Source organism: Erigeron canadensis, chromosome 8 (genome assembly GCF_010389155.1).
Source record: "Erigeron canadensis isolate Cc75 chromosome 8, C_canadensis_v1, whole genome shotgun sequence".
Classification (NCBI taxonomy): Eukaryota; Viridiplantae; Streptophyta; class Magnoliopsida; order Asterales; family Asteraceae; genus Erigeron; species Erigeron canadensis.
Genome location: NC_057768.1, coordinates 49,549,901 through 49,621,989, shown reverse-complemented (window position 1 = coordinate 49,621,989; position 72,089 = coordinate 49,549,901). Strand labels below are relative to the sequence as shown.

General features: G+C 32.0%; 6 protein-coding genes across 7 annotated transcripts; 1 reads left to right on the top strand and 5 right to left on the bottom strand.

Annotated features, from left to right (window-relative positions):
- The first annotated feature begins 9,873 nt into the window (after nt 1-9,873).
- LOC122580567 (phospholipase D gamma 1-like) lies at nt 9,874-14,447 on the top strand. The gene is made up of 10 exons (XM_043752838.1): nt 9,874-11,003; nt 11,103-11,219; nt 11,609-11,803; nt 11,896-12,144; nt 12,266-12,334; nt 12,573-12,720; nt 12,807-12,955; nt 13,406-13,585; nt 13,679-13,876; nt 13,991-14,447. Exons 1-10 carry the CDS (start codon nt 10,071-10,073, stop codon nt 14,282-14,284), a joined length of 2,532 nt encoding a protein of 843 aa, XP_043608773.1. The 5' UTR covers nt 9,874-10,070; the 3' UTR covers nt 14,285-14,447.
- A 4,941-nt stretch (nt 14,448-19,388) lies between these two features.
- On the bottom strand, nt 19,389-23,366 carry LOC122580526 (hydroxymethylglutaryl-CoA synthase-like). 2 transcript variants are annotated; one of them, XM_043752800.1, is made up of 12 exons: nt 23,269-23,366; nt 23,038-23,167; nt 22,735-22,841; nt 21,957-22,233; nt 21,673-21,831; nt 21,200-21,273; nt 21,017-21,092; nt 20,888-20,943; nt 20,712-20,799; nt 20,483-20,623; nt 20,250-20,399; nt 19,389-19,766 (listed from the first exon to the last, which is right to left on the bottom strand). In XM_043752800.1, the coding sequence occupies exons 2-12, from the start codon at nt 23,101-23,103 to the stop codon at nt 19,584-19,586; spliced, it is 1,377 nt and encodes a 458-aa protein (XP_043608735.1). In that variant the 5' UTR covers nt 23,104-23,167; nt 23,269-23,366; the 3' UTR covers nt 19,389-19,583. The 2 variants fall into 2 exon arrangements, with proteins under 2 accessions (XP_043608735.1, XP_043608734.1); XM_043752799.1 differs by lacking the exon at nt 23,269-23,366 and having other exon boundaries at nt 23,038-23,258.
- Nucleotides 23,367-26,984: 3,618 nt separating this feature from the next.
- LOC122580525 (molybdenum cofactor sulfurase 3-like) lies at nt 26,985-29,282 on the bottom strand. Its single transcript, XM_043752798.1, has one exon. It carries the CDS (start codon nt 29,001-29,003, stop codon nt 27,150-27,152), a length of 1,854 nt encoding a protein of 617 aa, XP_043608733.1. The 5' UTR covers nt 29,004-29,282; the 3' UTR covers nt 26,985-27,149.
- Nucleotides 29,283-32,136: 2,854 nt separating this feature from the next.
- LOC122611150 (protein HOTHEAD-like) lies at nt 32,137-36,252 on the bottom strand. Its single transcript, XM_043784125.1, has 5 exons — nt 35,794-36,252; nt 33,749-34,390; nt 33,250-33,638; nt 32,447-33,012; nt 32,137-32,329 (listed from the first exon to the last, which is right to left on the bottom strand). The coding sequence occupies exons 1-5, from the start codon at nt 35,879-35,881 to the stop codon at nt 32,269-32,271; spliced, it is 1,746 nt and encodes a 581-aa protein (XP_043640060.1). The 5' UTR covers nt 35,882-36,252; the 3' UTR covers nt 32,137-32,268.
- Nucleotides 36,253-39,896: 3,644 nt separating this feature from the next.
- LOC122578516 (SPX domain-containing membrane protein At4g22990-like) lies at nt 39,897-45,742 on the bottom strand. Its single transcript, XM_043750491.1, has 11 exons — nt 45,618-45,742; nt 44,651-44,709; nt 44,434-44,554; nt 43,737-44,048; nt 43,517-43,621; nt 42,547-43,001; nt 41,601-41,899; nt 41,271-41,449; nt 40,959-41,149; nt 40,739-40,872; nt 39,897-40,412 (listed from the first exon to the last, which is right to left on the bottom strand). The coding sequence occupies exons 2-11, from the start codon at nt 44,701-44,703 to the stop codon at nt 40,174-40,176; spliced, it is 2,088 nt and encodes a 695-aa protein (XP_043606426.1). The 5' UTR covers nt 44,704-44,709; nt 45,618-45,742; the 3' UTR covers nt 39,897-40,173.
- Nucleotides 45,743-54,306: 8,564 nt separating this feature from the next.
- LOC122578648 (DNA-directed RNA polymerase IV subunit 1) lies at nt 54,307-63,335 on the bottom strand. The gene is made up of 19 exons (XM_043750656.1): nt 63,098-63,335; nt 61,909-62,018; nt 61,684-61,804; nt 61,478-61,599; nt 61,333-61,377; nt 61,029-61,241; nt 60,813-60,950; nt 60,634-60,729; nt 58,214-60,109; nt 57,451-57,620; nt 57,262-57,328; nt 56,815-56,939; nt 56,579-56,718; nt 56,238-56,497; nt 55,990-56,163; nt 55,386-55,523; nt 55,062-55,294; nt 54,857-54,968; nt 54,307-54,780 (listed from the first exon to the last, which is right to left on the bottom strand). The coding sequence occupies exons 2-19, from the start codon at nt 61,993-61,995 to the stop codon at nt 54,613-54,615; spliced, it is 4,305 nt and encodes a 1,434-aa protein (XP_043606591.1). The 5' UTR covers nt 61,996-62,018; nt 63,098-63,335; the 3' UTR covers nt 54,307-54,612.
- Between the last annotated feature and the right edge of the window lie 8,754 nt (nt 63,336-72,089).

The window sequence follows — 72,089 nt, the reverse complement described above, 5'->3', positions numbered from 1 at the left end:
CAAGACTAAAAACCGTGTTTGACCAAACTGGTTTTGGTCAAAGGTTGATCGGTTTTGTAACTCAAAAACCGAACCCGATACGATATTAGAACCTGATAACTGAAACCGGTTTTAAACCCCGGGTTTCCAAAACGGCAAAATCCGAGCCGGTTTTGGTCAAACCTAGGTTGATCGGGTTCCAACCCATTTTTTCCCCATCTCTAGTTATAATGTTGAATAGATAAAAAGTAAAAATAGATCGAATGCAATGTACACGTCCCTTCTTCTGCCAAGTTCAAGTAAGGCCTGTGCTTATAGCACTGAACTTCTTGGAACTTCTTCAGTGTCACATCAGCATCACATAATCCAGGACTCTCCTCAGGACACTCACTGTTTATAAGGACAACTTCTTCAGAACTTCTTCGCCACATCATCAATTCTTTTATCATTTATTTAATTAACAAAACACCATTCAAATATAATAAAAAACACATTTTATTAATAACACACAAATTACATTACTTAAAAATAAAAGACAACACAAAATATAAAAAACATAGTACTTGATTAAAAAAAACGAAATACATAATCATTAAAATTACTCTTCATCTTCATCATCTTTGATTGACATTTTCCCTAAGCCACGGTAAGCGGTTTTGTTTGCCCACCACTTGTCGTGTTGCGGATATTTGACTTCCCAAGTACTTTTGTCATCCCCGTAGTTGTCGTGATATGATTCAGTCTACACTTGTCTTGTCATTTTAAAATTGAATGGTTTGAAAAGGATAAAATTGAGTTGAAAGAAAATGTTTAGTGATTTGAATTAGTTGTGTTAAATATGAAAAATTGTTTTAGTGTTTATATAGGAAATCTAAAAGCTTGAACGTTGGAGAGTAAAAAAAAAAAACAAAATTGCAAACGGCTAGAAATGGACCCACAAGTTGCGTTTTCAAACTTCTTCGGCAAGAACACTTGCAAGGACGCAGACGAGAGGACGACAAAGGCCAATAAGGCGTCTGCGTCTTTCTTCCTTGGGACGCTCGTACGAAGGTGCTATAAGCACCGGCCTAACTAAAAACTCTATGTATAAAACACATATGACAAAAAATCAAACAAAACAATGCCATTGTGATTCTTTACGTGGCCTAAAATGGTTATATATGCAACAACTATATATACTTTCACATGTGATGGAGTTGGCAGTTACATGGTTCCTTTCAATGGGTGCAACAGAAACGCTAGTTAAATATATGGCCATATATTACAAAGCCAACTAATATATATCTACTAGTAAGTAGTTCAATTAAGCATAAAGCTAGAAAGGTGATCTTTATTTTAACTTTTTTGTTCTTCTTTAACCTTGCACCATCTATGTATCTATCTATATTATCTATTTTAGGAAATTCAATATTTTTTTATACTCAAAATATCCTTATTTCTTAATCCTAATTCCCCTAAACACGTACTCTATACTTTTATACTATTTAATAAATAAAACAACCCTCTCTTTAAAAGTTATAGAAGAATTATCTAAAATACCATTAATGATTAGATTATAATATCAGTTATTTATCAAAAAATTATCTCCATTAATCTTTTACATCAATTACTTTTACATCAATTATCTACACCACTCGACGACGCATCCACCACCAACACTCGCCCCCTCCACCACACCGTTGCCGCCACAACCACCGCCGCATTGCGCGGGTATCGTGCTAGTAACTAAAAAAAAGAGGTTAGGGGTACACCTTAATCCTCATCCTTTACTCCAATTCCCCATCTAATTAATCCTCAACTTTTTTATATTTTTTTAATTATAAGAGAAGGTTGAGAGTACACTTGGCATCCTTAATCTTTCTCCTTTAGCCTAATTCTCCCTTCAAATTAATCCTCAATTTTTCCATATTATTTTAATTAAAATTTTTTAGGCCGACTTACACTTTATTAAAAAATAAAAAGCAAAATTTTTCATCCTAAAAACTCTCCAAAAAGTTATTATATATATACAACTTAGGAAAAAACCCTCACAAGTTTTCAACAAACTAAAAAAAAGCTTCGACTACCTCACGAATTATCAACAAATTCGACTTACTCAACAAACAAAAAGGGTTTTTTTTATATATTGTTCATGTTTAATCATTATTATTTGACATTGAATTATTATGTTATTACTAGCCAAATGCCCGAGCGGTGTAGCTGTGAGGGTGATAAGTCATAGAGTGTGATAGGTCATACGAGGTGATTGATCATAGGCGGTGATAGGTCATAGGGGTGATCGGTGATGGAGTGATCTACCTTACAGGCTCCGAAATCGGATTTAAAAATTTGTAGAAAGTATATCGAATGACATCTCTAATGGAAAAAACATGAAATTTAAGAACACTCATATTATTTTTATAATTTATTGATGTACGGTTTTTGAGATAAAAGATTTTATAGAGCAAAAAGAAAAAAATTAGTGGTTGAGAATTGAAAAGAGATAAAAATGAGTGGTTGAGATTTGAGGAGAGAAGAAAATGAGTTGATGGATATTATAGTTATATTAGGTGATGATATTTAAATTAATAGATAAAAAGAGAGGGGTAATTTATGTACATCAAGTTCTTTTTTGAGAAAATGAGATGCGGTAAATGCTTTACAAAGTAGTTTAAATTATTATTCATCTCTTTTAATTTAGTTTGGTGTCCATTATATGTTCAATTTTGTAGATTTTTTTTCTTTTTTTTTAATAGATAATTATATTTAAAATCAATCATAAATATTTTTAATTTTTAAAGATATATAATATCCTTCAAACTCTCACAAGAAGTTATTATATAAACATCCTAAATAAATTTTTATTAATCCTTTTCAATCATTAAAAAGATCATGGTCATATAACTTCTCAACAAAAGAAATAAACGTTTTTTTTATATCACTTTAATTTAATTTTTGGTATTTTGTTCATGTTTGTTCATTATTTGATATTTATGTTATTGTTATTTTTCAACTCTTTCAATTTATTTTGTTCTCAATTTAAGGTTGATCATGACTTCTTTTTCTCCAAAAGATTTTATTTTTAAAAATTTTTTTTGCTCATTAATTTATTTTGCTCGCATATACATCTTTCTTTTTTTAAATTTAGATTATGACATATATTTTGTTATATTTTGTTAGATAAAAAGAAGACAACATTGGTTAATGTTGAAGATTTTAACCCAACACATGTTAATCACCATATTACACATGTTATCGTTTTGATTCCTTGTGATATATATGTATTTTGAGACTAGTCGTCCATCAAACGGACTGAAGACTAATTATTATTATAAATGTATTATCACACATTCACGTACCCGACCCAACAAGAAGTTATTATATATACAACCTAAATAGATTTTTATTAATTATTTTCCATCATTAAAAAGATCATGGTCATATAACTCCTCAACAAAAGAAATAAACGTTTTTTTATATCATTTTAATTAAATTTTTGGTATTTTGTTCATTATTTGATATTGAATTGTTATGTCATTGTTATTTTTCAACTCTTTTATTTTTTTTGTTCTCAACTTTAGATTGATCATGACTTCTTTTTCTACAAAAGATTTTATTCTTGTAAGTTTATTTTGCTCATTAATCTATTTTGCTCGCATTTACATCTTTCTTTTTTTAAATTTAGATTATAACATATATTTTGTTATTTTTTATTAGATAAAAAGAAGACAACGTTGGTTCATGTTGAAGATTTAAACCAATATATATTAATCATCATTTTACACATATTATCATTTTAATTCCTTTGATATATATATATATATATATATATATATATATTTTGAAACTACTCTCCTGACAAATAGTTATTATTATAAATGTAGTATCGCATATTCACGTACTCGGCCCAACCCATAGCAACTTGGATGAGTTCAATGCATTTTAATTTGTAGTTTTTAAATATAGCTAGAGTGCGTAGTTTTAGTTTCTTATTGGTTGGTATATTGGAATTAGTCGTATTTTTTTATGTCCCATGTTTTGAATCTTTCTCTTCCATGCTTTTAGTTGGTTTCTACCCTGTAATGGCGGTCACGTTTATAGACTTGTAGTCATTGTTTATGAACTTTAAGCATTGTTTCGAGATCTTCATTGACACTTTCTATACCTATATATTAAACACCTATAGGCTATAGTATATTTAACTTCATATCTAGAAGGAAATTGAATTGAAAGAAATAATTGATCGCCTAAATAAGTTAGTTTTAATAAATATTTAATATATCTTTTGTTGTTTGAAACTCACTATGAAACTAAGAACTTCATGTGAATTTTCATCGCATCTCCCTCACTAACACTACTGTATTTACTTACTAGAAATAATTTGATCACCGTTGATGGACGGTTTTGGCAATATTATACATAGTGATGATAATTTTCAAATGTTAGACTTATATTTTTAATAGAAATGATTGTCATAAGATATTGTAGCAAGTATATAACTTGTAGTTTTTAACCAATTATTTTAGCACACAACATGTTCAAAAACAGTAAAAAGAAATATAAATAAAAGAGTAATGATATATCAACCTAACAAATTAACCTAATAATCATCCTAAAACATTTATCACATGACAAGTGTAATCCACTTATTTTCTCTCTCAATCTCTTCCTTTGATTATGCCAAATGTTATCATCATGTGTTTAAGTTGACTAAAGCGGTGCCCGCGCGTTGCAGCGGCGACGATCTATAACGCTTTAGACACCGTAACGGTTTATAAAGTTCGGTTTTCATAAGATGCATCAATGCAATATCTAACCGTATATATCATTTTAAAAATAAGTCGCATATTAGGTGCAAAAAATAATAAAGTGCAAACACTAACCATGAAAAATAATCACTTACAATTGTATGAGAGGAGACTAAGGCAATTAAAAAAATAAATAGTCAAAGATTAAAATTTAATACGAATATACAAAGGACATAATTGGTTCGTATTTTCGTGAGTTATAAAAAAGGTAATTATTGTTTAAACATTTTGTAATATAATCTATGACAATTAAGATGTTTTTTCTTATCTGTAGCAATACCTTCAGCAATAATTGTAGAGTTAATGGTGATTTTATAACAATAGGGGTTTTAGGTAATTATGGAGTTTTTTTTTATTAAGGGTAATTTTAGAATTTTAGGGATAAGGTGTGCGGAGGTAGTTTAAGTGTAGAGGATATATTAGGTAATTTAAAGGTAGAGAGTTGAATGGAGGAGAGGGTAGTTTGTTTATATAGGTAGTATAAATTATTAGGTTGTTTTTTTAGGTTGATCAATCATTTTCCTAAATAAAAATAGTTCAAATATAATAAAAAATATATATATACGTGTTTTTTGTTGCATAATTACACATCCAAAGATTTTCACACATAGGGTTGTTTAAAATCTAAATAAAAATTGAAAACTTATCAAATATTTTAGAAAAAAACACATTATGCATTTCAACAAAAACCTATAATAACACAAATAATTACATGGGAAAACACAGAAAACACGACTTATTTGAATTACCCGGTGACCTACCAATTGTAGAAGTAGGATTTTTGCCAAGCAATAAGCACTTAAATAATACAACTTAAGTGTACCATCTTCTTTCTCATTTCGAGGAAAAGGTGCGGAAGGAAAAGGAAATAACGAAGGGATCCGAATTGTACCTAAATGCGAATGACTTAAAACGTTAATTAACTATGAACCAATAATATATCATTCATTACACTCATAACATTCAAGTAGTTGGAGAAATAAAAATAAACAAAGTTAATAACAAAAGAAGTTGAAGAATCAAACATGAAAAAAGAAAAAAAATAGTCGTTAGTAGAAGCCGATGTCATAACAAACTTGAATTAATGAATAGATAATCCGGATTTTTTTCTAATATTATCGAAAAACTTCTGGGTTAGAACAAACCAAATTTAAAATAACCGGGTTGAACCCGGGATGATTAGTTAGTTCAAGACATAAAAATGAAAACCCAAATTAAACGGTATATAATCAAGATTAAACGGTATATAATTAAGATTAGATCAAATCATTAGTAGAAGACGATGTCATTGAAAACCCAAATTAACGAATTGACAATAGACAAATAATAATATGGTTAAAAATCATTTAAAAATAAAAAATTTAAAAGCATAACAAATTGAAAAGATACAATCAAATAATATGTTTATAATGATATACGGAGTAATAGTTTTTAAGGATAGTTACTAAAATTAATACTGAAAGAGGTTTAAATGAATAAAATTGTTATGATCAGATCTTTTTAAATTTTAAGTAATGTAGGTAATGATAAAGAAAAAAGAGCACGTAACTGTTTAACAAATATAGGTATGATAAATCCAATTTCAATAAAGATTTGATGGATTTTAAAGGGTAATATAAAATTGGGATAAGTATCTTGGAATGTAATAAACTTTGGACGAATGTTTATAGTAGGAAATAACTAAAGTTTTATGTATTGTATGTAAACAACTTTAAAAAATGTTTATTGTATGTAAGAAAACATATGTGGCAACCATATAGAGGTGTCATTTGTCTGGTTTTAATTGGTTGAATACATTTTCTTACATACAATAAACATTATTTTCGAGTTGTTTACATAAAATACACACAACTTTAGTTATTTTCTACTATAGACATTTGTTCAAAGTTTGTTACCTTTCAAGATACTTATCTCTATAAAATTTAAACTAGCACGTTACCCGCGCAATGCGGCGGTGATCGTGGCGGCAACGATGTGGTGGCAGGTGCGACGGTTGGTGACAGATGAGGCGTCGATTGGTGTAGATTATTGATATAAAGGGTTAACGGAGATATTTTAAAAGATAAAGGATTGATAGTGTAACGTAATCATTAATGTTAAGGGATAGTGTAATTGAAAATATCTGAGTGCTAAGTGAAAATATTATATATTTTAAGGGTAGTAGATTAAAATATCACATGGAAGGGCATTTTAGACATTTTTCCTCATGTAACTTTCAACATGGGGGTATTTTCATTAAAAAGTAGTATAGATAAACTTACGCACATTTTCTTTTGAAAATATAATATTTAGTATTTAGATAGGATTAAAATTTTTATTATTATTATACCTATAAAAATAAATAACTTTATGTTTATATATATTTAAGTTTGTCAACTAAGAATGACATGTAAGATTAATTTAAATGTAAATAAAGCTTATTTATCCAAAAATAACAAATAAGCAAAAATCCTACTTGTAAGTTAAATGAAGATGCACATATGCTATTTTATATCTTCTCTTAATTATATAGAGAGATTAGTCGACCAAAAGACTTTATATCCTCTTATTATGATGTAAATTTTATGAAAGTCATAATTTTTAACTTTTCTAGTAGTGATAATAGGTTTCTTATTCAAACTTTTGATTCTCAATAGTGATCAATTACATAAATATAAATAAATAAATAAATTGCGAGGCAAACAACTGTCCTAGACAAAAAAAATAGAAATACTTAAAAGATCAAGTAGTATATATCCTTCAAGTAATGATATATCAACCTAACTAATCAACCTAATACATTTATCACTTAATATGTGTAATCCATTTATTCTTTTTTCAAATCTCTTCGTTTGATAATGTCAAATATCATCATCATGTTATTAGGTTAATTAAAATTTTCCATATCCTTAATCAATTAATACTATATAAAAATGGAGCACGAATAGAAAGATGAGGGAGAAATTAAAGGGTGTTACTGGTCTTCTAGAAACTAAAGGGCCCAACTAACTTCCATTACATTTACGTTATGCAGTTTCAGGCTTTCACCCCAAATGCCACAAATAACGTCATATGGGAATTATTTAAATGAAAACGTGTTAGATTATTGAAATCAAACACTATAACCAGAACAAGCAACATCCTTTTTATTAAAAGAAATCAAAATCTTTCTACAATATAAGCAGAACTAACAACATCTTAGTGTAACTTTTTAAGTATACTAAGAAGATATATCTCGTGGTTTAGAATAACACGGTACCCGTGCAATGCGGTGGTGTTTGTGGCAACAACGGTGTAGTGGTGGGACGACCGTTGGCGGTGGAGACGACGTCGAGTTGTGTAGATAATTGATTTAAAGAGTTAATGAAGATATTTTAAAAGATAAAAGATTGATAGTGTTACATAATCATTAAAGGTATTTTAAATATTTTTTTCTATGTAACTTTTAACATGTGGCTATTCTTTTTATAAAATAATAAAGATGTACAAGTATAAATAGTATAGATATGACTACTTAGAATATTTTTATAAATATGTGTATGATATACAATAATATTTTTAATCATGTATAAATTATGATTGTAAATGGCCAATGGGTTGACCTTACGGAAATCAATCAGGGTTGAAATATCATTTTTTATATTTGTAGTAGTGAATTATTAGAGGGGGGTTCAGGAGTCTTGAATTTCATCTCACATATACGTGGTTTGAGCTCTACTGTAATTAGATAGTAAAAAAGAAATAAAAATAAAATAACTAATTTGGGGCACTTTGAATATTCTTGACTTGTTGGTCTTGGTCATCATCCAGGATTCCAATGACAATAAACAATTCATTTAATAGTCTACAATCTCTCTTTCACATTGGACGCTTTCTTTTCTTTTCTTTTAAAAGTTTATGTTTCACATTAGAGACAATAGCATTTTAACTTTCAATTTTAATTTTAACTTTCAATTTTAAAAATATACAGATGATAATACATAGTGTATTATACATTAATATTTACAATTTTTTCTCATCTGCATAAATCATTTTATTTTTTTAATTCTTTCAAAATCTTTTATCTCAAAAACCGTACATCGATAAATTATAAAAATTATATGGGTGTTCCTAAATTTTCATGTTCTTTCATTAGAGATGTCATTCGATATACTTTTAACGAATTTTTAAATCTGATGATGGAGCCCATACGGCTAAGACATTTGACTATGACACTATATGACATAGCACCTCCTATGACCTATCATTATCTATGACATATTACACTCTATGACCTATCACCCTCACCATCTTGTCGCCACAACGTACGGGTATTTTCTCTTGTATACATTAAAGTACCTATATTTTCTTATTTTTATAATACTTTTAAAATGATAACATATCATAAATATATATACTCCCCGTCCCATCAATAATGTCCACTTTATAAATTTCAAAGTCCTTTTTTACAACTTTGACCAAAATCATTTTTATTTGTATTGCATAATACTTGATAAAAGTTATATGAATAAATAGAGGTTTATATGTATTTTCATTTAGTATAACTTTCGTGAAGTATTAAACCCAAAGTCATTAACAAACCAATTAACAAATGTATTTAAAAAAACCAAACTCGTATTACGATAAGCTGTAACTATTTACTCGTATAATATTCCGTGTTGGGAAAAATAAAATATTTCTTACCAAATACGTGTTTGGTTAGATTATATTTTTGTTATATTTATCACGCGGCATTACATTGGTAGAAGGAAAGTTTTACTTTTATATACATTCCTTTTCTAAATGTAACAAACTTTAAACGAATGTTTATAGTAAGAAATAACTAAAGTTGTGTGTATTGTATGTAAACAAGTTTAAAAAATGTTTATTGTATGTAAGAAAACATATGTGACAACCAAATAGAGGTGCCACTTATATGATTATAATTGGTTGAATACATTTTTCTTACATACAATAAACATTATTTTCGAGTTGTTTACATACAACTTTACTTATTTCTAATTATAAACTTTGTTATATTTCAATATACTTATCTTTTTTATATTGTATCCCTTAGCCGGCTTTCAGTATTTAATTTAATTATTACACTAATAATGGAACTTGAAGATATTATCATTCTTCATTCATTCAAATCTTTCGGCAGCAGTAGCATTAACACCCACATTCTTTGGATTTCTTTTCTCTCAACTTTCTTTCCTGTTTCCACACCACCACCACCTGTTTGATTATATGTCCCAGTGAAGTCAAAACACTTGATCTTGATCAATCTTTTGAAAGTTATTTATTCTTTATACATCATACCCCTCGTATATTTTTTTTTTAAAGATGTCTGAAGTAGGTTATCAAGGATCCCAACATGGACAAAGTGTAGAGGTTATTCCGTTTAAGACATCTGATGCATCTCTTAAAGTTGTGCTGTTACATGGGAATTTGGATATATGGGTCAAAGAGGCTAGAAACTTGCCAAATATGGATATGTTTCATAACAGATTAGGCCAAGTTTTCAGTAAGATGCCTTCATTTAGTAAAGGCAAAAACAAGACCGATGATAGCAAGCCTGCAAAGGTTACAAGTGACCCCTATGTCACGGTTTCGATAGCCAACGCTGTGATTGCCAGAACTTTTGTTATTAGTAATACCGAGAACCCTGTTTGGATGCAGCATTTTTATGTCCCTGTGGCGCATTATTCGGCTGAGGTTCAGTTTGTTGTGAAAGATAGTGACGTTGTAGGTTCACAGATCATGGGTGCAGTTGGTGTACCTGTTGAGCAGTTAGTTTCGGGTTTGGTAGTCGAGGGTTCTTTTCCGGTTCTAAACGAAAGTGGCAAGCCCTGTAAACGTGGGGCGGTACTCACCTTGTCGATTCAGTATACCCCCATGATGAAAGTGCCACTGGACTTGAACTTCAGTGGTGTTTCGGGTACTTATTTTCCACTTAGGAGAGGGGGTAAAGTTACTCTTTATCAAGATGCTCATGTTGATGATGGTTACCTTCCAAGTATGCATCTTGATGGTGGTTTGATGTATCAAAATGGAGATTGCTGGCACGATGTTTGTGAAGCTATCAAGCAGGCGCGTCGTTTGATTTATATTACAGGATGGTCTGTGTTTCACAGCGTTCAGCTCGTTCGCAATGGTGAAGGTGCAAAAGACAGCTTTTTGGGGGATCTTTTGAAAGCCAAGTCTTCAGAAGGTGTTAGAGTGCTTCTCCTTGTATGGGATGATCCGACTTCTAGGAGTATTTTGGGAATAAAGACGGTGAGTGCCTTTTAGTTATCACATATGCTTATTTTGCCGTATTACTTCCATTTACATTCTTTTAAGTTCCATGATTTGTTGAACCATTTCGATATGCAGCAAGGAGTCATGCAAACTAATGATGAGGAAACTCGGCGTTTTTTCAAGCATTCATCAGTGAAAGTACTACTTTGCCCACGTTCAGCCGGAAAGGGACATAGCTGGGCCAAGAAACAGGTTTGATCTTCTTAATCGAATGCATTACATATTAGGCAACCAATGCAGATGCGGAATACAACTTACCTCAAAGTTTTTGTTGTCTGTAACATAGTATATTGTTACACATAAAGATTTACCAACTTTCGAGATCCTTTTTTTTAATATTAGGAACTAGTAATGCAGATGCCAAAATGACTATTCTCAGCAACACCCCTTGGCCAAAACAGGAAAATTGAAAGCTTGTTGCCTTAAAAGTCTAAACCAAAAAACAATTGAAGTCTGGTTACCCAAAAGTTGAAGTTCTTTACCCTATATAGGCAGAATGGCTCTTTTTTTAGTTAGTTCCTTTAGAGATATATCATCCTTGATAATTTTCATTCTAATGGGTGGATAAATTTGGGTCACAGGAAGTTGAAACAATCTATACTCATCATCAGAAAACGGTTATAGTGGATGCTGATGCTGGTAACTACAGAAGACGGATAATGGCATTTGTTGGAGGTCTTGATTTATGTGTGGGCCGCTACGATACTCCATCACATCCCATTTTTAGCACATTACAAACTTTGCACAAAGATGACTATCACCAACCTAATTACGCCGTAAGCACTGCACTAATTTCTGTTTCTCTTAAACTTAAAAATCTGGAGTACAAAGTACAAACTTTACATATGTTATTTTCTTGATGAAGCAGGGGCCTACCACTGGTTGTCCTAGAGAACCATGGCATGATTTGCACAGTCGAATTGAAGGCCCAGCTGCATATGATGTACTCAAAAACTTCGAGGAGAGATGGTTGAGGGCTTCAAAGCCAACTGGAATTCATAAAATGAAAAAATCTTCTGATGATTCGTTACTCAAGTTGGAGAGAATTCCTGACATTTTAGGAATTGATGAGGCTCATTGCACGAATGAACAAGATCCCGAGGGTTGGCATGTTCAAGTATGTTTGTTCTTGAGCAACCTTAAAAACTTGTTGCGTGTCTTTTTCTTATCTTCCTTAAGAAGTTAATCTCAATTGCCTCACTTATTTTTTTTTTCTTCAACTTTTGAACAATGTGTAGGTGTTCCGTTCAATTGACTCAAACTCTGTTAAAGGTTTTCCCAAAGACCCCAAGGAGGCCACAAGCAAGGTATGACAAGTTTTTAGTGTCAAAATGGGCACGATTAATTTTTTTTTTGGTGCAGGTTTCGTATCATATGGGAGGTTTTATGCATAAAAACTACACTTTTGGGCCTGTTTCCTTTTAAGATAGTTTTTTTAATTTTCTTGTTTGAAGATCAAACCGAAAGCGATTCATTCATATGTATTTTTGCTGAAGTTGCCATATCTAGGATTTCATTACTTAATATTTTGCTACTCCGCAACAGAACTTGGTATGTGGGAAGAATGTGCTCATTGACATGAGCATTCATACAGCATATGTGAAGGCAATTCGTGCTGCCCAACATTTCATATATATTGAAAATCAATACTTTCTCGGTTCCTCATTTAACTGGACTAATAACAAAACTTTGGGTAAGAGAACATAACATTGTATGCCAATTATTTTACTTTTAACTATGAAATCCATACGATAAGCAAGGATGTATGTGTTTTTGCAGGTGCAAACAATTTAATACCAATGGAAATTGCTCTAAAAATTGCAAATAAAATCAGAGCCAACGAGAGGTTTGCTGCATATATTGTGATTCCAATGTGGCCCGAGGGTAGTCCTACAAGTGCCGCGACTCAAAGGATCCTCTTTTGGCAGGTACAATCTAAGCTGGGTATACTAGAGGTCGCAAAACTGGGTGGATCGAGTAGGGGGGTCAAAATGAGGAATTTTTGTGTGGGTTGAAATGGGTCACCTTGGGTTGAATTGACACAGAACACTTCACTCCGGAAATTTGAGATTTAAATAAAAATGTGGTTATCTAATTTTGTAACAAAAAATCATATTGTCATTAATAATTTAAGTTTGTTAGTCAAATAATTTAAGATTTTTTATCCACTAAAAATAAACTTACCCTTTTTGCACATTTCCTTATGAGTTATGAGCTACTTTTTTCTTTTCTCCATTTGACTTGTTAAGGTTTATTAATACAACAGATTGATCCTTTCATAAATAATTGGTAAAAATTGACACCTCATGTATGGTTACTGGGACATAGACTAATATAAATAAGTTGCTGATTACTGGATGATGCATGATTATTAACAGAATAAAACGATGCAAATGATGTATGAAGTTATTTACAAGGCTTTACAAGAGGCTGGGCTTGAAAATGTGTATGAGCCTCAAGATTACTTGATTTTCTTCTGTCTTGGCACTCGGGAGTCATCCCATGGCATGGAACCTGCTCCAGAAGAAAAAGGGTCTAATAATGCAGTTACCCCTCAAGTATACACATTTAATCATCATCCACTACTCAAATCATCACTTTTTTTTTCTTATTCTTTTTATAACTAACACACTTCTTTTTCTATAACAAAGTCACTTACAAGGAAAAGTCGGCGTTTTATGATTTATGTCCACTCAAAAGGAATGATAGTGGATGATGAATTTGTGATAATTGGATCTGCGAACATTAACCAACGTTCATTAGAAGGGTCTAGAGACACTGAAATCGCTATGGGTGCATATCAGCCTTACCATACATGGGCTCACAAACGTTCTAGTCCACACGGGCAGGTAAGCGTCTCATATATTCATATCAGTTATATCATGCACCTCTAATTTTCATGTCTATAAAAGTGATATCGACATATGTAGCTTTGCTATAATTTGTGAAATGATCTTGTGCAGGTATTCGGATATAGAATGTCCCTGTGGGCTGAGCATATTGGTGGGCTAGAGATCAGTTTTGAGAGACCAGAAAGCCTCGAGTGTGTGAGAAGGGTGAGATCACTTAGTGAAATGAACTGGAATCAGTATGCAGCGGATGAAGTGACAGATATGAAGGCTCACCTTCTCAAGTACCCTGTAGAAGTCGATCGAACAGGCCAGGTGAAGTCTCTCCCTGGTTGTCCAAATTTCCCAGATATGGGTGGTAACATTGTGGGCACTTTTTTGGCCATCCAAGAAAACCTCACCATTTGAGTTTAAAGTATTGGTAAAAGTCGTTTATGTTGTAGATTCATGGGTTTGGTTTGAGACTTTAGGGCTTATTTTGTTGCTCTTATACATGAATCCGTTGGAAAACAATCCTACCAATATATGTTCTAATAATCTTTAGGTTAATTATCGTATGCCATTGATGTTACTCACGGGTGTTTGAGTTATTCAGATTGCATTATCTTATGTAGGTCTAAGAATTTCCAATTAAACATAAAGTAAAGGAGAACGTTATTTTTCGTGTCTTTTTCATCTTTGTGTCTTTTGGTTAGGCAAAGTCATAATTTAAAGTATCGATCATGTATGAACCTCTGCAAATATCAGCACACATTAGTGAGAAACGTTATTGTTAATCTGAATAATTATATAAAAAATATATAGTCTATTTCTAGCAAAAAGGCTTAGAATAGTTAAGAAATCTGGACCCGGTAACCTTTTGGACCCAATTTACCATTCCTCAAGAACAATGCTCTACACGCCGTCACACATATATACATGTTGCTCATTTATATAGATACCTTGCGGCGGTTAGATGGTGGGGTGATAAGTCAAGTCATAGAGTATGATAACCAAATGTCTTAGCTATACGGGCCCCGTCTTCAGATTTAAAAATTCATCGAAAGTATATCGAATAACATCTCTAATGAAAGAGCATGAAATTTTAAGAACACCCATACAATTTTTATAATTTAACGATATACAGTTTTTGTGATAAAAGATTTTGAATGAATCAGAGGAATAAAATAATTTATGAATGATAGAGAAAGAAAATGAGTAGTTAAGATTCGAGGAGAGAGAAAAAATGAGTGATTGAGATTTAAGATTGTTATATGTATATTAGGTAGAGATGTTTAAATTAGTGAATAAAGAATATGGGTAATTTGGGTAGTTCAAATCATATTTTCTTTAAAAAATATGACAAAATGATTTATAAGATAGTATTAAATATTAGATATTAGATATGTAACTAGTATGTAAGTTTATTAAACGTTAACCCATCTGCATATTTTTATATTTGGTTACAACTAGTTAACGTAACTTGGAAAACAATAAAGAAAAATGAGTATACTATGGAGTAATAACATGTTTAATAAAAAACAAAAAAGAAAAAAAATGTTTCAAAAAGAAAAAAAAAAAGAGCAAACCCGCGTCGAAGGTGTCATAGGTAAAGCCTATTACCACATCAACAAATTAGACATTTGTTCTTCATATCCTGTAAGTTTATATATATATAACTAGGTCTTTTTCTCATACGATGTGCAGTTATTTAAAAATGTTATTTTAGTTATATGAATATTTATAATAACTTTTAACAACTATACATTATTTAGGCATGTACATATAAATTTATATTATCATTAAATGGAAATTTTTACATTTATTGAAATAGATAAATTCAAAATATAACTCTTATTATTTATGAAATTCTTTGCATTTATATAAAAACATACATTATCAAATATTCATATTAACTATCACATATTATACTTCATACAATACTAATGAAGTTAAAATGTAAATATAATGTAAAATCATAACGATCTTTTATTTTTTGCAAAGTGATATGTGACTTATTAGAATTTCATCACATTCTTTCAAAGAAAATAGTTTTATAAAACTTACTTCATCAAATAATAAAATTCATAAAAGTTAAAAAGCTTTAATTAGATATAGTTAGAAACCAAATTCAAATTATAATTAGATTACAAAGAACAAACCTATGATTCAAATTATGTTGAATTCACCTAGTAATTGATAATAGTTTTTATAAAACGTAAAATCACCACTACGAAAAGGATAAAAAACTATATTACAATGTGATATATAATATTGGTTATATTAGATAGTAAAATTAAGAAATAAATAATTTGAAAACCAAATATTTTCCAATTTTAAAAATAGTTTTTAAATTCATACGGTTTCTATTATGATATAGAATGTAATTTTTTATTTTTATTTTTGTAAGATTTTGTTTATACATAGATTTTATTTTTATTTAATTTAATAGTTTTAGATAATATAATTTTGTAGATTTATATATTGTAAAAAAATATAGAGATGCCACATAAGATAAAGACCTATGTGGCAATTTTTAAAAATAGCTTTAAATTGTAGAATGCTTTAAAATGCTAGGATAACTATTGTTTTAATATTTATATAGATAGATATTAAATTGTCTGTGTTTAAAATACTTTCGGAAGAGAAATGAAAAAGAAATGTTAAGGAGCTGGGAATTGAACCCACATCAGACGTGTGAAAAGCAACTCCCGTACATCAGCCAACTACATATTTGTTATTCATTTACTGTAGTTTTATATATATGGTTTTTACTAAGATTAAAAAGATTTGACACACACTCCCGTACTTTTAGTTTTTATATACTCTGTATATTAGATAGGATTAACGTGAGAACCACATATATAGAGAAAACCGTAAAAACCACTAATTTCCTTCCTTCTTTTTTCTTTTTTTTTTGTGATTTTTTATTTTTAAAATTTTTGTTTTTCACTTTTTTCAACTTTTTTTTGTTTTTTATTTTCTTTTAACAAAAACCCATTCCCAAGAATAAAATAAAAAAAGAAAATTTTGTAAAAAAACATATGGGTTACGCGTTAAGAAAACGTATGGATACAGTACGGGCGTTGCCCTACATCCGTTCTAAAGGGGTTGTCACCGGACGCATATGGAAATGGTATGGATTTGATGGACGGCGATCCAAGAGATGGTGACGGTTGTTACGGTACGGGCATAGCCCTTAATCTTAAAGACGGGCAAAACCCTTAAAGATGATTTTCCAATGGTTCTCACGATTCTCCAGGTTCTTACTTGATCCCTTCTCAATGTATATAAGTTAAGACGTTTGGTGTTGTGTTTGTATAGAATATACACCAGCGTGGACAGAGCACATGTTAAATCCACGAGCATAAAAGTAGATTATACATCATTTCTAGATCCAATCTTGCTTAGTATTTTTTCTATTAAATATATGTATACTTCTCTGTAAACTTTGTCTCCTTTTTTATTTTATTTTTTTGTCTCTTTCTAAGTTAATCACACAGTATTACTTAACCTTTATCCTACAGTATTATTATTATAATAGTTTGAAATATTGTAACTAGTGGCTTAATATGATCATATACGAAAACTAAGAAAATGGAGTGTGAACCATTCTATTTGGTTACTTTCTTTTCTTTTTATCGATGTTTGTTGCCTTATTGTTTAGTCGCCTCCCTAATGCCATCGATCAATCGCTAAAATATGAATCAAAATTAAAAGTTGTTTTAGAGGAACTAGTTAAAGTTGTCACATTTACTAAAACTATTGAAGTTCCATCTTATTAAATCTTTTTACGCACCGTATAACCTAAAATACAAAGTATTGACAAGTTTATAATAGTAACAAAAAATACAAAATTTTAATTAAAAGATACCACTTTTATGCAGTCGTAAAAATGATAAACCCAACCCAAGGGATAAAATTCTTGTTGGATGCCTGATAATCTTTTGTGTACCCGGTTATGTAATTCTCATATGCTAGCTATAGATTTTTTTTTTTTTTAATAGACTGCTATTTTGGGGTCAACCTCCATGAGCATAACTCAGCTGGTTATGAGGTGAACTTTTTGAGCAGGGATTACGTTGAGCTCGATGTTAGCAAACGGAAAACTTGAGTTTCCTGAGCTCGTCCATCAAAGAATCGCTTGTGAGATATTAGAGCCCAATCACAAGACTGACCCATGTCCCTACTTGATCCTCCTGATGCTTCATGGTGTCTTTTACATCCAACATGATTGTTGTGTTTCCATTTGACAGATAAAGAGTATGTTTGACAAAATTAATTATAACTTGTAAATGTAATTTTTAGCTGTCGTTGTAAACGCTTTCAAGCAAAATTGTTAGCTATAACTTTTATTCATAATGTTACGCTGACAGGGTGTTTATTGTGCATCAAATTGACAAATATTTAAATGGATTATAAAGGATGGTGGAATAGGTAGGGCTGTAAACGAACCGAACGAACACGAACGGGACCTTGTTTATGTTCGTTCGTTTAACTTAACGAACAGCTCACGAACAGGTAAACGAACAAAATAACTTGTTCATGTTCGTTCGTTTGTGTTCATGAAACTGTTCACGAACACAAACGAACGAACACTAATGAACGAACACAAACGAATGAAATATTTATAAATTACGTATTTTTATTTAAACTTTTTTTTAAATAGTTAGGTACTAAAAATATATATATTATATAAAGCAAATATTTATATTTGTAAATGAACATAACGAACAAATGTTCACGAACATAAACAAACTATTGTTCACAAACGACGGTTTATGAGCATAAATGAACGAACGTTCACGAACAGAGTATTGAATGTTCACGAACGTAAATGAACGAACGAGAGCTTTGTTCATGTTCATTCATTTAACTAAACGAACGAACATGATCGAACTTTCCGCCGAACGGTTTATGAACTGTTCAGTTCATTTACAGCCATAGGTATATGTCTCCTAATTAGTGATGGATTCATATTAGGAATTCTGATTAAACAGATGCAATGAGAGTAATTGTCTGTTATTATGGCTTGATCTTTTATTTTAATATTGGATTGTCTACTTTCTCCTACATCAGACCAAAAACCTACCGATGGTACAAAATGTGAGTGTTGAACTATATGTTTCTTTAGAATTAAGCCTAAAGGGTCGCATTGTCGGGTTGGGCAAGTTGGCAGTCTGGTCGACTACTCAGTTTTCAATTTTACTTGTTCATGTACTTGGTACACAAGAGTAAATAAGCTATTCTATTGTACCACGAATCATAGCCTCTGTTTTATTCCACAAATCATAGCCTTTGTATTACGGTGTATACCACAAATCATACACTATGTCCTCCTTTCCCCACCGAAAGCTGACCAAAACAACCTTTGCCTCATTTTACACGTTCTCAAATTTAACCCATCTGCTTGACCCTAACACATTGAAACTTGTCACGCAATGGTTCATTATGATTATTTTCTTATTGGCCACATGTCTAAAATATCCTTCTACAGTGCTAAAAATAGCTCATTAAATTTAGAAATCAAATATGAGAACTACTAATCAAAAAGTTTCATTGATATTGATAGAATAGACTATAATACATTTAGTCATAATCTACATTTCTTTAATAAGAAACTCAAATGGAAACAAATAATATTGTTCTTGCAAAACCACCCCTAACCAAAACAATACCTGTAGAGCTTAACTTGATGACTCTAAGTCGACTAATTGGTTTTCAATCATCAGTGACCGTTGGCCACCTCAGAGTGCTTCTTTGCATAAAACCTTCGGTACTTTGAATCAACTTCAGTAAGATAGTAGGTGCCTGGAGCTAGATGACTAGTGTCCTTGCTTGTCACATAGTCCTTACCGCCGTATCTGTGCTCCATCACGTGCATGAGTTCCACAAATTTTTCCGGTACCAACTGCACATAAATAGTTTTTTAGTTGTGACTATGGATAATTATGCATAGGCAGGAAACGTAAAAAGAGACACATACTCATGTGATTCAATCATTTGTGTGCATTAGGGATGACAGAAATGGGCCAGGTCAACTGGGATAGTTGGGTAGCGGATCAAAGCGGGTCAGGTATGGTTGGGCCAATACATAGAAACTTTTATAATTATTTAATTTATTAATATGCTTAAAAACTATCTTGTTCAAAAAGAACTGTATTAAATTTATTCTCTAAATATAACAATTCTGGAGGATTGATTTTAAGTCCTTGTTACCCATTTGAACGATTTTTCTAGATTTGTTTTTAGCGCTCTTTTATATTATCTCCGTTTGACTTTGACCAGTTATAAATATAATTCAACCCAAATTGACCCATTTTTATACAAACGGGTTAAAATGGCCACCTCTAAATTCCACATGTATGATTGTTTCAGGATTCAAATTGCATACCTCTGTCCTTGTCTTCAACTTATGTTCAATATTCATGATCTTTGCAATATTGGACAAGCTAAAAGGCGCTTTCCCCTCAGTAAGATGTAGTGAAAACATTGTGGCAGATGACCCACTACCGTATGAGAACATCATTACACGCTTTCCATCCTGTAATTTACATAGAATGTGAACAGGTTCAGAATCTGTATATAGAATGCTTATAAATGGCCAAGTGTCAAAGCAAAACATACCAGGGAGTTATGCTTATTGTGAATAAGGGAGGCAAAGGCAGCATAAATAGATGCTGTGTACATGTTTCCTAGTTGCTTGGGGATCAATGTTCCTGGCTGAACCTTCTTATCGTAATCGGGTTTTGCAACTTGTTGGGATGCCTGTAGATACATGTGTCAAGTATAATTGATGATTGGTTCGTAAAATATTAATGACTGAATTAACAAAATCGTATCGAGATAAAGGCACCTTTTCTAGATCACGGCTTTGGTAGCTCTCGTCGCTTTTTAGGGATGTGAACTGTACTAGCTTCGCTTTGACAGATTCATCGACAGAGCTAAAAAAAACAAGAGATTGTTTTTCTAACCAAAGGGTATAAATGTAAACGAATAGGTAAATGGACTATCCAACAAATTTGATTATACCTAACATTTCTAGCAACATCACCAAACACTAAGCGAGCAAAGCTCTTCTGTACAAGCTGCATTTATTCAAATAAGAGTTCAAGATTTGCGATCTTTTTTAAGATTTATGATTTCTGTCAAATAACTTACCTTGTTATATGGACTATGAAATACAAAATAGTCAGCATCAGCCATTGAAAATTGTGTTCCTGTCAACTTTTCATACCTATAATTGGCAACATTTTGGTAAGACCTCTTGTGATATTACTCCCAATGTATTATTGAAGTCAAACTAAGCAGTAGCGGGTGTTTGTATATTTAGAGCAACCTTACTTTTGACAGTATCCCTTGTAGCAAGAATCAAGTGCCATGAGATAACAAGTTTGAGACAGCTTTCCATCGACAACCTGCAGAAAATGAAAAAAAAAATCTTCAGTGGTTAAATCTACAAGTGGCAATCCCAGCCAGTTGCTCAGTAATGGGTCAATTTGGGCTATGCTTTATCTCGAGCGGGGCCGGAAGTCGTTCACGATGTCAATGCATAAAATCTCTCATGAACCATTTTATTCAAAAAGAAATTAGATTATTGTGTGAAATAATTTTAATCATACTAGATATTCTTATAATCAATAAAATCATGGACAAAAAGTGTTTTTAAGGTTGATCCAACGTGGGATGTACCAGAAACTACACATTTTAATCTGTTGATCGACCCACCCATTTTGGCACCTCTAGCTATAATCAAGCATCAATAATGTGAGCTTCAACTGAAATAATTGCGATTTCAGAGAACGGATGAGGAATACCGGATATTCACTTGCAAGATCAGGCTTGTAGAAGTCGTAAGCATGGCACATATGACTTGCCCTGAATTTGCTTTCAAATGCAATAGCAGCATCAGGGCCTATGAGCATAGCAACAGCGCCTGCTCCTCCTGTTGGTCTAGCTGGTCCCTCAGCATAAACCTGGTCAAAATGGTTGGCAGTAAGCTATTGATCATCAACCCGATGCATATTTACCAATTCTAAAGTACAACATCGCCTTCTAATGAAGCAGAAGCATAAATGAAACAAGGAAGCAACGGATATACCGCACTATCTGTGGAGACCACCAGTCCATATCGTCCATCCCATGAATTACTTTCCACCCAATTCACACAATTAAACAATGCTGCAGTTCCACCATAGCATGCATTGGTCGAATCTACACCTTCAATGTCTGCATTTCCGCACTCCTCAAAGATTTTCATTAGAAATGTCTTGATGGATTTGCTCTTGTCTATCACAGTTTCACTGCCGACTTCCAGCCGACCAATTTGTTTCGGATCAATATCATACTTCTCAAGTAACGAAGTGACAACTGTCAATCTGAAAATGTAATAGTTAAGACGACGACGAGAAGCAGGCCAAAGATCTAAAACAACTATTTGTATAAAACAAATTAAATAGTAGATGGACGTATATTAACTAGTTTTAAGTTTGATGTCAAAAATCCGTTCACGTCTTGATTCCAAAACAAATTCTCTCGGAAGTAGCGAACTATTTATTGGAATTTAAGTTTTTTAATAAAAAGATATCATAAAAGTTGGCAACCATAAACTAATGGAAGTACCCTGAATGCATCAATAGTTGTAAAAACAAAAGCACCCAATGGACTGGGTGAAGATTTTCATGAACAAGTATTGTAGTAATAATTAGTGTCACATTATTACTAATGATAAAAGCCCTGCATATGCCAATAAGCATAAACAAAACAAAACACACAGAAATGACAATATGCCTTGGCTCGGATGCCGCTAGCTAGGCCAAAAAAGTGTTGGTACTTAATAATTAATAATAACGATAATGATGGGGGAGGAAAAGACGAACCCCATGGAGATAACGTCTTCGACCTCGGAACAAAAGGCCATACAATCTTGTCCAAGACCAATTGTGTACTTCCCTTTACTTACTCCATCAAAATCTTCCAATGTATCCTGCAGGTTAAATACAAATCAAATTTCATTTCATTTACCTACGGCTACTCGGAGCTTTTATCTTAATTTAAAAACCTACAAACAAATAAAACTAGTACCAAACAAACAACGAATGATGTTGGCCGTGAGTCAAATAGCCAACTACATATGATAGATTACAATAAGAAATAGATATAGATTGATAAATATATATGACCTGTTGGATACAAGTAGGAGGGAAGTAGATTTCCATGGCGACAATTCCAACGTTTTGTGGTGCCATTTTGCCCCCAACTCTTTCTGTCTCTCTTTTTTTGGTTTTCTTTTCGATCTTGAAAAATCAGTTACTACAAAATAATAACAGATCGATAAAACACACACACACGCACGATCTTTAACTAACTTCTGTTTAGTTTTTCACAAAGCCTGAAAGAGAGGGGGGGATTACATGTATAGTGAGTATGTGCATATATACATGCGTGGCACTCAGTCACTCACGAGAACTTGCTGACTATAGATCTTGTTGGACCTTTACCTTTAATCCTATTCTTTATTACTCGTTTTGCCATTATAGGGATTACATCATCTCCTCCGATTTTGTCGCATATGATTAATAGATTTTAATTGAATCCGATAAAATTGAAATTGGATCTCATTTTTTAGTTCGTTCGGTCATTCAAAGATATCATACGATAATATGCTTTATTTTGTCATTTGTCTTTTTAAAACGCTTTCATTGTATCGGAATTTATTATCAACACCACAAGGGGAATGATTGAAACTATATATATGTTCTTTGCATTTCTTCTGAATTTTAATTACACAAATCAGTATATGACCTATCTACTTTTTCTTTTTAAATTTTAATTAAATGCAATTATTTTAACATCTGAAAAAAAGATTTATCTATCTTTCTAAAAATAATATTCCAAAAGCCTCAGTATTTAGCAAAACTATACATGAAAAAAGAACAACTTATGGAAAACTGAAATAAAATGTTACAAGAACCGGAGATTTTGAATATAGCCAATACGATCTACAATTGTCTCTTTTTGCTCCCTAATGCTAGGGTATTTGTAAGCAACAATCCAATTTGTTCAATATCTACAAATTAATAACATTACGCTTTGTTGATAACACATATAACTACTCAAATGAAGTTTATAAGTATATTAAAATATGGGGAGTGATAATTTTAATCAGGGTATATGTGGATTTGAATCGGGAAATTAAGTCAAGTGTATGTTGCAATAATTGTAGGGTCTCTATGTTGCATTATTGTTTTGTCAAAGTTTTTGTCAATTGTTTTACTTCTTTTCTTTCCTGTTACACTTTGTCACCACTAATTAGATTGTACCTATCGGAAATTGATCCCACATGTCTGGAATATAAACCATTAGAGCATCAAGTATGAATCCGGGATACAAAACCATCCAGAATGTTACTTCAGTTTCAAATTATCTTTCATCATTTCATAAATTTTAGATAGTTGTAGATGCAGAACCACCCAGAACGCAGACCATTTTCTTAATTCTTTTTATCTAATATAACATATATATCATTTTTTTAACTATGTTTTGTTTAATAATCTATTCATAAAAAGATATTATTAAATGTGGCGATGGCGGAGGCAGCAACGAATAGTGATGGTGGCGGTGGTGGCGTTACGATTGGTTATTAATGTGTTAAAAGATAAAAATATTTTGATTATTTTAAAGATAAATGGTTAAAAAAGAGATAATAAGTAGTTTGTTTTATAAAAGACTAAAAATAAAGTTTTTTTTTTAAAAAAAATTATTAATATTATTAGTTCATTAACCAAGTATATATTTAATTATTTAAATGGTAGATTTAGAGTATATATTTCATCGGTATGAATGAACATATATATCCTCTTTTAGAAAAAATTGATAGTATAAAACTACATTCACCTTTTTACATATTACTTCCGATTACAGTAAAACCTCTATAAATTAATACTCGATAAAACTAATAACTTGTCCAGTCTAAGTACAAAATTGGACACCAATCAATAAAATAATAAGATAATAATTTTTTTGAAACCCCAAGGTAAAAATATAGGTCCCATCAAAACTATAAATTAATAATTCCTCAAATAATGGAAATTTTAATATTGTTTATTAAAATATGAATCTATAGTCACTTTTTTTTTAAAAAAATTTTTATTTTATGTTGAGTATATTTTTAGATTTCTACATTGCACTTAAGAGTTGAGACATTCTCGCAACAAAAAGTTGTAAAGAGTTGTTAGTCGCTTCCAATGCTTCTTTCCGAGTGATCGATTTCAAAACTAGTGTATCATCCTCAACTAGATTTTAAACAGTATCCATCACAAATTCTTCAATGCTTTGAATCTCATAACATTAAATATTATCACCGGGGTAATCCCGCAACTCATTCACATCCGTTTTGTGCTAATAATGCATACCCGTAATCAAGCTCTCAAGCTTATGAATGTCTTCTTCATAGTTTACATCGTTTAAATAACTTGAGCCGATTGAATTCATGGAACGAATTTTATCGTGTCGAAAGTAATTTGCTTTGGGCACTTGTTTCATTTAATGTGTGAATGTACATTGAATATGAAAATTTTGAACCTCTTTAAAATATCTCGATAATTTAATAAAATATCGCAGTCCCAACATTATTAATTTATAGAGGTTTTATTGTATATATATTAGACGAAAATTGTTGTTATAGCTCATTAGTCATTAAATATTAGGTGGCGATAGGCGTGGCCCTACATTTTTTACTACAAATAAAGTAAACATAAAACGCCGGACATCAACAATAATACCATGAATCTTGATAATTCTTGATGTATTATTCGGTAAAGAATAGAGGGGAATGAAAGACATCCGGTGCCAGATGCCAACTGCCAACACGTCATTCGGGATTCGGCATATACACTCCATACCCAATGCTCTTAGGATACCTTGTAAGTGGTTTAATATTGTATATAATCTTGTTAAATATGAGGAGGAGAAAGCATAATATCTAAAATGTTGACTTTTTGGGTATGTTGTAAGTTTTATAATTGTATAATTAAAACTTGATAATCAATCATTAACAAATCTTTTTGTCGTACGTTTCACATGTTGCATGCATATTACAATTTCCATCGAAAACACATTTTTGATATAATTTCATCAGTACTCAAAGTTCATAATCAGTTTATGACTGATAAACTTTTCACTTCAAGTATTCAACAATAAAAAAAAACTTTTTAGAATCTCCATTTGAATGTATGAATATAATGGAAGATGAGAGATCAATTTCGGTTTCCCAAAGTTAAACGTTTAACGAAAGTACTTGATTATGAATAAACTACTCATTTAGTACTGATAAAACTTGAAATTCTTGAATTAAAATTCATACTTATAACACAGTGGTTTCTTATAAGGATTTTATATGTGAATTAACAATGCTACGAGTTATAGTTTCATTGTAAACAGATATGTGGATAATGTGTATGGTATGAAGTATTTGTTATTTTTTTTAAAAAAAAAGAATAACTCTTTAACTTATATTTTTAACCTTTAAACATGAATAAACAAGACGAACAATTAGTGTTTTTTTTGAATCTTCAAACTTGATAGAGAAAGCCCAAACCACCGAAGCCCAACTTAAAGTTAACGGGCTTATATATATTAATTGTGCTGCCATTGTTTTTGATCTCTTCACCATGCTAAAAAACGAACGTTTTGATAGATTTATGTTGTATCTTTCGTGCGGTAAATAGCGAGTATGTGATCCTTTTATCATTATTTCGGATATGCGTTTATTTATTTTTTGGCATTTGATTTAGTTCGTTTTGTAGAAACATTTAATTAGGTTCACCTATAATGTACATAGGCTGATCAATTTGATAAGCATAATCCACATCTAATTAATATCACACATTTAAAAGTTTAACAGTGGACGAGTTTGTAATCCTCGAAAGCATTTAGGTTCATCAAGGCTCTATGGTCAAGGGGCTGGGCTTAAGACTTCAAGGCATACAATTAGATAGATATTGTTTAGGTAATTTGGTAACATATCACTAATTTTGCATTTGTAAACTGCAAGTCTGGACGTTTTATGTTCTGTTTTGACATCTATAATTACAAACTCGTGATTTCAGTTTCGATCAACTTGTTCAGCTTCAGAATTTGGAATCAGTTTCCTTTCTAGTTCCATATAATGGGTGATTGGGTGTACATGTTATTGGTCTTTTTACTCATGGTAAGTTTTGTTGAATGTTGACAGATAAATTCAAAATTAAACTTGCAGGCTACAAAAAAATGAACGTAATATTTGACTATAAATCTACACCTCAACGGTAGTCTGATTAAGCGCCATATATCTCCATCTCTCTTTCTCCACAAAATCTGCATCCAAGAAACGCGAAACGAATGCCCACAACCTGTAAACATCTTCAAAGTTTGTCAAAAACCCGAGCGTAACCATGATCACTGGTATCGCTACCTGCGGCTTTTCTTTCTTTTTGGTTGATGGGCTGTTTTGACCGTCACTGTCATTCTCGATACTTTTTACCTCTATCAGTATCTCCCTTTCTTCACTACTCTTGTCCACAAAACAAACATGTCTTAAAGCTGCGTTACTAAGAGAAATGTTGTGTCTATCTGCCAACTTCTGTACAAGCGTAGGCTCAACCTTTGCACCTTTCCAATCAAACACATTGAAAGCCACTACTGGGCCTCGGTCCACCCTGACTTTTGGCCCATAAATCCTAACCAAAGGAACTCCTTCTTCCGAATGTGGGTGCTTTAGACTACCCAATGCGTTTACCAGCCAGTTCACCAGGTACCTTACCCTGCTGCTAATCAGTACCAAACCCAATGAATCTGCATGATCCAACCCACGAAACTCGATATCTGAACTGATACCACTGCTGCTTGCTTCAGCAGTGTCAAAAAACCTGTCCCTTCTCAAGACTTCCGAAAATGATAATTCTTTCTTTTCTTCACTACATTCTTTAACTTCTTGTATTTCAAATGCCTCGTGATTTGATGATGGTGATGAGATCAGGCTTGAGCTTGCCGCCATGGCCACGCCTTTTTCTTTGTTTCTACCAATACTGCCAGACTGCTGTAGAAATAAAGGCCTGCTAGAAGCCTGAACGATATTAACCAAACCCGTGCTTGTCACAGAGTTTTTAAGCACTGATGATCTTGATTTTTTAACAAAAAGACAACCGAATCCTGACGGGTTCTCCCCAAAAATCTTATAAAACGAACAAAGTAGGAAATCTGGCTGGAAAAGGGAAAGTCCCAATGTCTCCATATCTTTAGCTCCTAATGCATTGGCATCAAGGCAAACGTGCCACCCGTTTTCTTGAGCCAAACTCATCCAAAGATATGAGTATCTCATGCCAGTAACCTTAGATTGAAGTGGGAAAACAAAAAGCCCTCTTTTCTTCTTCTTCTTCTTGCTTTTGTTCACCACTAATTTCCTTAATCTTTTTGACTGGATTCTCATGTTTGGCCATGAAAAAACAGCTGAATCGACCCTCCCAGATCGTTTCCTACAGCTATCAATCATGGTATCTACGGCTTCACTATCATGATCATACACTGCTAAAAGGTTTTTATATGTATGAAAAGGGTAGTTGTCTGCCAACACCTTGAATGCAGATGATTGGTTGGCTGTGAAGACCAAAGAGTAATCATCTGATGAAATGTTCATGAACCTAAAGATCCTTTCCTTGATCACGGTCTCAAATTGGTGTTCTGGACCACCATGTGTAAGCTGTGTGTACAAGTTTACTGATTTGTATATGATATTGAAAAAAGGTGCATTAGAATGCAATTGTTGTGAATATGAAAACAGCCCATGACCAATGTAGTCAAGACATACATGGTTTGATAGATTGAGCTGATAGTATTCCTGATCCCGGATTTTTTCAGCTTGGTTAGTTTCCATGTAGTTCGGATAGGCCTTTTTAAGACTAGAATCCGACCGGTCCAGGTCAGGTAGAGACTCGTGGTTAGTGAACTGAGCATTTGGTTGGAGGGAAAAAGCTGTTGCAGCAATGAAATCATACCTGGCAGGACTTAGCGTTTGTTCGGGGCTCTGTTTCTCGGGCAGCCCGAGCATTGGAGTCGGGCAACAACGTCGAAAGCATGCTTCAGAGACTTCCTTGATACAAGGTGAACTCATTTTTTTGTTTATGGGTCAATACAAAAAAAATAAAAAATGAATTAAAGCTTGCCTGATGAAGAGGGTGTAAGGATATAAATGATTTTTGAACAGGTCATACGAGCACCTAATTAGCCTTGTATCGCTATCTTTACAATGTTACATTGTTTGTATCATTTATATAAGTTGTTCCACGTAACGTAAATAAGCACACAGCTAAATACTTCAGCTATGTTTGACTATTCATCATCACATTAGCAGCAACTTCTAGGAAACTATATATAATATCAATTAAAACATGTTTACATATATTTTTTTTTTTCAAATCCAAGAACTGGACTTACAAAACCAAACTTGATGGTGAAAAAAAAAATTAATAAATAAAACGTGTAGAAAATGCTTTTGGGCTGCTTTTTTTTTTTTTTAGTCCATGAAGTTTATGGTGAAATTGATTGTTTTATGGGCAAATGGTTATGTATGATGCAAACAACAAATGTATGGTGAAGTTGTATTTTACGTAGATGATGTATTGAATGGTCCCGAAAGGGAATTTGCAGTCCTCCACTACCACCTCCATGAAGTGGTTCACATTTGCTACCAAAAAGTTGTTTGTCTTTTAAGTTGAAATTTCTTTATTTATATTTTGTCAAATTCTCTGGGTTTACAATTCGAGTTGACTTGCACAAAGACCGTGTTATTCGAAGAATGAAACCTAGTAAATGAAGTAGATGAGGGGTTTGGGACACTATGGACTATTGAGTTATACGATTAGTCGCAATCGTGGTTGAGTACTAGTTTGTCTCGTATATGCTTTGGCTGTTATGGGTCGATTTGTTATTACTTTTCACTTGATCAATTTACAAGTGATTTTATATACACTAGCTTAAAAAGTAACAAACCATATAAACTATATGTTCTAAAACATCATTTACCGCAAATGGTTTTTGACATTGTACTTATCGTCAAAGAAGTCAAAAATGCCTATGTTGTAATGGCCGGCAACTTTATGTATTTGTAGGTCATTGGCGATATTATACTTAGCAAGTAGCAAGTAGGCCTAAACTTCATGCATATTTCGAGTCTAAAGTGTAAACACATATACAAGTCCTTATCAATTTGCCTTGCCCTATCAGAAAAGTATGTTATGTATTATTAAAGTTTTTTTCATTTTACAACCCCTTTTATCATTACTAAAAAATCTTTAACAATGACACCCTCTTTTTCATTAGTCTTCGACTTAATAATGATGTTCTTGGCCCACAGCAAAAGTATAAAAACAGTTTGTACCTTACGCTTGTGTTCAGTTGCACGTTGCTATTTGGCACGTCGATTGGTTTTACCTAGTCAAAACTCGAAACTACGAGAAAACTCAAATTTATGATGTGATATGTCACGGTACACGCTAATTTACTATTAGTCATATAAAGTTTAGCTTACATAATAATCAAAGAAAGAAAAGAATATTTTAATTTGATAATTATTCGTTAAGAACATAATCATTCATAACTCATAAGGAACATATCAGTCATATTATTTATAACCATTATTCAACTAGTGAAATCTTTGTGGTGTGATAAGGCCTAGAGACTACAAGGTCATGAGTTAGTATCTCAGATGAGGGGTTTTCTGAGTTTCCTCCTGAATTGGTGGCATTATTGCCTAGTGGGATATGATCGGGTGACACGATGATACTACAGTGGTCCATCAGTAATTCAAATTTGTCGTTCCAAAAAAAACCTATTAATAATATTATATTATATATTCTACAAAAATAGATAAAAGAAACACTTATCAATTCGAATTCATTTTAAGAATTTCTATCATGACATAGAATTAGCATAATGCCAAGTCATATAGGGAAATCATAATGTCAAAAAAAAAATCCTTTTTTTTAAATGATTTTTAAGGATTTTTTAATTTTATGGATACTTGTCTCTAATAAGACATATTTCTTCTATTATTTTCCTTAAATGATTAAAGAATTTTGGTTATACGAGATGGGTACCCGCATAATGCCGTGACAGTGGCGGCAACAGGTGATGATGGTGGCGATGGTGGTAACGATGTGGTTATTAATCTAAAAGTAATTGATGTAAATGATAGTGTAATTATTTTATTGTTAATGAATGTATCTTTTATAAACAATTTTATTAAGAGTATTATAGAGATATTAGGTGAAAATATTTAAATTAATGAATAAAGAAGATAGATAGTTTGGATAAATATGGTTGAAAAATATTTTTAGGATATATTAGGTAGATTTAGTGTGTGAGTTAAGAATGTGTTAAAAATTAAGGGTAGATATTTTAAAAGTATAAAGTTGAAAGAAGTAGAAGGTAGTTTGTTTTATAATAGAGTATAGATAAAAGAGTAAACACTTAGAATTCAATATTTCATTTCAAAAAACTTCCACAACTATATACTTTCACGCCTAATTAAAAAACTTACTTACATCAAAATCTAAGATCGTACAAGAATTTAAAAACTAATTGCGTCACACATTGATCTCTTTTTTATGATAATATGTGACTACCGAATCATTCTAACATGTTCTTTTTTCCAATGTCAACAAGCTGCAAACCTATTAAAATAAGTTAATGACGTATACAAATACGGAGTACTTTAGTTTTTAATCTTTCGTGGCCGCTTTATGACATGTAAACCATCACTAGATAATCAAATCTCATCACTCAGGTAAACAAAGTTGACTTTCCTCGGCTTGACATGCATAAAACAACAATTACTTTTTAGTAAAAAAGCCGTCACTTTGTTAACTTGTATTAATCATCAATAAAAACAGGCAACATGGCATTTCAGCCAGTTGATCACTTACAAAGTATCCATGTAGACAAAACACATTAAGGGGGTAAGACATCACACCCCAAAGAGAACTACCTAGTTATTACAAGCACATTGCAAACTAGGAAAATTTAAAAAATTGAGTTTATATTTGAGTTTATCGAGTTTTATTTTATATACTCTGTATTTAACGTCAATTTCAAAATTTATTCATTTAGCAAAAAAAACATGATTTTAATTTTTGAAGCATATTATTCATATCAAAATTTTGACCTTAAATTTTGAAGTCCTAGCTACACAGTCACCCAAATACCAATTCATTTGTTGATAATCGGTCGTATAAAACAACAATTGATTTGTTCAACGTTAAATTAATAAATTATTATTTATTTATTACATCAGTCCGCCAAAAAACTAAACAAAGTGTGTTTTCCATGAAAACCAACAAATAATCACACAATGCAAACTTTAAAATATGTGACTCTTCTTAATCTCGCTCTTGTCCGTTGGCGCTAAGTCTCTCGCGCATCAACTTAACACCCATGTACCTACATATAACAAACCATAATATACATTTTTAGAAAAACTTAATGCATAATTAAGTTAGTATAAATTAAGATATGTATTGTGACAGAATGTGAAGTGAGTAATTGTTTGTATGTTACCTTCCTAACATCATCACGGTGGCTTGAGGATTAGTTCCAGGAGAGTTACGAAATGTAGACCCATCGATGACCCTGAGTGAGTCCACACCCATAACCTTATAATCGCGATCCACGACTCTATTAACTTGGCATCCTCCGTGATAATGCCATATGGTCATCACGGTATCCTTACAAAATTGTTCTAAAGATCTTGACGCGTTGGCATGTTTAGGTAATAAGTTTACTGGTGAGTTTGCGGTCATGTTGAGAAGAGTCACTATAGACAGATAATCAAATCTAAATGCTGAAAATGAATTCGATTCTATTACTTTCTCAATGATTTTGATCCCATCCACACATCTTTGTAAGTCTCGAGGGTCTTTGAAGTAATTGAAAGTAACCGATGGGTTGTCATTTGGGCTAAGGGATGTAAGTTCTAAATGGCCCGTGGAGATCGGGCCCATGATCTTTTCTAGGATAAACCCGCCCACAAATGCACTTTGGGGAAGTGCTTTCATGTCCTCAATTGCCTTGTCTATCGCCTTTTGGGTTCTTTGTTTTGGTGGCAATGTTGAGAGTTGTCCAATCTGATCAAAACAATATTTTCGACAAAATACATCTTTAGAGGATCAAGAGCACAACTTTTTAACTTTTCTAAATGCCGTGTGCCTGCTTATTTTAATGGGAATGAATGACTAATTAAATGAGCCAGTCAAACTTATGGGCTCCCTATATATACATAGGTCTATAAGAGTCCGGGAATGACCTTAGTTAGTTTATGTGTTTCGGAATAAGTGATGAGAAAATGTATGTTTTTTACGTACCTTTGGAGAAAACATTCCATAATCTTGAGTTCGAGCTCCACCGGCAAAGTTTTCACCACAAGCAGCCTCGATGTAAGTTCCATTATGAGTGATACCCACGACTTGGATGAGAGACACCTCCACCGGGTTAGGAGACGGGATGAAAACCGCATTCATGGGGTTATCAGACATTCCAAGTCCCACCATGGGCTGCTCCAAAACCACCGATATGTTATGGGCTCTAAGTTGTCTTCTTGGGCCTATTCCACTCAACATCAGAAGTTGCGGGCTTCCAAGAGCCCCAGACGACACTATGATTTCATTATTGGACCCCCTCTTTAAGTAAGCCCGATGGGCTATCCCGTTTTCATCTGCAAAAATCACCCCATGGGCCCTGGGTTTCGTCCTTCCTACATATTTAATAAACAGTTACTCTATATATTTTGAGACTAAATGCATATATAATTTATACTCGATCGTACAACTACAACATAATGGTACCGCGTGCGCACGTACGTACCACGAGTTGTGAATAATATTCTGTGAACAGGTGCATGTAGTAACACAGTGAGTCCACTCGAGTTTGCATATCGAAGCAAATCGGCCGCGGTATGCCTATGCCCATTTTGGTCAAAAATGGTACCGCCAACTTTTGTACCATACATATGATCATAAGTAAAACCGTTATAAGGCAACACCCCAGCCTCAACCAACCCGTCCCTCACCGCAGTTTGCCATTGTTTCAACGGCGGCTCAAACGCCACCACCTTCTCCACCCACTGGTACGACTCGTTGACCAACTTTGGGTCCCAACCCGCAAGCCTCACATAATCAGGGCCGGCCCGAGAATAAAAGCCCGCGTTCAAGCAACTTCCACCACCAAGTACACGGGCCCGGGCACTCACAACCCCATCCTCGGACACAAAGCGTTGAGAAGGGGAGGATGGAGAGAGGTCGGACAAGGCGGCCCCAAACGCGGCCAAGTCGGTGATGTTGTTGTTTCCATAAGGAGAGCCGCCACGTTCGAGGAGCAGGACGGAGGAGTTGTGGGAGAGGGTGGCGGCTAACGGACACCCGGCGGTTCCGCCACCAACTATTATATAATCGTAATATGAGACTGTTGGAGCTCTTGTTGCTTCGTGCATGAATGTGTAACCTGGATCTGCATGTATGTTAATTATATATATATGTACGCAATTAAGTGTCACATATTATGTACATAAGCAGATTAGTTATAAGTTACAATGTATACACTAGCTAGTTAATTACAATAATGCATATATATATTTTCTTAAAATGTTTGATTATGTTAATTACTCGTACAAGTTTATCCTATATAAATGTAGTGTGTTTGTCTCTTACATTGATGTACGTTGTTTGGTGTTAATCTATAATAATCTAATCAATTGAATATGTAATTTCAATACCAACTCAATATATGAAATATTCCTGAGCTATATCATGTGGTTAATTGGTATATATATGAAAGTTCGTTGTTTGTGAATAAATGTTTTTATTGAGCTTTATGTGATAAGATATTTGTTTATAGAAATATATATATATATATATATATATATATATATAAAATAAATAAATAACAGGTCGTCATTAAAGAATGTAGATGGGAATACAATAAAGGAACTTATCTATTTAATCGGTTAGTAGGTTTCCATTAAATATATATATGAATATATAGGGCAGTTGGAAGTAAATAAAATGGACCCATTAACATAAACTCTAAGCGGTTTTTTTTTTTTTTTGGTAAGATAATGTTGTATAATTAGTGAAGTGAAAAACATTTTTATTTATCTGAAAAGTTGAACATAAACTCATTAAACTTATACAAAGAAGTTTAAAGTACATAATAATATTCAAGAAAAGTTTTCAAATGTACCACAAATTAACCTCATAAGCCCAACATACTACGTACGTAGTAGTACTTTAAAACTACATCTATAAATGCAATGTTTTAAAATGCTAAGTAAAAAATAACTGATCGAAGCGGTTAAATGGAACAATATATTTAACGTACTTGTTGGCTAAAAAATATATATGCTGGACTTGCGGAGTACAACTTATACCTGCAGTTTAAAAGGGAGGCGGTGGTGGAGATCGAGGGCGGTGTTGGAGGGTGATAGAAGGTCGAAGAGAGCGTGTAATGATTAGAAAGAAAGTAAGGGTGTAAATGTATTATGGGAATACTGAAAAAAATACTTAATTTCCAAAAATAAAAAAAAAATATGCTTTTATAAAGGAGTATAGATAAATGTGTCAAAGTGCACATGCATCCCTAGTTTATTTGATATATATATATAGTAATAATAAAAAGTAAAAAATGAAAAAACGGGCCACGTTGAATTAAATATAATGAGTTGTGTGTGTATGTAGTACTTGAGTGTCGTATATATACTCAGTTTAGCTAGATTACTCTAATAATTAAAGTGTACTTTATAATTACTGCATATCAATTTAACTAACAGTGAAGTAATATATTATTACTCTAATAAAGCTAAATTAAAACGATATGATCGAGCTGGTAAGTGAATAATGGAAATTAAGTTGTACCTGTTTGAGCACAGGAGATCAATCCAAATTGAAAGACAAGAAGAAGCGCATTAGCCACGGCCGATCTCCATAAAAATGCCATGATCATACTATTACTTACTTTTTGTGTACGTATTTATGTACGTACGTACGTGTTGATTAGACTTGAGAAGAATATGTATATGGTACGTACGTACGTACGTACTTAGTGAAGCAGTAGGCCGATCGGGTATATATATATAGTACTGATGAACCCCAACAATCTTGAAATACGTACGGCTTTATCTTAGCAACATTTTCTTGTATTTTATATGAATCTTGATCGCACCCGACAATATTGCACTCCCCCAAAAAGTTTTGAGTGTACGTGTTAGATAACTCCGATATTTTCAACAAAACTCAAGAAATGTGACTAGCAGCTAGCTATGGCAAGTTATATATCTTGTGTTTGTATGACCTAACACTTAAGCTCTCCGTTTAGTTATTTATAGGGTGGTTTGACCGAATAAATAAATACATATATATATATATATATATATAGTGAGTGAAATGTCAATATGTCCATAAATATATGTTTAGGTTCCTTTTCATATATCCACTTATATAATCATACATACATATATACATACAACTGTACAAGACACTCAATTAATATATATGTTAGTTTTTTTCTTTTACCGCAAAATCTTTTATATATATACATATATATTATTATTAATATTGGGTTAAATGTGTAAATTAAATAACTAATGGGTCTTAAACTAGTCCTGATATTGTTGGTGTTTTTGGGGATTAGTGTTTGGTTAGTCATTTGGTTGATGTGGTGCTGATCGAGACTAGTCATTGGAGGATGAGTCCTGAGCACTGTGAATGCTCTAAAAGCCCCGAAAAGTCTTTAAAATAAAAGCTTGTGCAAGAATGATTGAAATAAAAAACCCAGTTCGTAGTTTTATCTCTAAGTTCCAACCTTAAGTGCTCCAAGCTTTTATGTTAAACATATCCTAAAACTTGTTCTACTCTTACCATCCCACTAAATCCATTTTTTTCATGAATTAACTTTTAAGGTTTTTAATTTCAATAAATCAAAACAAATTCTTCTTCTAAATAAACCCAAATGTGTGCTTTAACTTGAAAACTTAAGTCTCAATGTAATGGTTTATTAGGATAGTAACATTACTAAAAGATTGTTTTCCGTTTGTCTACTATGTTTATGATGTAATGACTTATTTGTAATAAAAAAAAATTATTAAGGAAATAAAATAAATTAAAATTTAACATTATGAATATACATCATGAATATATTATTAAGTGATTATAAATTGTCTCATGTGGGTGGGATCAGTCTTGCTATAGTGTCACAAATCACAATCGGTACTTAATATGTTGTGGGTACCAAAGGTCCAAAAGTAGCCGTGCGATACTTTTTATGCGTGAATTTAAGACATGTAATTAATTTTAGTTGAGTTGTACATATATGACGTGTTCATATGGTAAATTTTACTCGTAAATATTAAGTAGAGTGATAATAGCTATTTTGAGTTTTCTGTTGTTAACTATTTGCTATGTTTTCTTATAAAGACACATAAAGTCATGTTTAAAGTAAATGGTCTAAAATGTTTAAACACAGACAATTTTAAATTATTATTTTTGAAGCCAATTTTATTTTTAAATTATTCTTTTTTTTAAATATATCATATTATATAAAAAAAAATTGCCTCTATGTTAAATGTTACATGGGGAGATTTGTCTAAAATATTCTTGATGATTAAATTACACAATCACTTTTTTATTTTTGAAAAATATTTTCACTAACTTTTTACATCAATTATTTACATTATTCGACGTCGTCTTCATCACTAACAGTTGCTCTTGCCATCACACAATCGTTGTCATGACTACCGTCGCATTGTGCGAGTACTGTGCTAATATATATATATAAATGAACTCAATTACACGTTATCTTTGCTTTAAACTTTGTAGTAAATCTTAAATTATCATTAAGAACTACCATGTCCATGACGGTGGCATAATGGCACATGATGTAGGGTTGGTGCATTCATCATCACGAGAGATAGTGTTTGCGCTTTGCGGCGGTGAGATGGTGGGGTGATAAGTCAAGTCATAGAGTATGATAGCCAAATGTCTTAACCGTACGGGTTTCGCCCTCAGATTTAAAAATTTGTCAAAAAGTACATCGAATGACATTTCTAATGAAATAACATTAAATTTTAAGAAAACCTATACAATTTTTATAATTTATCGATATACAGTTCTTGAGATAAAAGATTTTGAATGAATTAAAGGAATAAAATGATTTATAGATGAGAGAAAAAAAAACGAGTGGTTGAGATTTAAGGTTATTATAGGTATATTAGGTAGAGATTTTTAAACTAGTAAATAAAGACTAAGGATATTTTGGGTAGTTCAAATCATTAATTCTAAAAAAATAAAGGGTTTTTAAGATAGTATTAGATATGGGAAATGATTACTCCTCCTAACAAAATAGCCTAAAGATCCTCCTAACTATTAGATTATGACATATGAAAAAATCAGGGGGCAAGATTAGGAAAGAAAATTAATGGATAACACATGTCACCTTTTAGAGTGTTAGGAGGATCTTTATGCTATTTTATTAAAAGAATTAGTCATTTTCTGTTAGATATATCATCATATATGGTGCCATGGTGGTACTCTGGTAAATATGATTGGATATACAATAAATCTTTTGTCAGACTAAAATTCTTAACGCAGAAAGAAGTTTAATGAATGGATAGGGAAATATATATATATATATATATATATATATATATGAAAATAAAATATAAAAGTAACTGCAAGGGAATTGATATCCATATCAAACATTTTGATAAATTTACCAGATTGTACAAACTTTATAACATACAGTACAAGTAATTCATGCATAACTTTAGTAGATTAATAAAAACAAATTGATACAAATGTCATCTTCCAACGTGGTTGATGGCCGAGCAATCATATATTCATATCAAATCAGTATGAAAGTTTGAGCCTAAAATCTACCTGAGCTACTCCGTTAACTATATTTATATTTTACAAGAAAAAAATGATTAATTTTTTTAAAATGGTAGCATAAATCATCTTACAATATCATAAAAATTTGATATGTATAATTCATTTATTATCATTTTAATCACCTTTTTGATTTTTTTTCATATGACTAAGTTTTATGTTTAAAAAAGTTATTAGGTTGATTAATTGGAAAAATCTATTGTCCTTTTTTTCACAAACTTAAATTTTAACTGTAAGTTTTGTTTAAAAACTCTAGCTAATAAGTATACTAGATTACTAGTACGTCCAACTAATATTTTCACTATTTCTAAAAGTCTCGGAGTTAAAACTTAGATACCATAATCAAGTTTGTTTCGTTTTGTTCGCAGCCTTACAAATTGAGATGAGGTTGTTGTGTATTAAAGCAAAGTTTTTGCTAAATGAGAAAAGCAGAGATATTGTTGCTGTGGATGCACTTGGCAAGGATTTAATGGTGCCTCTAACAACTTTTCGTGGTACATATTTAAAGTTGATTTTTTTTTTAAAAAAAATGGTTTTTATAAATAAGTACAATTTATACTTTTGCAAAGCCTATTGAATAGGAAAAGATTTATGGAAATGAAAAATTGTTCACCTTTGAAGACCTTTACTTATTCACATCAGGTTATCTCGGGTCCAATACATGAAAGGTAATTTGAGTTGCCAGTGTGTGGCAAGGCGATGAGGTGGCGTCAGTTACAAAACTCATACTATGGTAGATTTGATTTAAAACATTAGATAGCTAACATATATACGTTTTATCTCAACTCCCAACCATTAAACCGGTGTTCTATTTTTGATGACATGATAATGTGATTTGATTTAGATTGATTAACTTAAAACATTAATGCAATGTAACAACTAGGAAAAATAAATTATATTATAAACTACCAAAATTGATATATTGATACTAACTCGTTGTTGGCCCCAAACCAAGCAGTCTCACAACAAACGTGAAATGAGGTAAATCGCATTGGCAAGCTTTGAAAGTTTTAATCTCAACTTTTAAGCCGCACGTCTCTGCCAGTAAACCACCAAAAGTTCGGAAACAACATCCAGAGTTTGAAGTTTTTCTTCTCAGCAATATGTATTTATAATTTCTTTATAAGTATTACGAGATATACATCAATAAATACATACATTATTCAGGAAACCGTCAAGAATCAAAACTGAAAAACAAGTCTACAAAAAGTTCTCCAAAAATGCAACATCCAATAGCCCCAATGAAAAGGAAATGAAGAACACATGTCCCATATGAATGTACAGGAAATGAATATAAATCTTGAAAAATAATTTCCGCCTATTATACATCCAACACATGATCAACCTTCATTATCAGTATAGAGAATTGTAGGTGAAACAAGTCGCAACAATCGACACTATGCAAATCACAAGGGACGGCAGCAGAGTCACATTCAAGAGCCTGCTCTCCCCCAAATAACCAGCCAAGGTTATAGTAGCATCAGCAATCACTCGAGCAATTGTTCCAGCTTCTGTTGATAGCAATCCCCCATTAAATGTACCCCGAGAGAGCCTTGAGGACATCACACGCGAGAGAAGTGACAGATTCACACCTGGCACCGTATCAAACAAACATGTGTCATTTCGTTTCCAAACGTCAAGTTTTTTAAAGGGTGGTATATGGTTGGGTTTGGTAAAGCTAAAAAGCAGATATGTTTTTACAGGCTGGGTTGACCTGGAACATTTGTTATTTCTCATTTCATTATGCATCAAAAGTACACTTTGAATGACCTTCAAACGATACGACCCATTTTCTTTTAGCTGACTTCTATTTCGGTTTTACCTACTTGACCCATTAGAGATCCATAAACCGAATTGACATATTCATAACTAAGTCGGTCAAAACTGCTAAATCTAGGTTATATATCAATGTACATACCTTCTAATACTTCAGCCGAAACAAACATGATGAGTCCTGAAACGACATATTGCGGGACAGAATATGGAATAAAGACATTAAAGCTCATGAGAATGCCCAGACACACCACAATCTCAGATACGAGTAAAATTTGTCTACAAAACAAAAAAGACAAATGTCACAATGTTTCCAAGTAAAGGTTTAATGTTAAACAAGTGGAATTGTAATCGACAAAATGTACCTGTCTTCAAACATGTTACTAATATAGCTTCCAACAACAACATTGACCGGAAGGACAGTCAAACCAAGGCACGCAAGGAAAATAGCAACTTTTCCAGTAGTCCAATTGAAATAATATGTAGAAACAACACTTGATTCTGATAGCAAAATCTCCATTGCATATTTCAACATGAAATAAATCAAAAGCTGAACCTGAAACACCCGAAACGTGAAACTTAAAAAAAATTAAATCAATATGGACCATAAACTTAGAAGGGTAATTACTATTTAAAAAAAACATAAGGTGCTGTGTAATGTGTAAACATAAGAAAACCTTCACGGAAGGTGTGAGTAATCTGTATGCTGCTCCAAAAGAATTAACAGGGGCACGTGAATCTTCTGTAGTTTCTTCACTAGCATCACATTCATCGTCTTCTTCATCTTCGTGAGCCTTTGTACTTATAAGGAGTGGTTGAGTTACACCCTTCTCGAGAACATCGCCATTGGTTGTACCTAAATTAAAGACCCAAGGGATTATTACACAAAACATATTCATTGGAATTATAATCTAATGTGATTTACATTATCACATAATACCAGAACACACATCCAAACGTTTCTTTTACTCATATTTATCTAAAACGAACAAAGGTAAAAGACATACCAGAAGTAGATTCTGGTGCATGCTCCTCCTCGGTTGGATGAACGGGTTCTCTAAATGAAATCCACAGCCAAACTAAGTAAATTAACCATGCAAACGCCATAATCCAACCAGGCGATGTGTTTTGGTCAATGGTCAGCCTATAGAACTTGAACTTGAATTGTAGCAACCCAGCAAGTGCAGGTCCACAAGCCATTCCGAGAGCACTGGCACTAACAAAACCTGCTGAAGCCTGCATTCGGATTTTTAAAGGTACACAATCGCTGATATACCTTCTGTTCACTGCTCTGGCCGAACCAAGACTGTCCATCGTATATATAAAGATTTGTCATTTATTGAGCTCATATACTAATAACATCAAATAAGAGTATTTTCACTTCTGAGGCGAAACAATGTACACCTTCAAATTTGAGAAAATTAAGAAGAAAGAATAAATGACCTGAAAATATAATAACAAACAACTACAAAAAGAAAAGGGGATGCAAAAAATTTGGAACAAAATGCGTTCAAGTTTGAATTTATATAGAAGTACATACACGTCAAGATACATGTCAAAAAGAGAAGGTTTGACCACATACACATCAAGATGCATCCGTAAGTGTGAAATTTCAACCCATTTACTTGTAACTGATTAATTCAAGGTATATATTTTATCTCTAACGGGTATAGCTGCCCAAAGGAAATTTTTGATGCATAGAATATGTATATACATTTAATTCAATACATCTGATTATTATTAAATTTATGTAACTTTTGTAAATCATACTTGACAGACTAACTATTCATAAAATGTCACAAAAGTTGTTTTGGGGCAACCTCGACCTCTAGAAATTCAAACAGAATAACCCGTTTTGACCCATTACCTAATCTGACCAGCTCAAGAAAAGACGACGTAATATTTTTCACTAAATAGATATACTAGAGCAAAAGTAAAATGTGAATAACTCACCCACAAAAAAGGCGACCAAGTAACAGCACTGCAATCGAGTTAAAATCGTAAGCCATTGCATACATGGCATTTCCAATGAAAAGAACTATGCTGCTAAAGACCAACGGCCTGAAATAAGATTTGTTAGACCAGGCACTGAAATACACAGATGAAAAAATTTGGGCAACAGCCATTGCACCAATGACGATCCCACAAACCGTTGCAGCAGCTCCTAGGCTCATTGAGTAATCATCTGCTGTTGGGACGATGATATAAGTATTGACCATATACAGAAACGTGTTTGCTAGATTTAAGAGAAGTGACATAAAATGGTATCGCTGATCATCAACGGATTCCTCTAAAGGTATTGGTAATTCCTCTTGCATAATAAGAGCATGTTGACCCAAAAAGGTGAGAAAGTTTGTTGAGTAACTTAATCTGTCTACTGCTGCTCTTATGGTGTCAATTACTGGTTCCTGAAAGTACAATTCACTAGATAAGTATTAAGTAAACAACAAATTCAAACAAATACGGAGAAAAATCACAGATCGCAATTCAAGAATGGCCAAAAGCATGTAATTTTCAAAGATAGAAGTACAGACGACAATTTCAGACTCGTTTGCCTAGAATGGGTTGATTTGGGTATATTGATAAGTAACCCACGTCAATTGGATTAAAAGTCACAATATGTGTATTCAGCTGCTTACAACCTATAAAGCGCCATTTTCACAAAAATACTTTCTTATTTCAGTAGTATAATTCATGATCATATTTAGGTGTGTTTGGTTTTGCATCTTCATCGGCCTTCAATGTTTGAATAAACAGACTCTGCTTTAAATTACTTCAGAGTCATACAATCAAGCAGTTATTTACCAATGCAATAATTAGATGAACAAATGCTTGGTTTGTGGACCCACCCGTTGCAACCTATTTTTATACCCACTTAACTTTCTCTATTTGTCATCCCTGGTGAAGAAGTAAATGGAAAAACCTGGATAGGAAGAGCGGGTTGATCATAAATTGATAAGTAGCTCCCTTCACGATCCTGAAGTTCTGCAAGATTACGAGAAATGGCTCCTACCACCGCCCCTAATCCCTGTGATACAGATAAGTAGATAACCATTTGATTGTTAATATATACAAACAACGAAATACTAAAATAAAATATGAAACAGAAAAAGAAAGGGGCATCAAGGACAAGTGTACATTACCACATGCTTAAAGACTTGCTGAAGTTGCGAATAAGGGTGATTAGCCCGGGTTTTGACATAATAATCAGTAAATCTATAACCGAAACGTTTGTCAAATTTCTTTAGAATCTTCCTCAACCCGACGGCATTAATTTCAACAAAAAACAGAAGCTTCAATAAATCTCTTCCAACTTCTCTATAGGCCTCCCGTAACTCAGATATTTTTGCAAAATCTGGTTCCTCTTGCAAAGCATCTTGCTGTTTCCCTAGATCATCCAACCTGCTTGCAAGCAACCCTTGTTGCTCCAAGATGAAAAGAACAACCTTCTCAATCTGCATTTATATAAATTAAGGATGAGATATTATGTGACAGAGGTGGGTAAATGAGACAGTTCAGCGGATAAGGTAACGGGGCAAAACAGGCTCTGCCGAAATGATTCGGGTCAGGTTGAATTGCCCTGATACAGTCGCACATAACTCCATAACTTAGAAACTCAGAAAGTTTTATGCATTAAAACAACACTATAAACGACTTTTGATCCTTTTTTCCCATGAACATATAGGCCAATACTTTTTATCTAGCCTATTTGACCTGTTATATAAGATACCTATGGAGAATTGGAGGCGCATTAACTAATGTTTAGAAACTGCTACCTCTAAAAGCTCAGAAGCATTGATCTTGTGAAAGATAACGGTTGAGGTTGTAATATGTTTTTACCTGGGTATCAAGCATTCTGGAGAAATCTTTAAGAACATGTCTGCGTTCAATTCCTCCAGCCTCAATCTGCCGAGCATACTGCTTAACTTTTTTCTTCATCAGCTTGTAATTGATATAATATCTACATGTTTGCAAATTCATGACCATGTATAGGCATTTATGTGATTATTTCAATAGAGATTTAATTAAGCTATCATGAAAATAAAACGTTACATACCCTTTCCATTCTTCAACTTGTCTGTCCTTCAACTTTTTCCCAAAAGCAACCATCTTTCACTGCATAAAACAATATATTAAAACAAAATTCCCTGAAAACACTGGCACCGAAAACTTGCTTGTAAGAAACTTAATCCAGTTCCGTAGAATCTTGATGTTGTGAGCCATGACAACAAACTTTAAATTTAATATTAAATCATTATATGACATTACATTCAAAAAACGAATCATTAATACAGTATCATTCTATGGTTAAGAATGAACAATATCTTACAACAACAACGATGATGTAGACAATCATAACCCTACCCGAGCGCAATGAGACTACTTCAAGAAAGATCTCACCAAATACTCAGGTACATCAAGATCCCAATTCAAATAGGTGGAAAAAAAATCGATTAAAGTGTTGAACTATAATTTCGTGCTCACACAGATTACTTAAATGAAGCTAATATTTGAGCAGCAATATATTTCCATTATGGATCATTCAAGACACCTTTATTCCATCAACAACTAACACATAAGAGTTACCTTAAAGTAGCTCTTTTTTTTAGTTTTCAAACTAATTAACCCAATTATAGAAATTAAATGAAATATCTCTAAATTATTCATATAGACTACTTAACTACACTTGATAGAAGCCCATATAGATAAATCCAACAAAACACATACATACACACTACAGCAGCCATGTCTTATTTATGTAATTCAAAGATAAAAAATCCAAACTTTTCCAATCTTTTTCATTCAAGAAAAAGAAACCCAATTCAAGATTTTTCAAATTGCATTTCAAACATATAAGGAAAGAAAAAAAAAGCAGCAAGCTTTAAACTCATTTTATGTGTTTCTTGATCCAAGAAATAAACCCATCTCATTATACTCGAATTCAATATGCATATCAATTAAATACAGAATCCAAACATATTACGAGTAGCAGTATATTTACATGATGAAATACAAAAGCCAACCTTCAATCAAACAGTTTCAATGAGCATCAAGATGAAGAAGATTTGTTTCTCTCAAGAAGAGAACAGGATATGTACTAATACACGAAATTGACTGTGAACTAATTTATACGAAATAAAAGGGGTAAGTACGTGGATTTAAATATTATTTCAATAAATAAATATAAATATAAAATAAAAATTTAAAAACATATGGTTTGTATTTTGTGATCAGAGAAACGATACATAAAAAGAGAAAAAGATAGGCAGGATGGTTGATTGGAGGGAGAGAGGTGGTGACTTTGTTTGCTATTTCAATTTCTTTTTATGGTTTTCCTTTTTTTTATTTAAAATAAAAATAAAACAATAGATTATCTCTATTGAAAATTATTGTGCATCAATTTAACCATGATCTAAAGGTCAATATTTTGTCTTATTTGTATTACTTTAATACTTGTTTTATAATACGCAACCCCTATATATATATATGGTGGGGATGTGAAGAAGAAGGGTTATTTGAGAACTTACAAATAAAAAAGAACGCGAGAATAATTCTGGACCACTCATTTTCTTATATTTTCTCTCTCTTCCATTAAATAAGAAAATTTACCCAAATCATTTAAAACGTTTTATTTCACAAACCATAAATCGTTAGACGAAACAAAAAGCATAGGTAGTCTTAAAATTTCGTACTCTTTCATTAGAGATACAATTCGATATAATTTTGACGACTTTTTAATTTTCGTTTTTTTTTCCATTGCGATCATCCTACACATGTGTAAGATCATTGTTTTCACATATAAATTAGTAAATGAACATATGTACACAACAATGAAGGTCAAGGGCGGAACCCGTCAATCCATGGCAGAGCCATGGTAGCCAAGGACGGAGCCCGTCAGTTCATGGCGGAGGAATAGCGGCTAAGGGCGGAGCCCGTTAGGTAGATCACCCCTCACTGGTCACCCCCTATGACCTGTCACCCTCTATGACCTATCACCCTATGACCTATCACCTTCTATGACCTATCACCCCCACTAGCTTTGGTTTATGAATATCCTTAAGGGCAAAGCCCGTTCCGAATCATAATTTTTGTTCAACCTACACATGTGTAAGTTCAACCTACACATGTGTAAGTTATATGTAACTACCAAAAAGAAAACGAAAATTAAAAAGTCGTCAAAAGTATAACGAATTGGATCTCTAATGAAAGAGGACGAAATTTTAAGACTATCCATGTTTTTTGTTTCGTCTAACGATTTACAGTTTGTGAGTTAGAACATTTTGAATGATTTGGGTGAATTTTATTATTTAATTGAAGAGGGAGAAAGAGGAAAAGAATGTGTGGTCCAGAATGGTTCTTGAGTTCTTTTTTTTAAGAGTTCTCAAAATAACTCACCCCGGGGATGGGAATATAAGGTTGTAGGTACCTAATTACCTAAGTTTAGGTGTGAAACACTCCTATATTGTTTTTTTTAATCCATAAAATTTATGGGGACTCAAACATTTATTCATTAATCAAGAAATATTAAAAAAACTGTGTGTGAGGGGTTTCACACCTAAGCTTAGATGTCGGACAGACTGTTAGGCACCTAAGTTGGGTGAGAAACCCCTCACATACTTTTTTTTAAACCATAAAAATAATGGGGACGAAGCATTTATTCAAAATATTAAAATATTGGTATGTGAGAGGTTTTTCACTCAAGTTGAGTGCATACAGCCACATACTCACTTTTCTCATATATATATATATATATATATATATATAGGGGAGCCATCCAATAAGAACAAGTAAAAAATAAGAACATGTAAGAACTAATAGGAAAGTTCCACATCATTAAATATTAAAAAGGGTAATTTAGACAATTGAAAATTACAAATTAATATTTTTCTTTTATCTCCATAATAAGTAACCGTGATCTAATCCGATCTAGTTAACAACTTCCATATCACGATTTTATTTCTATATCAATTTTCATATTAAAGTATTTAGTTTCTATTTCATCAAACCAAGTCCTGCATTTGTTTATTTATTATTTAATTTCCAACTTTTCTCAACAATATGGATCCAAGTCAAATTAGTTTTATGCATCCAAGTCAAGTAAGATTAATTTTCATGCATCCAAGTTATATTAGTTTTTATGGATCCAAGTCATTTTAATGCATCCAATTTAGATCGAAGTTATGTTAATTTTTTATACATCCAAGTCATTTTAAATGTATCCAAATCATTTTTATGCATCCAAATTATTTTTAATGCATCCAAGTTATGTTTATTTTTTTATGTATCCAAACATCCAAATGTTTATTTTTGATGCATCCAAATCTTCCTTTCCTTTTCTTCTTGTGTTTTTTGTCTGAAATGCTTTTCAAAACTTATCTAAAGAATCATTACATTAATAATATATAGGATTAATTATTTTACAAATTAAAATACAAGTTGGTACGTAAGTTTGAAAAAATTCTTCAAAATTCTTGCTACGTAAGTTTGAAAAAAACAACTTGGTAACCGTCTTTTTCTTTAACTCCCAAAACGTGTTATTATAGTCATTTCTTTTTTCTTTTTTCCTTCTCATTTACTATCATATCCTTAAAATTCTTGGTAAAAAGACATATTTACCATGAAATCTATTTAATATTTTAAAAATACCCCTATTCATCTTGGTCATTCAATTTTTCCATCCAACGGTTATAAACTGTTCTCACTATTCTTATTTTTAACATGTTCTCACCGGAAAGCTACCCTATATATATATATATATGTACTTAAAGTTTTTTAACATAAAAAAATAAATGTTTATGATTCATTTAAAAGTTTTTAGCAAATTTTTTTTATTGACATGTCATTGACTAAACTTTTCAATTTTTAATATGTAGCATATATGACGAAAAATACTGAAAACGTAAATCATTAAAATAAAAAAAAAGTCGATGTCAAACATATTATAGTTCTACAATATTTGAATGTTTAATGTACTTTCTCCAAAAAAAAATTGAATGTTTAATGTGTATACATGTTTTTGAAGAAAAAGTACATATAATAGTAGAACAACTAAATACAACCAAGAAAAATCGTTTGACATTTGTAATCATCATAAATCTAATATAATATAATATAATTGTTTTTTTTTTTTGAAAAGTACATAATATAATAGTTAATGAGTAAATACATGTCGTTCCTTTTGGATCAGGTAGGGATGAGAAATTTTTTGAATAGGAATAGGATACTGGACACACGATGTATATTATTTTTGGGTCAACCAGCCGTTTATAGTGTGGGGCAATTGCCTCTTTTGATTTGCACAAATGACAGAAATAATTAAGAAATCTGGGACTATATCAACATGAGGTGACACTTATCAATTACTCTATCAAAAAATAAAATAAAACCTTGCTAGTTTATTCACGGCACGTTCCACGGCAAATAAAATAACACAAAATAATGAGATTAGGTGTTTCTATAAATAAGAAATATTTTAAGATAGTTACAAACTGTTAATTTGATTTTTTTAAATTAGTTTGTAGTTAGCATCCTAGACACCATAATGACATTCAATTGAAGAATATATGAAGCTCGAACCATACATGTCTGATTTTTTTATAAAATTCGTGACTCGAGTCCCCCTCAATAATTCACCCTTACAAATATAAAAAGTGAGATTTGAACCCTAATATATTTTCTCAAGATTTAAAACCTTGCCAATAAATGGTATGGGTACCTCATACTTTGCTTTGGCAGTGTTTGGGTACCGTTGTTATTTTTGTTACTTCGTTGAACACTAACAAGGTACATACACTAAGTAGCACTTATACATAAAAAGAAACGGGCATATAAAAATAGGAAAATGTTTAAGTGTAGAATAACAGCAATTTATCTTTTCTAAAATGGTTATCTATTGATCAATATCTAAGTTTAGGAACCAATTTTGTTATGTTGTACGAGAAATAGTGTCCGCGTTATGGCGGTGAGATTGTACGGGTGATAGGTTAAGTCATAAATTATGATTGCCAAATGTCTTAGCCGTAGAGGCTCTGCCATCGGATTTAAAAATTCGTCAAAAGTATATTGAATGACATCTCTAATTAAAGAGCATAAAATTTTAAAAACACCCATTCAATTTTTATAATTTATCGATTTACTGTTTTTTAGATAAAAGATTTTGAATGAATTAGAGGAATAAAATGATTTAGGGAGGAGAGAGAAAAAATGAGTGGTTGAGATTGAAGGAGAAAAAAAAATGAATAGTTGAGATTTAAGGGTATTATAGGTATATTAGGTAGAGTTTTTTAAATTAGTGAATAAAAAAGAGAAGTAATTTAGGTAGTTTAATTACTTAATTGAGATTTAAAAAAATGACAAAATATTTTATTAGATAGTATTAGATATGTATTATGTTTTGGAGTTTAAATTTAAAAGAAATAATAAGAAAAAAGTTAAAAGAAAAAAGATATGTAAATAACAATCATTTCACTTTTTCTTTCCAATCATTCCATTCTTTTAGAGGATAATTAGTTTAAGGAACAACTAGATAATCCTTTCAGTTAAGTTTGTTTTATTTATTTTTTTCTCTTCAAAAAAACAAGGCTTCCAATAGAAACCCAACTTTCTATTATTCCAACAAGTAACATCTAGTCATCTAAGAGGTTCCCTTCTCTTTTGGTTGGAGTAAGGCTTCCATAGAAGCACTTCAAAGGGACCCACCATGTATTAATAATATTACACAAAAGTTGCTTGAAAAAACAATATAAAGATGCATGTTGGCTCGATTACATAGGTAAAAACCAGGCGTCCGAAATCTGACGGGCAGAACATTTTTTGAGCAAAAACGCCCCTCAGGGCAATGTAGCTAACATTCTGCCACGCATTTCAGATGAAAAGTGCATAGGGGGACATCTTGCTCCGTCTCATTCTCCTTTAAAAAAAATCTTGAAAATATTAAAAATCTATTACACGAATTGGTACCACCTAACTCCCTACAAAATCTCAGAAACTATTAATCGTTTTGACTAGATTATTGATTAACAATTTTGTGTATTAAGTTACCAAACTATAAACACGTTTAGGCCTACTATCGTTCAATTGTTCTTTACGGGTACCACGTTAGAGCCAAATATTCATAGCCAATCATTCATAAACAAACAAATTAATTACAATACATAGATTTAGTTCATCCAATATACTTAAAAAGAACGACTCACTAAGTAATATTAAATCTTGAGACATAAACTGTTGTTCAAAGAAAAAAAAAAAAAAAAAAATCTTGAGACATAAACTGAGTTAATGAACATTAGTATATATATTCTCTACCAAAGTATCCTACAAACATTTTGTATAATATACATGATATGTTATTCATCTATGACTCGCTAAGTAAAACTTGTTTGTTTTGCCGTTGGTAAAGACTAATACTTGTTCGAATGAGTGATGACACGTATGTTGTATCAATATTTGTATAAGAAAATATCACTAGTAAAAATTATCAACAAGTAATACAGTACATCTCACAAGCTATTAAGATGTATGTTAATTCTTAATTTCTTATTTATAGCTTGCAAGATGTGGTTGCCACTATAAATTAAAACAACATTAAACATAAATAAATGCTTTGATATCAAGGTGGACAATAACATCTACCAAGAGGCAATAAAATACGAGTAAAATGGAATTTGACTAAAAAAACATGACATATTTCAAATCAAACATCTTCATTTTCAATGTTACTCACTCGTTAAAAATATGTTTAATAAAAGGACATATTAAATCTACTAGTCTTCTGTATGCATTGTTTATGAAAAGTGATAAACTTATCAGAACTTTTATTTAATTTGTTATAATATATATTTTTATTTTTATAGTAGATTATATATATACGAATAAGATTGGTTAACTCGTGTCCTTTAGTAGACTTTTGATGTACTCGAAAGTACGTTTACTCGCAAAGAAAAATCGTATTTATGATTCATTATGAAATGGAAAAATTTTAATGTATTTTTATGTTGTGTTTTGTTCACAGAATTAAATCTGTTTGGTTGTTTAAAGATAGATGAACCTCATTCTCTTGATATGTAAACATTCTCTCTTATGATGGAATTTTCATTTCTTCAAAAAATAAAAAGATTTTGTCAAATTCATTTCTTCAAATTTAATTGCTTTGACAGATTTCAATTTAAAATTATTATGTGAATCAAACACGTTCTTAGAATTACATATATTGATTTTTCCCAAAATTCATATTTTAATAACTTGTGTCCCAGAAACTCGTTAGCAAATCTTTAGATAAATTAGTAACCATATGTTATGTGTATCAAATTTTATGTTAAAGATATCATCCATTTCTATGTGCTTAACCTAACTTTATTATATAATTAACCAATGTCATAAGTTTTGGTTTAATCTTATACGTCTCTAAATAATTATGAATTTATAACTAATGTAAAGAGTTTGATCATTATAAAAAATGTATGTCGTACGTTAATTTCCCATTTGTGTGGCCAATAAGTTGCACGACGAATATTTAAAAAATAAATCGACAGCAACATGATATCATAATTTAGTAATTTACTAATTTAGAAAGCGATGATGTTACATGTGGAAACCGGTCCGAAGTGATAAAAGCAACACAAAACCTTATAAAGAAGGACCACGTTTAAAGCTTATCCTCGTGCATCATAAGACCATTACTAATGATAAATCTTACCGCACCAAGGTGACAAGTACAACACTAAGCCACAAGCCCACAATTATATTACTCGTAACAATAACTGAAAAATTGTATTTATAGATTAAATAATGTTTCTTATTTTTCAGCCGAAAGCTATTGTAACATTACTAGATTTTAGACCCGTGTCCAACACTGAACACGGGATTTACGATATTAACAATAATAGATCTTCATACATTTAAGTCATAAAAGATTATAATTTTTAAAAAGCACGGTTTTAAGTGTTATATTTTGCAAGTTGTAGTGCAATAATCATAGGTTCGTCACTGTCATTATTAGTCTCGACATATTAATGGAATTGTTTGTCGCAGTCATTCCACAATACACATGCTATATATAATAATTTCTCCATTATATAATATTTTGAAACCGGATGTACTCATAGTGTGATATTATTATCAAAAATAATTAAGAATTAAAATATAAACATATTTGTGATCCTGTACTTGACATTCAAGTATATGTATTTAATCATGATGCGCGTTCATAACACGCATATGTTTATTTTCAATCACTTGTTCTATGATAATTATGATAACAATTAGGATTGTTTTTATATCCTTCGATAACAATTAGGACTCTTCTAATATTTGTTAATAAGTCATTAAGTTTTCAAATAATTTTTTGTAGAAAATATTTCATATGTTAAATTTTTTTTATTTAATTAAATGATTGTAAATTTTAAAAAATTGGCTAAAAATATATATAAATTAAGTATTCAGGACTAAAAAGTGTAAAATATTGATGGAAAACAAAAAAAATGTAAATTAATGAGACTTTTTCTACAAATTAATATAAATATTAATATAATAATATATTTGGATAATGATTATTAGGATTTTTAATTTGTAAGTTATCTTAATGATGACATCATCAAAAGTCAATTTGATGAAATCGAACGATGTGATTGGTTAATTAATAATTAGTTCAACTGTCTTATAGTATATATTAAGATTGATTAAGTATTGTTTCTTATTCTTCAAATTGGTACGTATATACAAATTTAAAAATATTAGATGGTAGAATTCGCTTTTAAATCTTCTCCTTTCAATGTAATGCTTTAGGCAACTCGTCCCGAATTGTCTTTTGGTTTTTTACTAATCTATGTGCAGTTAAAGCTAACATATTTCTTTTTAATCAGAAACTTCATTTATAAGTCTTTTCATAAGTACCCAACTAAAATTCAATGAATAAATAAAATCACGTGGAAACGATTTAAGATTCAAATGTCAACTAATTAATTGAAGTATTAGTAATTCTTAGAAAAATTTAATTAAAAAGAATAACAGAAACAGACAAAAAAATGAAATAAAAAAATCATCGTGTTTTGATGTGCTATGTTCTCAATGCATGTACAAAATGAAATATTGATTGATGCAAAATCAAATCCAAAATAAGTTCATGCAAAACAAGTGAGATCTGCCCAACACGAGAACAAAAGATGCCAATTTCAATCACATGATAACAATAACAATATAATAAAATAAAAAACTTATAGAGAGCAATAAAAGATAAATAAATGAATAGTTGTGGTTGTTTGCTCTTCGGCAAAGACAGTAGTAGTGATGAAATAATGTGTTGTTTTTCAGTTGTCCACATTGTGATGTAATGGTCTCAAACAAGATCCAAAATCCATGTGCCTAATACTTTTCCCACCACCCACATCAATGATTGTTTTTCATACGTACACATATAAGACTTGTGCATATTTATGAATATTGGGTTAGATCGTTGGGTCAATCTTCTATTAGATAATAATGTGTTTCTGAAATGTAACCATCAATTATCTAGCTTTTATTAACTATATATCTATCTATTTTCACTACCACCGATCATGGTACAACCGAAAAATGACCGTCTATTTTGAAACATAATATCTACTGACAATGCTCCTCGTGGGGGTGTTTAAATGGCAGGTAAAAGATTTCATTTGATGGCGGAGATAGGAGCAGGGGCATGTGGAGGGAAGGATTCACATATTATAACGAGAGAGCTGAAAAATAATAGATGATGATAATAACTTCGGATGTTTCAAGGTTAACTACAAAAGCGAAATACAACATACATATGTAAACAAAGGGATTATTTGATTGTTCCAAGCTTCTCGTTGCTACTTCCACTAAGACTTCCTCGCCCTGTCTTTTCGGCAAACAAATTTCAGTGGAAGCAGCAAAAAGAAGCTGAAGAACATCTTCCCATACTTATGTAAAGTGAAAAGAAATATTAAACAACACACACATAGTCAAACCTTCGGTTCTTCTCCCATCATGTAAATGGGAACCCACAAAATGGACAAAGAGTCAATCTTTGCCGTTCAACCATCTCGTCTCGTAAAGTTTTGCTTCTTTAGGAGCGATCAATTTCAACGCGTGATGTATGCATTTATGATAAGAGAAATCTTCAGTTGTTCCATCTACTTGCTCCACAATGAAGCAACGTGTACTTCCATACTGGGAGTTGTTACCGACCTGTAACACAAGTATGAAATGAAAAACTAGAAACCGGGTAAAAGGAGAAGGAGAAATAAAGGCAATACTAGTTTACCTTTATTCTATAAACTCCGTCTCCAATCTTCTCCTTCTTTCGAGGGTGAAAACATAAAGCTTTACATGCAACAAGATTGTCATCTGGGCTTAACTCTTTATTAACATCATACCTATAATACAACAAGAATAAATTTGTATGGCTTTGGTACAAAACAATTTATATAAAATAGTTGTGTTTAACAAGAGATATTTAAAGGACTTACTTGTATAGTATATACTTCAAATCTTTTGATAACCGCTTGATATCGTCAGCAGATATATGCTTTTTCAACACCATTTTCATTAAATCACTAATCCCGTCTGCAGCAAACTCAGGATATGGCAACGGGACTGGAATTTTATTGATTGTGCCTTTGACATCAACTTTATCTTCAGTAGTATCAATATTTTTACACAAGAGACTGTACACATCTTCTGGTTTATCAATTTCATGTTCCTGCATACATGTATTAGACAAGTATCAAATATAAAATAATGTCGTAACCACTCAGTAATATTTAGGTGTATGTGTATAACACAATGTTTACCTTCCCGGAATATATAATGTCAAATCTTCCACCAGTCCCAAGAGCTGGAACTTTTCCCCATGATAATGCATCGATAGTTCCCTCGAGTTTGTCTGAAGCCTCACTTTTAGCAGCTTTCAAAAAGCAATCAGATGGATTCTGCAATAGATCATAGTCCATGTCAACATACAAGAAGCCAATAGGTGACAACTTCTATCCATACTCGTATGACCAGGTTGATTTGAGATATGTTTTATCTCAAAATTGTCTAATCTAAAAAAAGGCTATAAATGGAGCGGTACAATGGATCAAACTGATCAAACAGATTAAAAGTTGTCAAACTGTTCATATGTGTATCACCAAATAAATTTTCAGTGCACTAGATTATTAGTTTAATGTAACGACACGATTTGTGTAGTAATATTTAACGTACTAATTAATAATAGACAGATTAATACCAAATTCCCAATATATAAAAATATAATGGTGAGTCAACCAGACTTGGCCCATTGTCCGAAGATGTACAGGTTATGATCCAGATCTGTTTTAAAACGTTACCCAACCCACTTGAGCTGCCTATTTTGCCATGTCTAAAGAAATTCATAGACGGGGGATGAGTACTCACAGCAAAACAGGCTTGAGAAAAAGGTGCAGAAACAGATGCTAGTTTTCTCTGTAGGGAGAGCCCTTTGGCATTTATTGGAACAAACTCTCCCGTGGCAGATAAACAGTCGGCAGCAAGAGCCAAATGTTCCGGAAGTATGTCTTTACCTGTATCTTCTATTGCCGATTTCAGTGTCTACATAACATTAAAAAAGTTCATTAAAACAGGGTGTTTACTGTAGAAGTTAGAGGAAATATCATAATACATACACGAAGAAAATGGTTTCTAGCTGCATCTATTCCCTGAGCCGAAATCACATCTTGGATGTCATCTGGATGGCTCCGTTCCCAATCAATCATGTCCATTATTTGGATGCAATCATCCGTTAGGAGCCTCCAAAAATTCTTTCTATCACAGTTTTCCGACATGAAAACACGCAAGTAAAGTTCACCAAAAGAATCTTTGCAAGACTTTGATGTCTTTGGACCATCTTTCCATACAATATCCACTTTCTTGACATTTGGGGATCCTAAATAAAAGAAGAAAAAAACTAAATAAGGCTTAATGCAAGTGTTCATTATCATAAAAACTTCATCATGACGTTTATAACCTTTTATAACCGTCTCCAGAAGAAATGGCACCACAACATCTTGGAGTGTATTCAATGGGTTGTTTGAGCTATCAACTATTTGAACAGTGATAAATATATTCTCATCTGTCTCATTTATAGTGCCATCTTCAGGAGAATTTCTGAAAATTAATCACACGAGATTACAACTTCTTTCTAATATGAAAAATATATATATATATATATATCTCAAAGTAACCATATATTAAAAAATATACTTGGATGATATCTGTAACTTTGGTAGACTGAGTTTTAACTTCCTGGAAGTGGTAGAGTCAGCACACTTGAGCTTCAGAGTATTGATAATCGACTGCACTTTTAGTTGTTTTCTACTAGCAGCTTCCTGTTAAAAAAATTGTAGATAAAGAAAACTTAGAATGATAACAGACTACATGATGTTGGCTGATGCAGGTCTCCTACGTAGGGTATGAACTCTATTACAAGAACACAACGCAAATAAGAATGAGCTTAACACATTTTTATTCTTTATTTTTACAACAGAAATTTTAACAAGTCAAAGCTTTTTGGATCCAACCCTGGTATTCACGCATCTCAAGACTGATACATTTCCTCAAAAGGAATGCCCCTTGAAACAGGATCAATAAACTTCCGTTTAAAACCACCGTCCATATGGATGGATAAAAATGTGAAATTTCTAAACTTACCTTGCGTATACGAAAATAGCAAATCCAAGGACTACTGCGAGATTGTTTGCCGGTTTGTGGTGAATAGCTAGTCAGATTAAAAGATAAAATTAATTATAAAAAAAAAGTCAACAAACTTCTCCATAAAAATAATTTAAAAATTAAAACCAAGAAAGAAAAATCAAGCAAGTTGAAGGTAAAGGTACTTACAATATGCTGACAAGTGACACAACATCTTTTAAGAATAGCTTCTCTAAATGATTCTTAACATCTATTGCTCCATATTCGAATCCGTTATTCCATCTTTTAAGTTTTGGAGACAAAAAAAGCGACCCAGTTTTGTTACCACGGAGTTTTCTAACACCACATTCAAGAACTTTCTGTACAATTAAACAAAAATTTAATTAGATACACTGAAACAAGAATATAGAGACCACAATCCAACACATTATAAAGATGGGCTACTCAGGTTATATTATACCTCTAACATATTATACGGGTAGAAAAAACCGCTAAAAGGAATGAGGTCAAATGGGTTGACCCAGCTGAAAGTCATTTTTAGAGTGTATTTCTCTTGCATCAAACTTCGTAAATCATTTTTATTTAGAAACAATTAGATTGTAATGAATATAATGTATCCACACCCTAATTGGCTATATAATGCAAAAGAATTGGACAGATATTGTTTGGGGCCAACCCAACCTGAAGCATCATATTCATATATTACACTTGACCTGAACCTTGCTTTGAGGAGTTACCATATCCCACCCGCCCCCTCCATATTGCCACCTATAACTGGAGGCATAAAACAAATGTTATTTTCAATTTGCAATTTGGCTAGTGCTACATGTATCCCATAAAAACTACACAAATTTTATATCTTAGAAATTTGATTAAATTGACTTGGCCCTACAAGACTCATTTATGAACAGTGTACTTTAGACATTTAAAAATTAACGATTTTCAAATGTACCTTCAAGTTTAGCAGGGGCGAGTTCTCCAGTGCACTGACTGGCTGATCCAAAGCACCATAAGCTGCCTCGGAAATTGCACATGCAGCCAAAGAACCAACAGGGGCCCCACACTCCGCCTTATCCAAAAGAGACTTTGTATGAACAGGAGCATTTTTGGAATCATAAGAGAACTGTACAAGCTGATTACCGTAACAATTTCTCACAGTCCCATCATATGCAATGTACATATCCCGCATGAAAAACATAAGTTTCCGAAACAACGTTCCCGATATATCCGCATGGCCACCAAATGAAGCATCCCTAGTTGTCACAGAATGAACAAAGAACTCCAGCGGATTCAGGCCCGACATAAACGAACTCTTAATAACACCATATGGAATGTATTTATCCACACCCGAAGGAAAAGATGAATCGGCTCTTTTATGATCATTCCATGAAACGCAAGAAAAATCACGAGGAAAGTGAAAAGAAAGTGGGACTAACGAATGTTGATAGCCGACACACATACTGTGCTGGACAAACTTTAACATGCTTCCCTTACTCCCTGCCTTCAACATAGATAAAAACGAGTTCTCGTCAGTCGCATAATTGTAGATAAGATTTTGAAGATCCCGGAACGCTTCCTTAAACGCAGCAGCTGATGCTCGACTTAATGCCGCCGACGTTTGCTGATCATGACACAGTTTTGCAGACTCCAACTCGTTGTAACCATCATTTTCTGTAAAGTTTCCAGCCAGAAAATCTTGATGAGCATCCACCATTAACAGCTGCCCTTGAGCTTGCCTCTCGGCTTCACATAACCCATAAAGAACTTCATCATTCATATTATTTTGTGAATCAGAAGTCAAGTAAAGATCCAATAACGACACGCTAAATCCCCTCATTGACAGCCATTCAATAAGTAATTGTTGAGCCGAATGAAGAAATTCAAGAACCTCCTCACCTTTAAAATTTTTAATCAAATACCCGTATATACTATCATCACCCCCTTGTAAGCAAGAAGACGGATTTAACAAACTCACAAATTCCCCTTTCTTAATCTGAGTCTTCTCTATGCTAAGTTCAAAATCTTTAGCCAAAATGAGGCTAAACAACTGTCTCCCAGTCCATAAACTAGACATCACAGTTGGTGAATCCTTTAACTTTTTAACTATAGCCGGCAATTCAGGATGCTGATGTGAACAAAACATTTGGAGCTGTTGCAATTGCGGGCGATTGAAAAAAACCTTATTTTCCAGCATCAAATGGGCAGCGGTCAAACTATCATGACTTAAAGATAACAGATTCTTGCCACTTTGTTTATCAACCAACTGGTTTTCCAATGTAACAAGCTCTCTAAGCTCGACCCGACATTCTAAAGATTGAGGAATGTAACCGTGAAGACTGTCACCATCAAAATCGCCTCTTAAAGGGGAACAAATAAGAGGGTTAATGGAAAGAACACACTTGACCGGAAGAACTTTGACCCGGAGAGCAATGAGTGAATGAGGATGAATAGATGGTGGCCTATTTATTAAAACAATGTCTCCATCATGAAGAGGTCGATATACCGTGTCCCCTATACGCAACCGATCTCCGTATCTAACGGGAACTAAACCGCCTCTGCGTCTAATAAAAGTTTCTCCACGTTGAAGGATTCTTAAACCACAAGAATCATTTATTTTTTCCCAATTTAAAGAATTAAGTTGTTCGGAAACAAGCATTGTTTCGGCTATATCACGGGGAATACCAATTTCGTCAAGCCTTATGTACGGGTCACCAACACACACCAGTCTGAAACAAAAATCAGTTCTTTTTCCCAGACTAACTTCTTTTATGTATTTCAATGCATGCATCTTGCCAGGATTATCATCAGTCAAATCAGGATCACGAATCGTAGGCTTTTCTGCTCGTATCTGCAGTGTTGTAACACTTCAAACTATATTATCCATATGACAATCGGAAAGGGTGTTTGACTTGCGTGTAAAAACTAATAAGTATGAATAGATAAAAAAAAACTTGAAGATGGAACAGATCAAATGTATTAAAAAGTCTCCAAGTCTATCTCATAAAAAGTTGATAAAGTGGACACAGAAGTGTTTGTGGAGCCAACCCGGCCTCATCCATTTCCTCATATGCTAGAAATATGACATAAACATGTTACCCAATCCACCCGTCTTGCAACCTCAAGAGGAAAAAAAAAGGAAAAATAAGACCTGGTTTTGTGATTCGGATTATGAATCTTTGGTGTTAGTAGAGTTGAATATAGTAAGATAAGAAATTGAAAGATTTCGTTGAAATCAACTGGAGAAGTAATTAAGAAATTGCTATCGCAATCCCGAACTATAAATACCTGATTAATTTATATATAATTCAAACCTCAATTGAACACTTAAATCTAAACCACCTGAAAGAACTTTAAGAACTCTATAACGCTAACCTTTGAAAGTTTTATGCAATCGAGTACACATGCACTCAGCTCGTTCGCTGTACCACGAAAACCTATCAATCTTCTGTATGCCCTAGTGCGCTCATCCTGAAGTAAATATATTGATACTCATTTACTCAAGTAAATACTACAATTAAAACCATATGACGGGGGAAAAAAGAGATACTTACGAAAGTCAAGTTTTGACCAAACTCTGCGACACGATGACAGTTGGGTGTCAAAGGGAAACTTTGGAGAAAAATCTTGTTCTTTTTTCCTAAAGATCCTTTAAGAAAGCTTGGATCAACATCTTTCAATATTTCATACACCTAAAAACGTTTAAGACATCAACAAGGCGAAAAATGGCAAAACATAAAAAATAAAGAACTATTTCTTCTTAATGTTACCTGTGCATGTGTAAGAACTCTTCGATTAAAAGTTGAAAACGATTCTTCTTGTTGAGGATCATTGGGAACGAAATCCCAATAATCATGAGGTAAACTTTTATCTGAAATTAGCTTTTTTGAGCTTCGGATTTCTGCAATGATTGCAGACTTACCAAAGACATCCTTTGTTGATACCTTGAACTTCAAAGGTGGATAATCGTCTCTGAAGCTTTTCTGTTAAAAGAGAATATAAGAAAAAGGTACAACAAGCTTTCATAAATATTGCACCTAAAGAGGTAGCAACAGAAACATAATGGATACTTACATCACAATATTTACAAATTTTCAGGACTTGAATCAGTCCACCTTTCTGCAGGCAAAAGGAGAAAAAAAAATCATAAAAGATATTAACGCTACTAGAGTCAAGAAAACAAAAATTCTAGCTATCAATATGAAACATGATACCTGACCTTGGCCTTATCTTTTATGAGGTTTTTACATCCGGGACAGATTTTATTCAGAATTTGTACCACTTCAGGTAAGAAGTATGGATGAAGTATTGTAAAAGGAAATTTGATTAAACCCATGTGACCTGCAGGGCGGAAGGTTAAAGATGGAATTAAAAATCACAAAGAACACATTAAAGATAAAATAATTAATGACAGTTTGATCAAACCTTCACAGGTTCTGTAATCTTTGGCACCACATGTATGACATTGTGATGCGGGATTTGGGAATCCCAATGCAGGGTCGGTAACTTCATTCGCAACAGCAATTTCCTTCACCGATGCCTTCTCCTGATACAAATTTATGAATCTTTCAATTATATTTGAAAATTAAAGTCTACTTATTGGGACAAAAGGTGTAAATAAAATTGAGATAAATGTAATGAATGGCTTACTGCATCTTCCTCAGATAGAACTTTGAACTTTATACTTGTAAGAACACCAGATGGCACTTGTTGGTCTACATACACTTCATTGTCCATCAAAGTGCTCCTTATTTATCTCCCTGTTGGAATAATTACAGTCAAAATTATGAATGTAAAAGAATAAAAGTCAAATGAAAAAGCACATAGAAAATGCTACAACAATCCAATAAAATATCCTCAGTAGCACAAACTAGCATAATCACTTCCATAAACACTAAAGCATTCATCTTGAAACATGTAAGACCAAAGCTTTTACAATTTTTAGAGCCAAAACAAAGTAGCGTTTTATTCGTCAATAATAGTGTAAAGTATGCAACAACCAAAAGATGACTCTGAACAAAATAGGTCAATATAAATGTAGAGTTAAAACTTCACCAAATCTGGAATGAGTAAAGCAGCATACTTATTACAGAACCAACACTCAAACCTTGTTCCGCATCAAAAATTTCATTCATGGATTTCCCCTTTTTATTGGAAAACCATATTTATGTCATGTAATTACATAAAGCATGGCAAGACGTTATGCTTTACATCATGACCAAATTCATTCTAAAGTTACCAAACTGATCCACCCAAGAGTTAAAACCCCAAAACACAATCAACTTAAACATTGATACACATGTCAGAAGAAGCCAATGATTGATCATCATCAAAACCAAAAAAAAACAGGGGAAACCCTAACCAACTAATATAGAAGAAAAGGATCACCTTTTATAATGTTAATCAAAACTAACACCATAGCATATCACACACATATACATTATACATATACACATCTATTAATATTCACACATATATAAGTATAAAATCAAGAAAATAATAAGATTGAAGCAAATAATGCTAAGATTCCCAAGTTGAAATTGCAACGTTCTTGAACTAATCAACATTACAAGAAAAAAAAACTACGCAAAATCCAATCAAATACTTACACGCATTAAAATTTTATCATGCAAAGTTACTTAACAAGAACACCCAAAATAAGACGCATGATCATAACAATTAGCGAGAAGCAGATATATATAGAGAGAGAAAATATAAAGAAACATTAAAAACAGCATAAAGATTAAAGAAATATAACCAGAAAATATCAACATTGATCAAACAAAAACCCATGTGTCCAAAATACAAGAAAGTAATCAAAACAAGAAAAAGGACTCACCTTTTTTTTGTTATTGAATCTTGTAAAATCCTTTAAACGAGAAAGATTATACTTTTTATAATTCTTATTATTTTTATAAAAAAAAAAAATTTCTTTTTTTTGTGGGTTTTTGAGCAGGGAGCAGAAGTAGCAGTCCCAAGAAACAAAAGGGGTTTTGGTATTGGGAGTTTGGTGCTTATTATTGCACCAACAAGAGGCAGCCCCCTCTCTCTCTCTCTCTCCTTGTTATTATTCCCGATTTCCCCCTAAAAATTATATGTATCTAGTTGCAACTGAGACAAGTAAATATATATATTTAGGTTCAGGGGTGTAAAACTGTAAATACAGAGGGAACTTAGAGGGAAAAAAACAAGTGTATGTAAAATCTATCCTTTAACTATTGTTTGATGTGCACATTTTACATTATAGTTTTGCTTTTATGTATTTAAGGTGCCTGATATTTTATTTTGTGTGAAAACTTAAGTATTTTTGTTCTTGTTTTTTATTTTGAATTTCAAAGTTCTTTTTTTCCACCTTAACCGTAAATAATTTTGTTTACATATTATATATTAGTCGATGAAATTTATATCATTGAAAAACACGTTAAAAACACAATTCATTCCTATACTATATATCAAATGTTATATGTTATATAAGACAATCTTAAATATTCATAATCAAAGCTGAAAGAAAAACTCAAAAGTTAAACTAGAACATTTAAAACTAGACAGTGGGAGTATTAGATTAAACATGTCCGTTAGACTAAAACATTATAATTATCGTTATTATTATAATCCAATAGATAAAATATGTTATTCAAGTGAATAAATATGTTAGAGGGGATATCGACGCCTCTGGCAATTAAATTTAACCGAGTTGATAACTTGTCTAATAAAAGTCTCCAAGCAAAAATGTTATCCTTTGAAGGAACATAAGGATTTCGTCTAGTAGTATTTGAAGTAAAAGATGGAACCATCATATTACTCATGGAAGAAATAAACGCGGGATCGATTGGATCGGGGGCGTCGAGCGGGTTGATGTTGTATGGTCATGCATGACGGGGATGTATTTTTGTTAAAAATATCGTATAACTTTTGTGAAAGATAAGTAAGAATGAGAGTGTTGTGTGTGAATTCAGTGAAATCGTCTAAAGATGTATATATCTATACTCGTTAATAAAGCAAATGCCACTTTTTTTTCTTTAAACTTTTCAGCCATTAAATTATCAAATATGCCCTTGCTCTAATAACCAGTGTTGTAAAACTCGGCCGACTTGGCTAAGAACTCGGGATCGATATCGAAATCGGGGTTTAAATGAGTCGAGTTGGCTAGGGTGAAAACTCGGCAACGACTTGGCCGCTTGTAAAACTCGGTCAAACTCGCATGGATCAGTAAAAAATCGGCCGGATCGGGTCAAAACTCGGGTCAACTTTGGTTAAAAAAAAAATTTGTTTTTTTATTAAAAGAAATTCTAAATTTGTTTAAGTTTATGTTTCTAATGAATAAAGTTTGAACTTTGAAGTATTATATTAAAGTTTCTAAACAATTATGTTTTAAGTTTGAAGTTTATTCCGTATAACTTCAAAAACTATAAAATTTCTATATAAAAACCTAATCCGGGTTCTCCCCGATTCCGTTATGAGTTTTTAAAAACTCGTGACTCCCCCCCCCTCGCCGATCCGATCCCGAGTCACGAGCTCCCTAACCTTGCTAATAATTATCATTATTCATTAATTCATTTAATATCCCAAAATACCCTTATTCTTAACCTAGGATTATCACACACACACAACAAAAACACATATATCCACTACAGTTTTCACCATCACACGCTCACCCACACACCTGCCCCCTTTACTTAACCAATGACAGATCATTTAACTGCTGCTTTTATGAGATGTCGCTGCAACGCACACGTACACTTCTAGTATAAAGTAAATAGGTTTAAAAAAGTGTTTTATTAAATTATATCCTACACAGTTTTTTTTTTTTTTTTTTTTTGGGGGGGGGGGGGGGTGGGGGCACTCATAACTCAAAGGCGGGAGTAATGTGCATTTCTTTTTTAGCTTTGCCGCCCTTCGGGCCAGCGTGTTGGGCGGAAGTCAGACGGAGGAGGGCAGTACCGGACTCAAAGCCCTGAGTCTAAAAATACCATACATGACAAGAAAAAAAATAAGAGGGGCTAAAGCTATAGCAATTGAGAAGATTGAGGGACGAATAGACAACAAGGCTCAAGTCTCAAAGACCTGCTAACAGCCATCCGGTTTTTTTCGGAACCAAAAATGCGACGCGATTGCGACAAATTTTGAAAGAATCTCTGTTTGGGAAAATAAAACTTTATGTGTTTTTTTAAACCATTTCTTTTTATTCAGTGTTATTATTGAGTGATATAATTACATTACAACCCTTTGACCATACGTCTACATTATGTCTTTTAAGTTCTTTGTTTGAGTTGGGATTGTGGGTAATATTTCATAGTATCGAATCGATGATATTGATTTGAATGGAAAAAGAAAAAAAAAGATAAAAGAAAATTGGTGTATCTACGCAACTTGTACATTGTTCCACTGTAAGCTGTGCTAACCTCATTTGATACCCAACTACTAATAACTTTTCTTTTTTGGTACCACTTTGAATCATTCTCAAAAATGGAAAACAACTCATTATTCTATTTTTAGCTACTTAATTTGTTACTTTGTTTTTCACATATGTGAATTCTCGCAGCTGAGGGTTTAACATAGGTTGTCTTGACCGGGTATGTGCTAGAGAGCCTACTCACCTCCTATATCTAGTAGGAAAAGAAACCCCAACTAATCCGTCTGAACTTTTTTGAATTAAAAAATACTGAGTAATTATATAATTTTTTGTTTCTAAATCTTGTAATTTAGTTTTATACTTTTAAAAATCTCATTAACCATTTGTATAATTGATATGAGACTAAATTTAGTAAAAAATTATGAATAAAGTTAATTATTTATATTGTTATTAGCAAAATATCAAATAATGAGTTAAGTTTATGAAACTTCTTTCTTTACATTTAATTTTATAAAACATGTATTTACAAGAATTTTAAAAATTAGAAATATATTTTTGAAGTTACTCTTCGAAGTATGAAAAATAACCAAACTCCTTTTCTTTGGTAACGGGCTAAAGGAAAACAAGCGCTAAAAACTTTGGTTATCTTTTATGATGTTGACCTAAAAAAAATTGAATAAAATATTAAGTTAAATATATAAGGTTTAATCATATAAAGTACAAGGACTAATGTTGTGTTTTCTCAATAATAAATTTGATAATAATGTATTTATTTTGATGTAAGGGTTGTAATTAAAAAATTAACTTATTTAACGGTATTTATTTTTTCATTAAAGAATTTAATATCTTGTTATATATAGATTGGTAAATTAAAGATGAAGTTAGTTTGGTAGTATAGAAAAATGTTATACGGATCGTTTTTCCTTTAAATTAACTTCTTTTTTTTTTTAATGATCTTCACTATATGACTTGCACTAAAGCAAATAACATACCGCCATAAGTAGCAATATAATATAATATAATAATGAAAAGTTGCGGATTTTCGAAGAGCCGAAAGATGTCATTTCCGTTTTCTTTATTCTAGTGGTCTACATGTAGCTCTATATAATTAGTTACAGCATTAAAAATATATGTCTAAATTCCGTTCCGTTGTGATATTTCATCCGTATTTGTTAAAAAAAGTTATAGTAGGAAATTGATCTAAGTATATTTTAGTTGCCAATTATTATAATTGTTATTGCTTTTATTTGTTTTGTTTTGTTTTATTATTATTATTATTATTAGGAAATTAACACTCCAACTTCATTTACTCATATACAAGTTTACGAAACTGAGTAATTTTTCAGATAAAAAAAGTAACTAAAATCTAAGAGTAAAAATTTAGGACATACTAAAACTATATTAAAATTAAAGGTTGGAACAAAAACGAATTAAAATGCATAGAGGTAGACAATGGTATCATATATTATATAGGATATTTGTCTTCCACAAGCTATGACAGAGGTAAAAAAAAAAAAGATAATGATATTTATACCATTATAATTGATATATTTATTACATATAAGCATTTTGTAAAAGTAATACACTCTAATGAAATAATCAAAAGCAGTGATACAATTATCATATATCCCGTAAGAGAACCTCTACTTTTTTCATCATATACTTCAACATCTATTAAACCATCCATTGCAACTAGGGATGACTAATGAGTGTTCATTTTGTGATTATTTCCTATATCATTAGGTCGTGTTTTAATGTCTAAATGAGTTAAGAAATGTGAACTTTTGGTACTTAATGGGATGACATGTTATGATAGGTTCACAAGGCGTGCAAGTGAAAACAAACGTCTCTACTCAACTTAACACGAAGCCACAAGACATTTGGACGAAGACTAGCAAGTGGAACATGAAGAATTTGAGGTCGACATGAAGCATACGACCACGTGTTAGTATTTTGGGCATAACTTCTCCTTACAGATTGCGTTTCTGACGAATAAGCTATCCATGGATAGGCGAGAAAAGATCTACAACTTTCGTGTTGCACCTAAAGCCCCCAACGCCGCTGGAAGTCATCCTGAAGCTTACCAGCGGCGCTGGGAGCCAGCCAGGGCTGCTCTAAAGGTCGGTTCAACTAGGGGTTATCCGAAAACCTATAAATACCCCTCTAAAACCCTAGGGCCGCAACACACTTCATCTAGACGACTTATGGGTCGTTTCTAGGGTATTTTCACCAGATCTAAACCCTCGTAACACTCTCATATCATTCGATAATCAAACATCAATCCTTAACAACATTATCATCATCATAATCATCAATCGAGAAAGAAGTGGTGTCGTGTCCGTAAGTCAACCGCAAGTTTGATGAGCGGTAATTCGACATCAACAGTTCTTCACCTTCTAGTTTGATCCTTCTTCTTATTTATTCCGTACTTTGATTATTATTGTTATTAGGGTTACTGTTGCAAAACTTATTTAATTATGGTACAATTATTATTATGGATTCTTTTCTATTGATGATTGTTAGTGTTATTTGTTTTGCCATGAGTAGCTAGATAGTTATGCATTCATATTCATTGGAGAATGTGATCATGTTTGTATGGTAATACCATTTGCTTATAGTTGTTGAATTGTTTTTATGCTTGACCGTTGATCCATAATTGTTTAGGTTTAAATACTTCAATGAATATGAAAGTATAGTTAAAGTAGATTGGGGACTTGACAGGAAGTCAAACTGCTTGGGTGACTTAACAGGATTCCCGTAGACTATAAAGGTTAGGTCATAAAAACAGGCTTAGGTTATAATCTTAATTAGGGGACTTAACAGGAAGCTTGGTCGTGATTAGTTGTTTAACAATTATAAGTTACATGGTAGATGATCTATGTGGCATATGAACTGTTTTCAAGTAGATGTATCATTTTATTTATTATTTTTCTGAATTTACTTTTAAAAATCTTTTCGTTTTTTCTTCCGAAACAGCCTGCCCCGGTAATACCGGATTTAATTGTCTTTTAATATTATTAGTTTAAGCACCGGGACAACTCCGTCACAATCCCCCAAAAATCTTATAATTACACCTAGCTGCATTCTTAGAACATAATCTCTGAGAACGATCCTGGTCTTACCGATTTGCTATACTATAAACGAACAGGTTCACTGCCTGTGAGTGAGTGTAGTAGAGAAGTTAGCCTTGTAATATAAATTTAAAACTTGTCTGAAAATATAGTTAAACTTTCTGTTCATCAATGGCAAAAAAAAAACCGACCCGGCGGGGAAACCCGATACCCGAACCTGTTTCGGGGCAGGGATTGGGGAATGTCTACCCCAACCCGATATCAATACATATATCTATATATTTATAAGTAATTAGTTTTGAATCTATAATTCACACTAATATCAACAAAATTTGTATCTATGTTAAAAAACTTGCACATCCATTTCTCAAAACATCAAGAATACGTAGTATCATTTCTCAAATCATACAAGTTTTAGTAAATATTTTTGAAAAATAAATATCCTTATCGGGTCGGGTTTTGGGTTTTGGGCATGATTTTATCCCCGGTGAGAATCGTGTCCGGTTCGGGTCGTATATTCCTTATCAGGTCTGGGTTTAGTACTACCCGCCCCGAACCCGACTATTGCCATTCCTAATTGCAACTCGGGGGTGGGGGTGGGGGGCCATTGGGGTGTTATGGGGTAGTTCTGTGAACACTACATACTATGATTGTTAAATATGATTGTATTAATTGCTACTCGTTATGGCAATCACTAGCCTTGCGTATGGTTGTTTTTTAATATACTATTAGTGTTCAGGCCCGTTCATTGGACGGGTAATCTCAAGCTATATAATCTTATAATAATTGTGAAACAAAAAGTGTATGACCAATATTACAACTTAATGAATAAGAAAGTTAAAGAATAAACATATGAAAATTAACTTTATATACATATTGATTACAGTTTACTTTTTTTTTCAACTTTAGTTAAATAAAAAGAGAAACAAAAAATGTATGACTAATATCACAACTTAATCAATGTGAAAGCTAAAGAAGAAACATATGAAAATTAACTCCATATAAATATTGATTTTGGATTACCCTTTTTTTCAGTTAAATAAAAAGAGAAACAAAAATTGTATGACCAATATCACAACTTCATCAATACGAAAGCTAAAGAAAAAACATATGAAAAATAACTCCATATAAATATTGATTTCAATTTACCTTTTTTTTTTCAACTTTAGTTAAATAAAAGAGAAACAAAAAGTGTATGACTATTATCACAACTTAATCAATACGAAAGATAAAAAAGAAACATATGAAAATTAAATCCATATAAATATTGATTTCTGTTTACCCATTTTTTTTTCAACTTTAGTTAAATAAAAAGAGAAACAAAAAACTTTTTGGTAGTGGATCATAGCTTCTTCTTTTTTTGTCGTAGGTTTTTTTAATAATAAATATTTTTTTATTAAAGGTCGGCCATTTTTTGTTAAATAAATATTAAAAAAATAGATGATTAATAAGGAGGGAGTATTAGGCTAAAGGAGAGAGATTTAGGGGTGGCAAGTGTACTCTCAACCTCTTCCTTAAGTTATATTACTAGTGCTCACGCCCGTCTATTGGACGGGTAGTCTCAAGATATATAAATCTTATAAAAATTGTGAAACAAAAAGTGTATGACCAATAACACAACTTAATTAATACGAAAACTTAAGAAGAAAACATATGAAAAATAACTCCATATAAATATTGATTCCAGTTTAATTTTTTTTTTCCAACTTTACTTAAATAAAAAGAGAAACAAAAAGTACGAGTATGACCAATATCACAACTCAATTAATACGAAAACTAAAAAAGAAACATATGAAAATTAACTCCGATTCATAAAAATATTGATTCCAGTTTATCTTTTTTTTTCCAGCTTTAGTTAAATCAAAAAAGAAACAAAATGTGTAGAGTGTATAATTAAAAAAATACATATTAATTGATCAACAAATACCATCTCGAATGTTTTGGTTTTCTTCGGTTTGTTTCGCTCTGAAACGGTTCATACATGCACAACACGGAGTCGTAGATGATGATTAACATGTTTTGACTTAAGATCTTCAAGATGAATATTGCCGTTCTAAAAATAATAATAATAAGAATTCAATGTTAAATAATAATAATGATTAAATATGAACAAAGTATATAAATAAAAAAAACCTTTTTGATAGTCGATTGTAGCCTTTTTTTTGCCGTAGGTTTTTTCTTAGGGTTGAGAATATGTGAGGGTTTTTTCTAGGTGGTATATATATATTGATAATAATAATAAAGATTTTTTTATAAAATTATTTTTATTAAAAGTTGGCCATTTTTTATTAAATAAATATTAAAAAATAGAGGATTAATAAGGAGGGAGTCTCTCTATATAACTAAGAGAGAATAGTTTTCTGATTAGTTGACAATTATTAGAAAATGTCATGTAGGATTTTTCACTATTTATTATACTTACATTAATTTCCTAACTTTAAGCATTTTTTTGAAAATTATTCTTTATCCAAATCACTATTAAATAATAATAAAAAAATTAAAAAGTAATAAAAAACCATAGATGATAATAATTCGGTTGCATGATCATCCAAATTGGATGGCATATCTATTTCCATATTTTTAATAGTTTTTTTTTATTTGTTTTCTTATATGTACAATAGTATTTATACTTTATACCTTATATATTATTATAATTACATAACATTTTATTATCATTGCTTAAAGTACTATTTCTTATATATATTTTATTGTTGAAAGTTTATAAAGTAATCATTTTTTATAATCATATTGATCTTTATTCACCTCATACATGTATTATTTTATTATTATATTATTATAACTAAGAGGATAAAATAAGACTAATGTAGGTTAAGTCTTTGGATGTCAACTAAGTTTGCTTATTTGTCATTTTTTTAACGTATTTGATGTATATTATATATTCATGAATTATAATTTTATTGTTTGCATCAGTCGTAATTTTACAAGTGACAGTTTTTTACATTATCATAAATTGTGAATAATAATGTAACTATCGGTTATTGTATTATTTATGTCATCGGTTATCCCGCACAACGTACGAGTTTAATCTAGTATTAGGCTAAAGGAGGAGAATTATGGATGTCAAGTGTATCCCAACCTCCTCTTTTAGTTATATTATAGAAGATTATAGATAGATGATCGTTATTTTATATAAAAAAATATTTAAAAGTTTTGTTGAAGGAAAATTGGATAAACCATAATAAAACATTTACGCCTATAAATCGGATTTGATGGTGGAGTGTTATGATGTCGGACCTTCGGTTACTTCTACGGAAAAATATGGACTAACGGTTGAAGATGATGGCAGCCACATCTATATATATAATCTATAATCTATATTTATACTATCTATATAAACAAATTACCCCCTCTAAAATTTAACATTCTATATTTAAAATATCTAATTT

Bases quoted from the DNA above. Each gene is read 5' to 3' on its own strand.
- LOC122580567 (XM_043752838.1), top strand. From the start codon at position 10,071: ATGTCTGAAGTAGGTTATCAAGGATCCCAACATGGACAAAGTGTAGAG. The intron at 11,804-11,895 runs GTAAGCACTGCA...TTGATGAAGCAG, and splicing joins ATCACCAACCTAATTACGCC to GGGCCTACCACTGGTTGTCC. The intron at 13,877-13,990 runs GTAAGCGTCTCA...GATCTTGTGCAG, and splicing joins GTTCTAGTCCACACGGGCAG to GTATTCGGATATAGAATGTC.
- LOC122611150 (XM_043784125.1), bottom strand. From the start codon at position 35,881: ATGATCATGGCATTTTTATGGAGATCGGCCGTGGCTAATGCGCTTCTT. The intron at 34,391-35,793 runs GTACAACTTAAT...ACATACATGCAG, and splicing joins GATCTCCTGTGCTCAAACAG to ATCCAGGTTACACATTCATG. The intron at 32,330-32,446 runs GTAACATACAAA...TGTTATATGTAG, and splicing joins ACCGTGATGATGTTAGGAAG to GTACATGGGTGTTAAGTTGA.
- LOC122580526 (XM_043752800.1), bottom strand. From the start codon at position 23,103: ATGGCACCACAAAACGTTGGAATTGTCGCCATGGAAATCTACTTCCCT. The intron at 21,832-21,956 runs GTATATCCGTTG...CATTTTGACCAG, and splicing joins TGGTCTCCACAGATAGTGCG to GTTTATGCTGAGGGACCAGC. The intron at 20,400-20,482 runs GTATGTTTTGCT...TGTAAATTACAG, and splicing joins ACAATAAGCATAACTCCCTG to GATGGAAAGCGTGTAATGAT.
- LOC122578648 (XM_043750656.1), bottom strand. From the start codon at position 61,995: ATGGACAATGAAGTGTATGTAGACCAACAAGTGCCATCTGGTGTTCTT. The intron at 61,242-61,332 runs GTAAGTATCCAT...CTCTTTTAACAG, and splicing joins AAATTTGTAAATATTGTGAT to AAAAGCTTCAGAGACGATTA. The intron at 56,940-57,261 runs GTAAGTTTAGAA...TTTTTTTAACAG, and splicing joins GCTATTTTCGTATACGCAAG to GAAGCTGCTAGTAGAAAACA.
- LOC122578516 (XM_043750491.1), bottom strand. From the start codon at position 44,703: ATGGTTGCTTTTGGGAAAAAGTTGAAGGACAGACAAGTTGAAGAATGG. The intron at 43,622-43,736 runs GTAATGTACACT...TCTGTATCACAG, and splicing joins AGCAAGTCTTTAAGCATGTG to GGATTAGGGGCGGTGGTAGG. The intron at 40,873-40,958 runs GTACATTTTGTC...TTTGTTTTGTAG, and splicing joins AGTAACATGTTTGAAGACAG to ACAAATTTTACTCGTATCTG.
- LOC122580525 (XM_043752798.1), bottom strand. From the start codon at position 29,003: ATGAGTTCACCTTGTATCAAGGAAGTCTCTGAAGCATGCTTTCGACGT.